At 30.5% G+C, this 72,089-nt stretch overlaps 2 protein-coding genes across 3 annotated transcripts; both read left to right on the forward strand.

Moving 5' to 3' along the window:
* Window positions 1–5,059: 5,059 nt before the first annotated feature.
* Window positions 5,060–17,139, forward strand: LOC132752889 (baculoviral IAP repeat-containing protein 3-like). Of its 2 annotated transcripts, none has more exons than XM_060743288.1 (9): window positions 5,060–5,756; window positions 6,057–6,533; window positions 6,977–7,128; window positions 8,006–8,021; window positions 8,877–9,047; window positions 9,797–9,981; window positions 10,931–11,027; window positions 11,457–11,654; window positions 12,670–17,139. In XM_060743288.1, exons 1-9 carry the CDS (start codon window positions 5,201–5,203, stop codon window positions 12,864–12,866), a joined length of 2,049 nt encoding a protein of 682 aa, XP_060599271.1. In that variant the 5' UTR covers window positions 5,060–5,200; the 3' UTR covers window positions 12,867–17,139. The 2 variants fall into 2 exon arrangements, with proteins under 2 accessions (XP_060599271.1, XP_060599272.1); XM_060743289.1 differs by having other exon boundaries at window positions 5,063–5,756; window positions 8,880–9,047; window positions 12,670–17,138.
* Window positions 17,140–23,139: 6,000 nt separating this feature from the next.
* LOC132752890 (adenosine receptor A3-like) lies at window positions 23,140–28,614 on the forward strand. Its single transcript, XM_060743290.1, has 2 exons — window positions 23,140–24,857; window positions 26,103–28,614. The coding sequence occupies exon 2, from the start codon at window positions 26,170–26,172 to the stop codon at window positions 27,142–27,144; it is 975 nt and encodes a 324-aa protein (XP_060599273.1). The 5' UTR covers window positions 23,140–24,857; window positions 26,103–26,169; the 3' UTR covers window positions 27,145–28,614.
* The last annotated feature ends 43,475 nt before the right edge of the window (window positions 28,615–72,089 follow it).

Genomic DNA, 72,089 nt, shown 5'->3' on the forward strand with positions numbered 1-72,089 from the left:
ACAGTGCGTTACTTTTGTGTATTTGTAATAAATGTGAAAATTGATTAAAAGGAATTTAATATAATTAGTTAAAAATTGATTTTTATGAAAATAATGACAATGGAAGAGTTCCTGGAGGTGTGCCTGTTGCGGAAATAGTGTGCTGGACGAAAATCAACATTTTCGAGATCACATAGTGAAATAAAAAAATCTTTCAAATCAGGAAAAGGTTGAGGTAGGGTGTTTAATACCGAGTATGGTGTCCGCGGCCTGGCCTGGCATCACCGCCGCATGCTGCTGATGAGCCTGCGGACCTTGTGCTGAGGAATCTGGGTCCATTCCTCTATGATTGAATGTCTTTGCAAGGGGGTATGAGGGATGTTGCACGTATTCATTGTCCCTCATGTACAGACTCAATTAAACCGAATCTGCAATTCTCTTGTTATTTTGTTGTGATTAATGCTTCCGAGGGATCACTTTTTTCCAGAATTTCAGCTCCTGAACTGTTGTTGGTTGGACGTGGCGTAAAGAAATGGCTTTCTGCAGCATATACCAAACATGCTTAATTGGATTTAAATCCGGGGACCTCGCTGGCCAACCGATGCGGACTATAGTTGCCTCCTCAAGATATCGGTTTGTGATGTGGGCTCTGTGTGCACGGGCGTTGTCATACATAAATATGAAATCAGGGCCGACTGCGCCAGCTTACGTGCGTACATTGGCGTCTTAGATTTCATTGAAGTACCATACTGCCGTCAGTGTACCGTTTTCTATGAGGTCCTTTTTCCCCTTGAGCGCTTATTCCCGCCAACACCATGACCTGTCAAAGGAATGCGAATTGCTGGCCTCCGTGACCTCAACCGAGCATCATGCAACATGTTTCCTACAGTTTGTGTGCTTTCATGCACACAAGTTGCATTCTGGAAGTCGTTACGTAAGGTCGAAGCGTTCGAGAACCGTTGACGCCTGGCCTGAAGGACAATAAATCGGTCCTGGGCTTGAGTCGTTGAACGTTTCCGACCTCCGGCGTGGCCCTGCAACACATCCAGTCATTTGGAATCGGTTCCACATCCTGGAGACAACGCTCTTGGATACCCAAAGGATATGGGCAACGTGCCTTTGTGAACGGCCAGCCTCCAACATTCCAATTCCATTGTTAATCTCATCTTCACTAAGACGATGTCTAACCTGTCGATTTGCCATAGTTTGTTAATTTCGAACACAGTTTTACAATTAAAGAGAGAAGTCTTGCTGCTTGAACACGTTTAAGTGAAAGCACATGGCCAAAAACAACAAATGTCCATGGGTATGCTTGTCCACATGCTTATCGTGCAAGGTGTATTATGATTATGATATCCCCGTACAGGTGTATCGTTAGCGGAAATATGATTTTAATATGATTATAATAGGACTAAAATTTGCAGTGTCAAAAAGCTTATTTTTAGCAAATTTCATGTTGTATATTTGATATATTCGGTCAAGAACGCAGCAGGACAACAAACTTGACAAATCTTATAAGTATTATATTTGTGGGTTATTGTACTACGACGCACATTCTAAAAATAAATTTTTATTACATGCTTTTCGGTGGTTTATAGAAATATATCAGTGAAATAAAAAATGATAATTCACTGTTTGAAACAGTGATATATTATCAATTTTATAATTTTCACTGTTTTGAATTTAAGCGTTACGTTATTTCAGTAAAATAGCAGCGTGCAAAGTACTGGAAACCGTTCTATTATTCTTTGGTGTGTTTTCCATTTAGTTTTAGGTTAAACTGTCTTTTTTAAACTTTTTTTTGCATATACGAGGGTTGTCCATAAAGTTCGTAGAAAAGACTGTTAAATTATTATAAACAGTCATATCAATATGAAGATTGAATATTTTGCTAAAATATTTATCTGCTTCATATTTCTAAATTAAAAAAAAATAAATAAAAAAGTAATATTCGCAAAGCGCCGATCACCATGACCACATGATCAACGAATTACGGAGCACTTTGATTTCATGACAATAGCTACTCTAGTAATAAGTTACTAAAAGTTGTATTTTTAACGCAAACTCTCGTTTTAATTTTGTGACACCATGAGCTACTATTACATGAATTTAGTGAAAGTTATGACGTAATACGCAAAAAACAGCTTGTTTACGACGATTATAGGCAATGAAGATGCATACATTTTGTGTTGCAAAAATGACGTCAAATTCACGGACAGAGCTATTTTCTTCATCGCTTATATGGCACGAATTGAGATTTTAATCTTTACTTTATAAACAAAACCAACCATAAAATATAAAATGCTATTTATGTGTTTAAATGTCAAACAAGATTAAGAAGCGGCAATGACAGTATATCGTATAGGAAACGCTCCAGACGACTAAAGGTAGCATGGGCGAAATATCGCAGAATGCATTACAACAATCTGTGAAAAAGACAGACATCTCACACACAGTATGGTAACCGGTGACATTTTTGTTTTTAAATAATAATTTTAAAATATGAAATTCATAAAGTAACAGCAACATTACATGTATTAAGTATACGCCAGACATGTACCATGGCTGTTCAAATCGGAAGAAAAATCGATAGCGGGTAAACATGAAGTTAATTTGACGCCGTTGACGTTGTCAAAGTGCTCCATGATGATGTTTATATGTAATTACTGTTAAAATACAAACGTAAGTCACAGTCCAGTAATTTATGGCATGTGTTCGCTAGATATGTATATTTTTGCTGACAAAATTTGTATAACGTATGTATTGTTATACAATAACAAGAGCGATCAGTGATCACATGTGTGGCCTCATGATGGCCAATTTCATGTTGGGACAAGTTTTGTGACAGACGGACAGAGAGACGGACAGTGCACAACTAGACTTGGTACTGATAATTCCTGTAAAGTTTGGATAAAATTGCACCAGTAGTTTATGAGGAGTAGCAATGGACTTGAGCTAGAGATCAATCCTGTAAAGTTTCATTGAAATTGCATTAGTGGTATAAGAGAAGTAGTCCGGACAAATTTTAAAAATAAAAAAAAATTAAAGGGCCATAACTCTGACAAAAATCTTTGAACCAGAAAATGCTGACAATATGCACAACAAGACTTGGTACTGATCATTCCTGTAAAGTTTGGATGAAATTGCTCCAGTAGTTTATGAGGAGTAGTCCGGACAAGCTTTTGTGTATCTGGCAACACACAGAAAAAAACACCTTTTAATCAAAGGGCCATAACTCGGCCAAAAATCATTCAACCAAAAAACTCGTGCAATATGCGCAAGGACTTGAGCTACAGATCAATCCTGTAAAGTTTCATTGAAATTGCATTAGTGGTATAAGAGAAGTAGTCCGGACAAACTATAAAAATAAAAATTATTAAAGGGCCATAACTCTGACAAAAATCATTGAACCGGAAAATGCTGACAATATGCACAACTAGACTTTGTACTGATCATTCCTGTAAAGTTTGAATAAAATTGCACCAGTAGTTTATGAGGAGTAGTCCGGACAAGTTTTGTGACGGCCGGACAGACAGACAGACAGACGGACAGACAGACGGACAGACGGACGGACGACGGAGAAGTGATCCCTATATGTCGCCACTACTCCGTAGAGGCGACACAAAAATGAAGAAGTATATGAACTTTCCGGACAGCCTTCGTAATAAAAAGTGTTTTTTTTTAGATTAGTGTAACATCGAAATATATTTCATCTCGTGCACACCAAAAGTTCATATTACACTTGTGGCTGCGCCACTCTTGAAATATACCTGTTGGTACTCACTCGATGAAATATATCCCGATCGTACACTGAACTAAACACATATCCTCTATATAATTATGTATGTTATCGGGTAATATAGATAAGTGAATTATGACTTTATATAATAATTTTATAATGAAAAACATATTTATAGAAGTTATGTCATACCCTTTGCTGATGTGTTCTTATTTTAAACCAAATGCCGTAACGTACATTAGCATTACATAAGAAAATCAATAATTGCCTGTTTTTATTTTGCTTAAACTTGGTCAAAACTTATTTGGTTATTATTTCAGTTGTTTCGTTTTTTAAACGTGCATGTCGACGTGTTATTTACAAGTTGTATTGAAAAGAAAAAACGAAAATGTGTTACGATCATAAACATAAATCTAAATGTTCGGTATCAGGGACTGAGAAATATTACACTTTTTATCCCTTTTCCCTAATAAACAGATTCAAAACTAGTCTACAATTTTCACCATTAAATTTTGTTTTTATCGCTATCGAGGATCTCTTATTTATTATATGTCACAAATAAGAATGAAGTGCATATGCTTTATTTGTAATATAATATACGCCGTCTCATAAATTATGTTGATACTTGCAAAAATCATTGCATTGAGAGTAGAGTAAAGAACATTCCTAAGTCTTGAACCCTAAAGAAACAAAAACAAACTGAGTAGTATGCTTATATAATATTTATAAATATTTTCGGTGGCTTAATTGAATGCCGCCCTTTCTTGTTGATCTTGTTTAACATAATTTTGAGTTTATGACGCACCAGTAAGATCTCTAAATAACATGAATGTGATATATATTTGAATCAATATCGAAAAAATTGAATCGTTAGGTAATAAATGCTGGGATAACTCAAATTCACGTTAACTTTGCAAATGAGTTTTACGTTTATCATTAGTATTTATTTAATTTATCTTGTGGTGACATTGAACCAAAATGATACACGTTATGCTTTATAAACTCAGCTTTATCAAACATTGAATCGCCTCGTGTCAGTTCAAACATATCTGTTTTTATAGTTAGTCAAGGCTATAATTTCGAATTTGACACTAGTATTGCCCTAGTTAAACTTCAAAATAAAAAGCAATGTGTGTTATTCTTCGCTTCGTTTTTATCTATTTTAGTATATTAGGTGAAAATGATATTATTCTATATGGCAAAAAATAAAAATTAAATAAAAAAAATAAAATAAAAAAGTGTATATGCTATCAAGCTGTTATTGTGAGTACGTAAACTTTGGAGGAAAGAAGCAACACAAATATGTTAATATATCATCTGTTCAATAAAATATTTTATCTGTTCATATAAATAACAACAACCTCTACATTTTTTGGGATCCCAGCCTTGTATCGATATCATATACAATAAACACGTAACGATTAACTGCCTTCGTGTCGGTATGTAAAGTAAATTATGATTATATAGTTGGGATAATTCAAAATGGAATTTAACTTGAATTATGCTGATCATAGCCAGCTCGATTTTACGTTTTGTAGCGATACACTGATAGAATCTGATTTGGATTTTGATATTTTTGAACTATTTTTGATCTCTTTTGTTTCTTTGGGAAGAATTTTTGGGAAGATACCATTCCTTGTTATCGAAGAAGGAAAGCTAGTGTTTGGGATAATTACAAACTTATCACACACCTTCACGAAATCTTTCTATGGTAGCGGATTAAATAAAATAAATGATGAAAATAAAAAAGTACTTAATTTGCTAAAGCAAAAAAGGCGATTTATTATACTCTCATTGTCCAACGAAACGTTTCTAATAGACAACCAATACATTTTCGGAGGGTTAACTTTCCAGATACAGCAAGAAATTAAAAAGGAGAAACTTGTCAGGCGGAAACTTGATTGTGACATACTTTTAGCGTTAATCGCCGCTCGTTTCTTCAATGAAAATGGAGGAAATCAGATATCTGCTGAGTTTGAAAAAGAAAATATTGATCAGATAACTTCGGAGGATTCGAAACATTCGCTGAAATTAACGAGTAAGTTATGTTATATCATTATTGCAGATTCTAACCTATTGTACGAATATATGAGTCAATTTTTGAATCGCATAATTATTGTCTTTTGTTTATACAGCCATTTACACAATGTAATGAAAGATGCAATAAGGACCCCTGTTTACCAAGATTTTACCTCTAAATTATTTATTCAGTCTGATTTGTTTTACTATCGAGATAGAATTATGGCATCAATGTAGGAAAAATAGTACAAAAGTCTTTACGTTAAGCTGTTAAAGTAGAATTCTTGTCAACTTTTGAATGTACAAACACTATTATCAGATAGGTCAACAGTTTCATCCGTGCGTCAACGCATTCCTCACAGTACGACGCCAACTGACGTTGAACATGTTTTTCCAAATGATAAAAAGAAATACAATCAACCAGAGGTTTCAAAATATGGAGAGACCGAAAGGGAACGTGATTTGCAAGGGGAACATTTTCCAGTTCAAGCAACTGAAGCAGATATGGGACAACACTCGTTTGAGCCCTCATTATCTAGAATTGGATCAACAAGTGCCTTTAGAAGAAGTAATTTTGACAACGAAATGACAAATGTTTCTTTCGTACAGACCTCTTATAATGAAAGAAGATATCAGAACACCCGAGAACCGAAGTTTGCGGCAACATCTAAACCACCCAGATATCCAGATTACTCCGAAAAACATAAAAGAGAAGAGTCGTTTCATTCTTTGAATTGGCCAAAAGCAAACAAACCGAAACCTTTAATGCTAGTTGAATGTGGATTCTTTTACACAGGTAGTTAGTTAAAATAACGTGTAACTGATAAATTTAGAAGTAACGGCAACTATGCGATATTGTTTCTGCCTGTTTATTAACCACTGTATCTTTCCTTCATTTGAGAAAGAACTATGCTGATGAGTAGTATCTGGTATGATTAATTTACAAGACAGATATCATAAACTCCTGTTATATTTGTACATCAGAATTCAAAAGACTTATTGCGTTAGTTGACAAAAAGCTTTTTAAATCATTTAATGTGGCGGTCTACTCGTATATATCCACAAGAGAAATAAAATGCTATACGGAATTAGAATAAGTAAATGACAATGTAAAACATCGAAATTCAAATATTTTATTGAAATGATTTTATTTTTACGTTTGCATTTGTATTATGTTCTTCAAATATACAAACATTTTTGCATATATTGCACTTATTAAGTTTTTTTTCATCTCCTTAGATAAGCAAGATCTTGTAAGATGTTACCAATGTGGCATAGGCTTGAAGGACTGGGTTGAAGATGACGATGTTCTTACTGAGCATGTTAAATATTCGTCCTTATGCGACTTCTTGGTACAAACGTATGGCAAAACAAGAATTAATCAAATGAAGGTATTTCACTTGACAACATACAACCTTTAAAGTGTATAAAGCTATATCTTTAATGTGTTATGATTGCAAAAGTTTTGCTTATATTATTCTTATCAGAATAACTAGAAAATACCTAGAAAAGAAAGAAAATTACCTACCTATTTATTTACATTGAGAGAAATATGCCCCAAATAATTAATAAATCAAGTGACAATAGAAGGGGAATATTTTGTTCCAGAACATTTTATTCTAATTTACGTACAATAATCATGTGTGATAATTAACACAGTCATTCTGTATTACAACTTTTTTGAAAAATCACCGTACGGTTATTAAATTAAACGAAGTAATTTATATGTTTTTAAATAATTACAAATGTTTTCATCAGATATAGCTTTATACACTTTAAACATCCCCTGCCAGTTTTTATGTAGGCAATATAGATTTTTTGTTGCAGTTCACTTCTACCAACAATGATGAGGGCACATGAATAATTCCCATTACAGGTTAATGTAAGAAGTATTACAACTACGATTTTGCAAAATATTGAACAAACGCATCTTTAAAAGCAATATTTTTACATGATGCAATGTGGAAAACCCGACATCAAATTACCATGTATGATCATACAGTAACGGAAGTGTTTTGTTACATATGGCATTTAATCTTTATCATGAAATCACTATGCAAATACAACACTGTTTTGTCAATGCAGCTTAAAATTCTTAACATAACGGTGAATAAATTCCGATTGATTTTTTTAAGCAGGCATTAATTGATCGTATCAGATACCAATGACTCAAAGAAATACAAAGAACAATTGTTAAATCTAAAATTGAATGACTTATTAAAGTAAACAATATGTTTTATTTTCTTTCAAACCAAAACCGATAAACAGCTCATGATTGAAGCAGGTAAGACGTAATTTTCTAAATATATATCTATATCATCAATAAACATCCTGGTAAACAAAGATAAGCAGTCTGATAATATATATACACATTTAAATAGTTTATACGAAAATGTATGTAAACTACGTAAGAATAAAGTGTAAAAATAAATCTGTTCATAATACTTGAATTTGACATAAAAGTTATAAGCATGAATTCACAAGTTTAAGGAAGTAACAAAATGAATAAAAGAAAATGCATTTTTTGCAAATTAATATGGTGGCTGATTTGTGCTATTTCGTATTTTCGCGCCGGACAAAAAACCCGATAATATTACAAAGCCACCATTATTTCTTACTTTCGCTAGGCGGGTCGCAAGACGGATTCTTTTTTCTTCTTCATGTTTTCGTCTTAACCCCACTCCAACCATCCACCCCAAAGAACCAAAATAATAAATCACAAAAATTTTCGTGAAAGTACGACATGGCACAAATCAACCACCATAGGTTTATCATATCATATTTATTAAGTGAAAAAGAGAAGTATCATATTGATGTAAATGTAAAATCATGTCTCAATCATTTTTTTCTTGTATAATTTACAAATATAATATCTAAATTCTAAGTATGATAAAGTTTACAATTTCAATATCCATTTTAATCAAATTATCGCTAGACTAGATAACCAGGAAAAATCCGTGCTCTGCTGGCTTGATAATCCTAATTTATCACCGATTTATACAGTTAAATATCCTTACAATTATTTTCACAAACGATCTATCTTTGTCCAATCATTAATGATAATATTGTTATGCAAAAGCAGGTTTTGGATTTTGAATTATGATTAACAACCTGCATTGTAAAAGAATTATATTTTGAGCAGGAAGAAACAATGGAAGCACAACGAGTCAAAATATCCCTCAAGTCCCCTACACGATCAGATCACCACGCTACCAAACAATGGAAGCAAGAATCGCATCTTTTGAGAACTTTCCAAGACACATCAACATTTCGCACCATCAACTTGCTGTAGCAGGCCTTTTCTGCACTGGTATATTGAACACACTATTTCTTAAACAACGACAATGAACAATGCAATTGTAAAATAGGACCGTCGGCGGTTCTACGCAGGTACCCGCACGTGCCTGAAATAACGCACGGAGGGGCACCTATACATTGAACCAAATCAATTGTAAAATTCATTTTCTATCAATACTCATTCAGGAATTCAAAATATTCTTGACATTTTTTAATTTTTACGTGTTGTACATTACAATTGATCATGCTAGAAAATCTCATTAAGGCTTATTAAAAAGGCAAAACTGATATGCATCAACGAAGGGTGTCAGAGCAGTGTTTCTATGCCAGCATGTGATGGAAACCTGACCAAGAGTTTGTATTTTAGCTCTTGAAATAATCCAAATTTGAAACATTTTGTTATATATTTACTAAATGTTTCACACAGAAAATGGTCTGCTTGGTTTTGAGTTAATTCGTCCTGTGCTGATGAGATGTGATATCAATCTTTATGAAATAAGACACTATAGTGTTATTGTACACAGATAAATGTTTTTGTCAAATGCATAACATTCATTTTAGACGAATTAACATTTCGTTTAAAACGAAATAAAATACGCATGCCAAAAATGTTATTTATACATAATATCACTTAAAAGGGTCTATAGAATTTGACAGTTTTGAATCTGAAAATGTCTAAAGTATGTCAGTAAATGAAACGCAACTTACATTAAAAATTGGACACTTGGACAAATTGTTTATTCTTATGCATATACCTACAAGGACGAGGCGATCTATGTCGTTGTTTCACGTGTGATGGTGGGTTAAAAGATTGGAGTTCTGGTGATGATCCTATCAAAGAGCATGCGACGTACTTTCCGAAATGCTCATACATTATTAAGTTGAAAGGGGCGGCGTACGTAGAAATGCAGCAACGAAATAGACAAGGGAATGAAAATGAACAGATGGTATTTATGTATTTTGATATACATCTTTTCGTTTGTTTGCACTGAAAGTCTTTTCACTCATTACTAAGTTATAATAACATTTTATACTGATGTTTAAATCCTGTATACTAGTATATTAAATTATCTGACTGTTTGAATATTTGTCACAAATCGTTGATATAACATAATGTTATCATAATGAAGCACGTGACTCATTTAGATAACATGTTTCGACAATAATATAATAATTGTATTGTAATTTAATTTGAACAATTAATAAATTGATAAATGAGTTATTTAAGTAGATCATCTTTCATGTAATTGTAATTGACATCTGAAATGTCGCAGGTAATAGTAGATTAAACAGCAGCTAAAGATCCAGAACCAACCGTTTGAAAGGTATACTGTATAGCCAATATTAACAAACTAATATATCTGAAATGATTGAGAGCACCCTCTTGAAACATTGAAATAGTCCTTGATCAGTCTTTGGAAGCATTGGTATTGCCCTGAATATTCCCCTGAAAACATAGATATCTGCCTAGAAGCATTGACATTGTTCTGAATCTTTTCCCGGAAACATTAAATAAATGACATTGATTTTCCACTGGAAGCATTGTTATTGTCGTAGATATCTGTCGGAATCATTGGTATTGTTCCAAATCGTGTTCCGGAAGCATTGATATTTGACATATATTTTCTACTAGAATCATTATTATTTACTTTGATTGTACTCTAAAATAATTGATATTGTCCTTGATTGATAACCGAAAGTATTGCTATTTGTAATCAAATGGTCCCAAGAAGCATTGACTATGAGCTTGAAGCACCGTCGCAACATTATGCAAATGACAAGTATATATGCATTAGACCTATACATATATATGTATAAAAGAATAAATAATTTGTTTAACTTATTTAATGACATTAAAATGTACTTATGTCATGTCATGTTGTTTTTTCAATCTAGGGAGCAACCGGTGGTAGCAATAATGTAACGCAACCAACAGAAGATGTTCCAAATATTCAATCAGAGAATTTGTCAATTGTTGATACCAGTACTGAATGTAAGATCAAATATTTTTTACTTTTTTTGACCATTGATCAACCTTTTTATCCACCATATATTGCCAATTTCAAGATAATTAATCAAGAAATATTAATAGCGAATGTACATGAACCAGGTTGTGCAATGAAGCTTTCGTAATCAACACCGAATGAAGATCTGCACTGGTCGTTGCTAGAAGCGTACATGGACTAACACCGTTCTTGAACAGGCTCAATTAAAATATGCGTGCTTAATATCAGGCCGTGGTGAGCGATCGTAAAGATTTCTACACTTTCGGACTGTTTTAAAAATAGCCGAGAATGAAATGAATCAGACAAGTGACATTTTAACTAATATATAAACTTATGCATTATGACTTCAATGCGACATTTTGACATACGGTTCTTAGAACGTAGCACTTAAAATTATTGTTTACTGTCTATTTCAGACTCGAGCTTCAATGTAACTCAAGTTGTTCAGCATATGGGCTATTCCGAGATCGATGTCATTACAGCAAAAGCTGAATTAGAACGGAATGGTAAAAGAAAACCAACTGTCGAAGAGGTAGTGAATACCATATTGGATATACAAGAAAGAAATGAGAAAAAATCAGAAGCAGTTGCAACGCCAAAGGAAACAACAAAAGGTTTGTAGCAAGAGTATATTCATTTGTATAGATTATATCCAGTGTCGAGATGATTTTTGATTTTCATACACAAAAATCATGCTCACAAAAACCTTTTTTGGGTTGAGTTTTACGTCGCAACAGCACAGAAGAAGTCATACAAAATTTCAGCTTTGCTGGTAAGAGTACCCCTCCGTGCATGACCATGAGCGGAGATTATTATTTTAATGGGTCTTTTAAGTCACTAATAATTTAAATAAAACCTTTCACAAGTTTTCTTTTCTAACTAAAATACATTGAACTGCTGAGTTAATGCGACCACAGATTTACAAAATTTATGTTACTGTTCATCAGTGTATATTTTCAAATTTGAAAGGTCACTATAAAATTTAACAATGTATTACTTACTAACTTTTATCTTACATGTTATTCTCTAACTTTTATCTTACATGTTGTTTCATTTAACATGACTTTAATGTGACCATTTATAAATGTATGCTTATTATATTTTAAAATAAGTTGATACATTCAATATAATAATAAACATATTAGTATTTGGAGAATACAACTTACAGTTTAACTGATTAAATAAATGATATTTTTTATAGTTAAAAAGTTTTAATTATGCATATTTATCAACTCGGCATACACTTTACGAGCTAAACTAAAGATAAAATTACACAATTACGGTTTACTCTGAATAAAGTATATTGAATGTTTGAAAAGACAGTTAAATGCTATACGTAGATAGAATCAATATTAAATGTTACAATATATATTTTTGCATGACTTATGTAGTCTTTAAATTGATATGTTACGGCTTGTTATTGTAGTAAATATGTTTAGAATTGAATATTTAACTTAAATGTTTAAATCCTTATTTTGCCCTATATCCCTAATCTTTAATATGAAAAAGTAGGTAGATTAAGCATATTATCACACACAGAAAACATTGCACCATTATGTTTCAGATTGCACATATTAGTTATACTATATATGTATATGTATTAATCGTATCCCATGTAATTATACAAAGATTTACAAGCAATGGTGGAGGAAAACAAGAAGATGACGAGCCTGATATACTGTAAGCTGTGCGTTACTGGAGAGGCAGACATTTTGTTCCTTCCTTGCACCCATCATAGAGTGTGTCACAATTGTTCGAAGGATATCATCTTTTGCCCTGTATGCAATGAATTCATCAAGGAAAAAGTGAAGACATTCCGAGCTTAATGTTTTTTTATTCAGTTGTATATCTCGGTATAATTTTATGTCCTTTTGTGTATATATGTACATGTATCTTTATTCTTATTTGATGCCTTGTTCCCCGTTGGGTGCCTCCCCCCTTTTTTTATCGTAATACTCATAATTTGCTTAAAACTATCTTATATATGCACTTCTTTCTTATCATCAATCTTAATGATAAAGGCAATGAGATGTGAGTTAAGGTGACAACGGAGTCAATATTCACTCAAAATACCTAAAATGAGATTTTTTGCTTAGTAGATTTATCAACCTTTTATGAACTCATTCGTGATTTAATTTTGGAAGCAGTTAGTCAGAAAACGTGTTTTTAAACGTTTTAAAACGGTACCCATACCGTTTTTATCTGCTATTCGCGTAACCTGTCAATTATCGATAACGCTACGCCCCCTATTGAGGCATCAGTGAGGGAAATCAGTAGTTCCATATATCCGTGAATTACCGGTCCATAATAGTTATACATGTATACATAATACAAGTATCGTACAAATACTGTACATCGTTTATGAATATCTCGACATTTATGGTCTACCTTTTGATTTAGCCTTTAAATAAATTAAAAAAAAAAACGTCGGACAAAATGTAACATAAATAATTTAGAATAGCGGCAAATCGCACGACCATAGGGATGGTTAAATAATGTAGCTGCCTATTATATCAATAATATGTGAAATAATAATTTGTTTGTCCCGTAATCTGATAGACATAATGGACATTCAACCTCGTTTTCTAACAGTATAAAAAGAAACAGACAACATTTTTATGTAAACTCCTATAGATATGATGATGACACATTTCTTAAATATTTTATGATAATCTGCGGATGATATATTTTATGAATCGATAGAAAAATCGGACAGATATGGAAATATATTTTTTTAGTGAATGTTTCGGATATTATGTTTGCCAGTAAATCGAACACGCACAGAACTAATAAACTTGAGACAAAGTATGACATTTATTTTGTGTCCCAGAAGAAACTGAATCAAGGTCTATGCCGTGCATAGATGAATATTCATGATAATAAAATCAAGGTCAGATCATATTGATCGAGTGATACATTTTATTTCTATTAAAATATGTCAGGACAAAAATATATAATACCCCGTTCTTATTTGTACATCGTACCACAGACTTTAGCTCGTTATTTTAATTAATTAATTAATATCTAGCGGAATTTCATACGCGAATACATAGGCAGCGTGACACTGATATAATATAATAATGATGATGATATACATAATAAAACTTCAAAAGTGAAACAAATAAATTGTCCCGCTAGCTGTACGCATTTTAATGCATTTCATTTCCTCCCACCGAGTGCCTCAAATTTTACCAATAGTCATGTGACATCTGCGACAGATACCAGACGGATAGTATATCACGTTAAGATTTAAAGAAATTTCTGCTATATAATAATATTAATCAGCAGATTTTTATTTGGTCAAATGTCACTGGGTCATAAAAAGTTGTTGCATCTTGCGACCCCCTTTGGTGCGATATTTGCGTGTTATGCAATTATTTAGCGTGAAACGAAAGGGTCTGAGGGAGAGCAGCCGATTTATGACACTTCGTTTGATGCGGGTCGAACTAACTTTGAATCGGCATAACTTTTGTAATAATCAAGCAATTTACATGCGGTTTAAAGCACATGAAAGGAAATTCATTTACGGAGGGAAGTGTGTCAGGGATTTTTGATAGCTCAATCAGTGACTTAATGAGGGACAATAATGGATTATCTTCCCTTGATAAAAACCGAGGTTAACCAAAATGTAAGTAGGTCCAAATATTTGGAATCCTTTGCTTTTGTCGTTGATTTTTATGTAAGACAGGTTGATATGTTTTAATAAATTATTTCCACATGCATCAACAAATATGTAAACAATAAGAAAAAAAATGTTTCATTTATGTGAACAGATTCTACAGCTTATCGCAATATTTAATCTGAATATTACAAATGATAATAATTAGCCCTAATTAATTCAGTTTGCTACAAAGAAATAGGCGATAAAGTCAGAGTAATCCAATTGCTTAGGACCTATCTATTTATAGGGTGTACTCAGGGGAGGTTATTCACTAATGTCCCCCATTATCTTTAATTGCGTAATATGAATGGTGAAAAAAGTCGCATAAAAAGTTTGATTTTACGTACTATTGTTTTGAGAAAAGATAGAAATAATCTGAGACACGGTTCCCTACATATTATAATTATGCTTATATTCCAAAAGTTTGACGACAAAAAAAAATTTGAATGACTTTGATAGGACGATTTTAAACAACAGGATTTTTGTTCAAAATTTATTATTTATAAAGACATTTTTTTTTAAATATGTTATTTTTTATGAAGATCAAAGACATTTAATGCACAATATTTAAATAAATAACAATTATTACTAAAATAAGTTGGTTTAAATGACATTCACGGTAGTACCACGGAAAGTGTCTGTTGTCCCCTTGAGCACACTGTATCAGATTGTTTGGCAAAGTTCTTTATCATATTTAAACATGTCACACAAAAAGTAACACGGGCCACTTATTACGTATTAACATGCGACAAAGCAGTTTGATTTGAAGATAAACAAAATATCTTTACAAAACATACATTCAAGATGAAATATTACAATATATATTTTGAATGACTTATGCACTTTAAATTAATATGACGAGGCACGTAATTGTAGTAAATATGTTTGAATGCCAAATAGTTGAACAATCGTTTTGCCCTTTATGCATGATCATTATTAAAAAAACTGTTTTTTGATTATCATAATGGTCTTAAATAAACATAGTATGTAAACATTTAAAAGAATTTTAAAGGACTCGGTACATTTACTTAACACAAAAGCATAAATAACGCTCATACGCTCACTTGAATTAATATATAGCACTGATCATATATTTATATTATGAACAAACAATAACAAAACTATAACACGACTATAACAAGGCTAAAACAAGACAAGAAGAACTTTCTGATCACGACGCAAACGAGTTATTAAGATGCGTTAATTTTAATTGAAACTAAATAATATCAAATCTATTCGGCCAACATAGGAATGGATTGTGATCATACGAATAATTCTTAAAACATGATAATTTCTGAGCGAACCAACCCGGGAGTTAAGCCATTGAAATGAATAGAAAATCATGAAAAAGGGCAGGAGGGTTGAGTAAAACTAGAATCATTTACGACCGCCTACACAGAAGCAAAAATGAAAAAATGTTGAAGGTTATGTTGGATGAACGTGTTTATTAACGTCCCTAGCTATTGTAAGACAGTATTTATTTCGTTCATTAACATCACTGGCTATTGAAAAATAATATTAGTTCGTTCCTTAACATCACTAGCTATTGTAAAATTAATTGTATTTAGTTCGTTCCTTAAAAATCACTAGCTATTGTAAGATAAAATTTATTTCGTTCCTTCACATCACTAGCTATTGTAAGATAAAATTTAATTCGTTCATTAACATCACTAGCTATTGTAAAATAGTATTTATTTTGTTCATTAACACCACTAGCAATTGTAAGATAGTATTTATTTCGTTAATTAACATCACTAGCTATTGTAAGATGGTATTTATTTAGTTCTTTAACATCACTGGATATTGAAAGTATTTATTTCTCCTACGCTAGTAACATCTTGAGAGAACGAAAATAACCTTGCAATAGCTCACGGCCTTAATGACGACAATAATCGGCAATAAGGTTACTGTACATTTCAATTACGGAACATAACTACGTGTTCTCATAGCTGATACCTTCTTTAGGAACAACAAGTTGCTCCGCAAGTTAACAATTATTTCATGCTCACTGTTGAAATGTTATATACCTTATATAGAAGTGAGAAAATATTTAGTTACGTCGGCGCTCGTGAATATATTGTAATATATTACTTCATAATTTCAAAACAAAACCAAAAAGCTCGACTTATTAAAAAAATACATGTTTTGTATGTGTATGTATTTTATGTATTTGTATGTATTTTATGGAAAAGTATTGGTTTTATCTGCAAAGTATATTACTCACAATAATTAGACATAAATATTGGGTTTAATTCCTGACAATGGCGTACTTCTTGATTCAAATATTATTGCTCTTTAAAGTAGTTAAAGTTACACTCAATGACATTACTTAAATTTGTTGCGTAACAGTTGAACGACTGACGCCATCACTTTTTCTTTGTCGTCTTTTTCCTCTTAAACAAGTGAGAATTTGCTGATTTAATGATTTCTTTCGTATATTTTTAGTTAGATATAAAATATAATGATTTTTTTTGTTGTTTTTTTCGCGAATATGCTAAACATATCTCAGCATATTGACAGAAACAATCAAATGTCCTCTATTTTTGGTCGATGTTATGGCACATAAAACATCACCTTGGCATACCGATAGGCCTACATGTAATATTGATATTTATTTTGTCGAATGAATGTACTGCGTGTTGATTGTCATTTATCAAACTCATTTTTTCCAATGCTAATCTTCCCCCATCCGCATCATTATTATACAAATAAATGAAATAAACTCTTAAGTGTGTCATTTTTTGCATATTGAAAAAGTAAATTTTGTAAGAAAAGCTTTTTATTCTAATTTGTTAATTCTTTATTGAGTTTAACTATAACGTTTTGTTATTTTAATTTGGACCACCCCCCCCCCCCCCCAAAAAAAAAAACAAAAAAAAAAAAAAAACAAAAAAAAAACAAAACACTTGCCTTTATTATCTTTAGTTAGAATTAATAGATGATATGTGATATTATACGTTTGTACTCAAACATTTTTATTTTTTTTTTGCTTGTTGATGCTTTATATATTTTAACCAATATTTATTGTGTTATTTATAATTATAAGAGGGTTTTCTAATCTAAATTTTACATTTTTATTTTAAAATTGAATATTTGAAGTTCGAAACTTTATACAAAAAGGAAGGTAACATTAAACATTTTAACAAAAATAAGTCTTTTTCGTGAAACTTTATACATTTTCATGTTGTTATTTTTATTTTTGGTAGATGTATTGCACATAAAACATCACCTTGTTATACCGAGAGGCTTACATGTAATATTTATATAATTATTTTTAAGCCGATTTAATGTACTATGTGTTGATTGATTGTCAAAAAACAAACAGATTTTTTTCCAATGCCAATCTTGTCCCCCGCTTTCGTTATTGTAATAAGCTATATGTGTGTCATTTGTTGGATATTGAAAATGTAAATTTTTGTAAGAAAAGAGAAAATGAAACAGTTTTATTTTGTTTTGTTTATGCTTAATATACTTAAACTATATCATTTTGTTACTTTAATTTGACCCCCCCCCCCAAAAAAAGACCAAAAACAACAACAAACAAACAAATAAAAAACACAATAAAAATACAAAAACAACACTAAAAACAAAATCAAAGAAAGAAAGAAAGAAAGAAAAAAAGAAAAAAAGAAAGAAAGAAAGAAAGAAAGAAAAAAAGAAAGAAGAAAACAAACACAAAAAAGAAACAATAAAAAAGACAAAAAGACAATTGGTCTATCTTTATTATCTATAGTTAGAATTAAAAGGTGATATGTGATATTATACGTTATAAACATTTTATCTTTTTTGCTTGTTAATGCTTTATACATTTTAACCAATATTTATTGTGTTATTTATAATTATTAGAGAGTTTTCTAATTTATATTTTACATTTTTATTTTAAAATCAAATATTTGAAGTTCTAAACTTTATACAAAAAGGAAGGTAACATTGACATTTTAACAAATATAATTCTTTTTCTTGAAATTTTATACATGCTATTTTTATTAGAATAATTTCCTCATTTATTAATTTACAATTATCGTTTTATTTTAAACGGATTTATTTGGAAATCCAATATTTGAAATAGAAAGTTTTGTACGACAAGAAAGATGCTCAAAATCTTTTGTTGTAGATGTTTTATACATTTTGCCATATGAAGTTTGTTGTTTATATTGCAAACGTTTCTATATATTTTTTATGCCCCCGCCATGTAATGACCGGGGCATATAGTGTTACCCTGTTCCGTCATTCCGTCCTTCCGTCCTTCCGTCCGTCCGTCATTCTGTCATTCCGTCATCATCAGTTTCCGTTCATTATCTTAAGAACGGTTGCACACATTCAACTCAAATTTGATATATGGATATGTCATGAGAAAATACAGGTCAAGTTCGAATTTGGTCATGGTTCGATGATTTTTGGCAGAGTTATGCCCCTTTTACTTTGAAAATAATATGAAATTCAGTTTCCGTTCATTATCTCCCCAACGGTACAACACATTTAACTCAAACTTGACATATGGATATGTCATGAGAAAATACAGGTCAAGTTCGAATTTGGTCATGGTTCGATGATTTTTGGCAGTGTTATGCCCCTTTTACTTTGAAAATAATATGAATTTTTTAGTTTCCGTTCATTATCTCCCCAAAGGTACAACACATTCAACTCAAACTAGACATATGGATGCGTCAAAGGAATGTGCAGGTCAAGTTCAAATTTGGTCATGGTTCAATGATTATTGTCAGAGTTATGCCCCTTTCACTTTGAAAGTAATATGAAATTTTCATTTTCCGTTTATTATCTCCCCAATGGTGCAACACATTCAACTCAAACTTGACATATGGATATGTTTTTGGAATGCCCAGGCCAAGTTTGAGTTTGGTCATGGTTCAATGATTTTTGGCAAAGTAATGCCCCTTTCAGTTTGAAAATAATATGAAATTTACAGTTTCTGTTCATTATCTACCCAACAGTGTTACATCTTCAACTTAAATTTGACATATGGATATGTCAAACGAATGGGCAGGTCAAGTTGGAATTTGGTCATGGTTTGATGATTTTTTGGCAGAGTTATGTCCCTTTCACTTTGAAAATAATATAGATACATCTTAGGAATAAGCAGTTTTAGTTTGAATTTGGTCGAGGTTCAATGATTTTAGACAAACTTATCTTTCCTGAATGTTTGAAAAATTTTGAACTTTCAGTTTCAGCTCTCATACTTTTAGCCATTATTTTGGCTACAAATATGCAATATGCTATTTTTAAAAGGTTTAGACTGAATAATTTCAGTGCCTTGAACATTGTATGAAAATGGTTGTGTTAACATTGAAAAGTTTTAAGGGCTTTGAACTTAAAATGAAAAAAATAATTAATGCACCATCTGAAATTTTGGCTGCATGCGGGGGATCCGTGGCATGATGACACATTTCTAGTTTTATATATATTTTACAAATATCGATTTTATCTTGAAATTGGTTAATATTATTTGAAATTTTAAGCTTTGGCTACTCATTGACAAGTATGTTTTGTTAATGCTTTATACATTTTTCACATATTATGTTTTGCTATTTTTGATGACAACTTTCATTATTATTTATATAGAGTGTACGTAACATACGCTACATTTTCTGGAGCTAAAACTTAAACCTTGTTTTGATTTTGTTTGTTTGTATAATTGGAGATTTTTTTTGTAATATTATCACGTTCAACCGTGCCATCAGAAAATGTCTAGAAAATGAAAATGAATAGATTCAAGGTCGATATAATGTGGGAGGTTCTAAAATGGCAATGTAAGAAATTATTCCATTAATCATTAATTCTGTCCTATATTTAGACTTTTATTGGCTGTAAAAACAAGCTCAAACATACTTGAGTACTGAAAAAAGCAAATACTTACAGCAAATTATTCATTCCATCATTAATTATTCATAATAGTGTAGGGAAGCTTTGTTTTCCAAAAGGGCAATAGTTGACTTAACATTATCCGTAAAGGGAGACAGTTTTCTTTACTCGATGATAAGAAAGTCATATTTAAAATTTCTGCGGAGTCATGAAAAACGCAAAAATGCCGTCCTTATGTTAAAATAACATGCCTTTAACGTATTGGCAGTTCAAAATATTGAACTTATCTATCTGGCCATAAAATATTTTCATATGTAAATGTTGAGTTGAGCTCATGTCGGTGATGGGGTGTGTGAACGGGAACATGCAATTCATATTCAGTGCCAATCAGACCACGCTTTAACTTCTTTAATTATGCCATGTCTAGCATGTTGCACACCCATCGTATAATACAAATACAAAAGATATAGCAAAGCGTCTAATTTATGTCGAAGTTAACATTTTCTTTAGTCTTTTCCTGTATTGTTGTGATATAACTGTATGAATTTTTCCATATTCAATACAAGCATCACATTCAAAAATACGACACGACTGATACAAGCTGTATTCCGCTCGAGTGTGATCTGGAATGTCATTGCCGGGTGTAATGTAGATTATCTCGTGGCTGTATATATAGTTTACAGTAACTGTTGATATAATATTATGTTGATATAGCTTGATATGAGTATCTTGGCCTATAACTCATGGATTGTACTAGAACGATTCACACTCCTGCTTAAAGTCCTACCAAGAAAGTAAAGGCAATATTGAATACAGGTGAAAATATTTTATCAGCCATTAATCAATTTTGAATATTTCTTGTTTCAATTGAAACTCAAAAATTCATAAGCATACCCTCATTGCATGTATAGCATTTTGTGTATACTAAGAAGTTAAATAATTATATTTATTTTCTCCCACTGCTATTGATTCATTCAACCTTGCACCTTAGTTGAAAACAAAAATATATAAAAAAATGTTCTCAAATGGTTTTGTGTGTACTACATTCAAAAGGTTGAAAAAAGAAAAGATGAAAAAAATAAAAAGAGTCATTGTACAAACTAAAATAATACACACCACTATATGTCAATATCGATCAAAACAAAAGATTTTGAGTATATGGATTATTTTGAAACAAAAAAAGAAAGATTTCAAGTAAAGTGTTTTAAACAAATCGAAATAGCCTATAAGAATTAAACAATAGGATTATACAAACTTTAAAAGATGCTAGATGCTTAGTTTACAACTTAGAGGCCAACTTAATGACAGAAATGTGAGACTTTCGTCAAATGATACCTCTCTATTCTGAACCATCTCTGATACAAGAAACTGCAATGTCATTTATTACTTTAATATTCGTTCGTTCGTTCTTTCGTTCTTTTCTTTCTTTCTTTCTTTCTTTCTTTCATTCATTCATTCATTCATTCATTCATTCATCAATGTTTAATATTATCTTGTAGACAAGTTACTTGTTAAAAGAACAGTTACTCATTAAAATTCTCTAAAGACTACATTGTTATATTCTATTAATAATCGACGCTTAACGTACTACAAAGAAAAGGGAAACAAAAAACCGAAGCACCCGAAATGTGTACGTTTATAAGGCTTAACACACTTTGATACCATATAAAGGTTACGACAAGAACCTTGAATAATCAATTTGCTTATTCAAAATTGGAATTTTTCGTAGGCGCATTAGAATCGCCTTTAAGCTTGTACGATATATCTGTGAAGATTGATTAGTCTAAAATTCCAAGCTTGTTAGGCGTTTTATAATAAACTAATGTTTTTGTAAACTATGTTCTATTACTAAAATTGCATTATTCTACTTTGCACAGAAATGTCTCGTGTTCTAGCCTTTACAATGTTATGCCTTTGTAAACGAATAACATAATAAATATGATTTTTAAAGTGTAATATTCAACTCGAACGGTTATATTTCTATTTAAGTGCAGAATTGCATAAAAGAGTGGAACATATGTGCAACCACACCGCCAATATAATGATAAATGCACATTAATCATTGTATATTTTTACAGCAAAAGATGCTTTAGCAAAATTTCTCCCTTTCTCCATTATTGTATGTTACCAATTTACACAGCCTGCATGCATTTATTTGTTTACATTCCCGATAAGTTGACTTCTTATGGAACGGATCGTTTAATGATGTTGTTATAGTTCATGACCCAGTTTGTATAAAGTTTCTCTTCCTTTTTGTTTATGTATTGTTAATGACATACAATGAAATATTATTAGACTTAAACATCCTGCAACACAATGTTTTTATGGTTTGAAATCATAAATATGATGAGCAAATTCAGATTTATCAATATTCTAGGTTCCAAAAGCATTATTTATATAGATATTACCGAATTTAACATTTCATGTAAATAAAAGGAGGTAATAAAATTTTTATTTTCTATAAAGCTAAGTCAAATTTTTCAATAAGAAATGAATGCATAAATTTTAATGATTACATATAATATGCACACATATTTGCAGTACATAATTTAAATATTCTCCGATGTTTGAACATTTTTTTATTTGCATTATTATGTACATACGATATAATTTCACTTAGTGTGGTTTACCACTTTGATCACAACATACAGGACCTTTAAGGAACATTGGAGAAATTGACTTGAATCTTTGGTATCTGTTGGCGTCGGTTAACCGCGAATAAATTTTCATCATAAAAATTAAAATGCATTTATGAAGCGCAGATAAACTTGGGTATTTTTTGCACATTTTTACCTTTTTATTCAGATATTTTATTCATAATCCACAAAATGTTTTCCCTTTCCATATGGAATACTTTTTTTAAATTTGGTCAAGTAATGAAAAACAAAATTGCTAGGCAAATTCCCAACACGACGAAATTGATACATTTGTAATAAAATCTTGCTTTATAAACAGGATATAAGCAATAATTTGGAAGATAATTTTGCCTTATCATTCCTCTTTTTTAGACTTGGAGTATTTTTCTTTTATATTTATATTACTATATATAAATTGTTTTTTCTTTTATATTTCAATTATATTTATATTCATATATTTTTTTACCCCCACCCCCTCAAAACTTGCAAAAAATCCTATTAAAATACTGATAATTTTGTAAATTACTTTGGTAGAATCAACAAAATAGAGCCTAGCCAGCCTCTTTGAAAGTGCAGGACGACCTGGCTGAATCTAGTGGAAGTGAAGGCAACAAATTCTGTAAACTGCTTGACACACTGCCCGATTCGGTGGCTGTGCTCTTGTAAATTCAATGTGGTTTACTTACGGTCGTGGTCCGGAGTGAAAATACCACCACCACCACCACCACCACCACCACCACAAAGACTGTATTCATGCAGATAACATTTCCCTGATTACATTGAAATTTTTATCATGTCTAAAGTAGACAAGATAAATTTTATTTATTTTTGTGTGCGCACTGTACTGGATTGCTTGATTAAAAATAATGATATTGATTATTATGAAAATGATAAATGTGCAAATATCCTGTTATCCCCCGCTAATGTAATTGAAAGAGGATATTGAAATGGCGTTGTCCGTCAGTCCTTTTGTCTTGATCCATATCTTAGAAACAGTTTGCAGCACAGTTAATGTGATGAGGGAAAGTCTCACATGTCATTAATATCTATTTGGTGAGTGGTTATTGCCCTTTGTTAGAAAGTGCTTTATTGCCGGAATTCAATATCTAAAGCTGTATAATTACGGAGAATTGGTTAGATTGTAAGAAACTTTGTAAGAAAGTAATATATGGAAAGGTGCTGATCGAATAATAGAAATCTGAGGTATGGTCCTTTTTCAATTCAATAAAGACCTTTTTGTTAAGGAAATTAATGTTAGTCAATACTGATAAGTGATATTTTGATATGTGTTGGTACCAATCCCATTTTCTAGCAAAACAACAAACCACCACAAAGCAACGACCAAAGAAAAAATATGTAAAAACTGGCACGTTAAACATAAAACAGGTTAAATATCAAATTTTGCCATCCATATAACGATATTGAATTATTTATAGAGATTGGAATTTTGACATCTGGCTACTGATAAAATGAAATTACTGTTAATTGTTTGGAAATGCCAAACCCGGAATAATTGCTATGACATTTACGGATTATGCAAGAACAAAGAGTCATGATCATCTTTCATGTTCGTTTTAGCAGCGCAACAAATTGCACCGCCGTTTATTTCGGCTTCTTGTTTATTAAGTGTTGTTGAATTTAATATTAATTTTACAGCAAGAAAGCGTTTTCGAAAATTTTGGTTACATTATGATAAGGAAGTAAGTAATTTTATTTTATTTTATTTATTTATTTTTAAGTATTCGTTAAACATGTTTCAAATCTTATTTTGGATGGTTTGAAGATCTTGCGTATATCATAATTGTATGTAAATGCTATTTTTTGGCAGATGAACAGTTCTGGCGGGAAAACTATATTTTACGTCTGTTGTTTTTTTGCTTTTTTTGTCTAACCGTAACAACATTTGGGTAAAATAAAGTTTTAACCTTTTCTGACCATAACGGTCCATCTACCAACCAAATATTAATCTACACTTATGATAATATACATTTTTTCCGTTAGCCTCCGCTATATATAGGAACTTTCTAGAGTTCAAAGATTTGAATCGAAAGGTTTATCTATAATTTCTACTTTGGTATTATCAACAAAAATAGCGTCAGAGTCACATGGTATAAGCACACTGATAACTGTATATCTATGATGTGTACTGATGAGAATGAAGTAGTGAGAACAACAAACCATCTTTTATACCAAAGCTTACGTTATCGTTTTAGTATGGATTGATATAAAAACAAATCTTAAACTTGCCTGCTAGATTTAAATATCAGGAAATTTATATTTGAAAATCCAGTTAAAAACTTATATGCGCAGTCAACACTGCTGTCCCGTAAATACATTTTCGAGATTAATGTTTCATTAGATGTTGGTCTAGACAAATAACTTGTTTGCAAAATTTTAGATCATTCGCTCACATCTTTTCATGCATGGAATTTAAATATGAAGACAATAATCATGTTTCAACAAAATGTTAAGATATCAAATTCATTTGTATAAAAAATGTAGTGCTTATAATCTAAATTAAGCAATATTTATGAATAGAATACTTAAAATGCAGAATGGAATTATTGTAAATTTTTTAGTAAAGAAATATTAATTTTTAAGTATATTTATAACTCAAATAGGTCTGATGTAAAGTGCAATTTTACTATACAATCACTCAAATTCGATGAATAGAATGATAATAATAATAATAATAATAATAATAATAATAAAATCACACATGATTAGTTTAGCTTCCTATTGAATTGCGCATATTTTTATTTTAATGGAGAATTTTTAGTTAAATTTTAAATAAATGTTTCATCTCTTAAAACATTTCATGCAAATGTTGAACAGACACATATCTTATAATAAGGACATACATGTAATCAATGATTTTATTAGCTTTCACGATAATTCATCTTTTTGCATTTAGTTACGAGTATATACTTACCTTGTATTTGCAGAAAAGAACACTTATAAACGAAGAACGTCGGTGCCAGCTTATGTGTCCGTTTATTTCATAAACTGGAAATGAATTCGTCCGAAGATACAACAAAGGATTGGTACGAAGACTACTCTGAAGAGGACAGTAGGAATACCACACGTCCAATTGATGTTATTTCAATTGTTATTTGTATTTTAGGCATACTTGCAAACATTCTGTCTTTATATGTTGTTAAACGAATATTTAAAAAGTTGTCAACACACTTAAAACTGATAATTAGTCTCTATTGTTCAGACTGTTTAATTCTGATTATGACTCTTCTTAGTAAAATATTAACCATGACGCAGCGATCAATATTTTGCCTAAATGCTGCTGTAAGACTGGTGACTGACCTGGCACTACTTGCAACATTGTTGAATCTTCTTGCCATAGCAGTGGATCATTATTTGTCCATACTTAAACCATTGATGTGCAAGATGGCATTAACGAAGATCTGGGATATGTGTGCAGTGTTTGTTATTTGGTTCGCGAGTCTTCTAGCAATTGCGGTTGAAATAATTATGGGCATAGTTCACCAACGAGAAAAGGAATCACTGTGTGTGGTAATTGCATATGATACCACTAATGCCGAGTATGGAATTGTGACTTCAATTTTTGTCGTCTTATTGGTGATTTTTCTGATTTACGGTAGGATCTACATTTGGATCGTCAGGAACAGGTCTATATACAGCAAGACGAGTCATTGGCAGAAAGACACAAGTAACAATAAGGCCTTAGTATCTACATCACTCTTCGTTTTGACATTCGCACTCTTCTGGATGCCGATTGGAATATTCAATCTTTACATACACAATAAAGATGTCATGTACATCTCGAACAATCTAGAAAAGCTTGAGCAGACTGGGGATATATTGTATGTTATAATGTTGCTAAATGCAATCGCAGATCCGATCATTTATACGAGGTTCTGTCTGCCACAGCTATACAGAAAATCCTTTATATTTCGTACCAGAATGAGGCGCGAGCCCACTAAAAAACTCGTATTAACATCTGAAGAATAAGAGGTTTACCTAAGTTCAGAGAGTCAGTATGATGAAAGGTTTTCCCTATCGTATCGGCATAACGTACATTTATGGATAAAGCAGCTAGGAGATGAATAGACTCCAGTAATTCAAAACCATTTAGTTTACGATCACGCAGGGATAAACAGTTGCTACAAATCTGATGTCACAACCCTAAAAGCAACAACGGAATTTTTCGATCTTTTTAATGTAATTGTCAGTCCCAGAGAATATATGGACAACTGTTGTATCTGTGATATGGAAATATTATCCCCGCTTTATATGTCAATTCTAATATGGAAATATCCAGTATTCCAGTATCCCCGCTTTATTTGTAAATTCTAATATAGAAATATCCATTATTCCTGTTTTATTTATAAATTCTACTTTGACAATATCCTATATTCCCGCTTTATTTGTAAATTCTAATATGGCAATATCCATTATCCCGCTTAATTTGTAAATGGTTATATGGAATAATCCGTTATTTACGCTTAATTTGTAATTGCAGTGAAGAAATATCTAGTATCCCACTTTTATTTCTGGTATAAATATATCCATTATTCCTGCTTAATTTTTAAGTTCTAATTTGGTATAATATCCAATATTCCTGTTTAATTTGTAAAATTCGAATAATTTATAAACGCATTATTTGAAAATGTTAATATGGAAATATACCCACTTAAATTTTTGATATTATATGGCAATATCCATTATCCCAGTTTAACATTTTAATATTGATATGGCAATATCCATTATTCCAGCTTAATTTGTGAATTCTGATACAGAATTATATAATGTGAAGCGAGGGATGGTGATAGATCTAATTATATTTACTTATTGTTGTTACATTGCCTTAAGGCCCTAGAGTATAGATATATAACAAAGATTATTTTGAATAGACTTTGCTACAAGAGTAAAGGGATCATGGTAGACAATACAAGGAAAATATAAAAAAAGTCAAGTCATATTCCAATGCAGATTACTGGAATAAAATGAAAAGAATATCTAGAAAAGATAAATTTAATATTAAGATACACATTCAAGTATGTGTCGAACTGATTTAATTTCAAATGAGGGTATTATTAAGACAGATTGTTTTAATTTAAAGACTGCTTGTGTTGAACCTATGTTCATAATTCAGGTAACTTCATAAATACAGCAGGTACCTTAATCTGACGAGTAGTATTGTAGAAGTACATGATAAATCAAGGATAAAAAGATAAGATATTTTAGTTTCAATATTTAAAAAAGTAAATGCTAAATTAATGAACAATCTATGTTCCACACAAACGGAGAGTGGAAATGCTTGTCAAGAATCATCGAGGCTTTATAAATTATCGTACTTTACTGTTATTTTTGTAAATAATCATAAGAGCGTTCCTTTTTTATCTGATTATCTTTTGAACATATTTGTTAGATGCTGCAGTTGTTATATACCTTTTTGTTTCAATAAATAAAACTGTGTTATTATTGTCTTGTTTTCATTCATTTAGTAATAAAATATGAAAGTAAAAATTTTAGCTTTGCTTTCAACTTACGACGTTTTACGTAAAACGAGGGTTGTTCAAAAAGTAATAGGACTGCAGCTCTACTGTTCACATTTTATAATTTACGTACATAATTTAACAAGAAATAAATATCGGAACTGTTCTCTATATACAGTGAAAAATCTATACAAAGTGTTTACAAATAACAATTCTGTAAACTTTTCAAATGACAATGGGTACGAAACCCGGCGCACGACGACAATACAATAAATGACGTTCATGACGTCGTTAACTAAATACAAAATATAACCAAGTGTCATCTAGCCTGAAATTATTCTTCCTTGTGCTCTGGGTGTCTGAATCATGTGACCATGATCAGGTCTCATATGTGGAGATTAAGCAGAAAGAAAGCGATCACAATTTCGTTCAACCCTCCAAGAACAATGTCCGATAGGCGGCCATTCTCCACTTTTCCTCTAGCTCTACAAGTAATTAGATAGGTTGTCAAACAAGAAATAAATCTTAACCTAAAATCGTTGTCATTATTGGAAAATATTTAAAACAACGACATTAATAATTGGGTAGCTTGAGCATGATGGGGCATGCATGTAAAAGATAAGGGTTTAGATAGATCGATAGATGAATGAATTAATGAATGAATTGACACTACTGTTGTGTCACATTGAAGATTCCATGATAAGCGCAGCGGATGTTTCTAAATTCAAAATTTTACCATTTTTTGTGTTGAAATGTTGAATTCTGCTTAAGCCGGTGCTTGGGGCGTGGACGGTACTCTCACTTTCAAGTACCGTCCATGAACAGACTCAATCAAACCGAGCCTGCATGAAAAAAAAAAACTTCGCTGCGCGCCCCCGCTAATAAGCGTGTTTTCGTCTTGCGACCCCGCCAAGCGAAAAGTCGAGAATTAACAAATTTAAATGGCGGGGCGCGGAGCGAAACACGCTAATTAGCGAGGGCGCGGGGCGAAGTTTTATTTATTAAACTTCGCCCCGCCGGACGCGGAGCGAGATTTAAGAAATAAAAAGGTAGGGTCACGGGACGAAAACACGCTAATTTGTGGGGGGGGGGGGGCGCAACGAAGTTTTATATATAATCAGAATCATATATCTAGAATGTCAGATGAGTTTTATTTCCTAAAAGGAAGAAAACGTCCTTACAGGATATGTGTGATTGATATTTTTTTGCAATTCAGGTTATTTAAATTGATCCTGTTATACAGAACACGTAATTTATCATATTTTCTGACGTTTTTATACTTTTCAATATATCAAAATACCATGCTTGTCTTTCACACAGACTATTTGAATGGTTTATGTCGTTTGTTACGTGATCAACAACCGCCTTTTTATATAAGGATTGTCATTTCTTTCTCAATTCAGATGTTTTCAAATATTAAATCGTATTTGCAAATTAAACCCTATTTTATCAGCCCCCATCTGCATTAACTGTGTTGTCAAGACTGATCCTCTCTGATAGACAAAAACTATTTACAAACAAAGTTTGAAATTGTCTGGAACTAAATGAATAAGAAATCTATAGCTTGCGGCTTCTTTTTCTTTCAATACCGCTACTTTATTGGTTTTACTTTAGAAATGTGACATAATTGCAGCCATATTTGTTAATAAGTTCACAATTTGAGTTCTGGATATAGTATTCTGTTAAGAACCTTCTCCGGAAACAGTTATAAATAATTATCTATTGCACAAAATTTATAAGTGGGGTTTAATTATTTAATATATTTCTGTAATGTATAACGCTGTGTTAAAAAGACGATTTGCGAAAAGGATATTTAGTACAAAAGAGTGCTTCTTGTTTTTTGTCTCGTATTTTGGTTTTGGCGATGTTTGAGGCTAATGTCCTCTTGTTCATGTTATTCGTTTTTTATCTGAATAATGACTGTCAAATTGGTTTCGATATGTAATTGAGAGCACTAGTTAATGTTATTGAACATTACGATAGTGAAGACGAATTCAATAAATATTCAACAAGCGATTGTTTTAACCCAAGACCGATTTATCAATCCGTAAATTTTTTATTTTGTTTGCAGACGCAAGTGTGTTACATAAAAGTCTTAAACTTAAGTCATTCGTTACTGAAATATATAAACACTCTTTGGAACATTTCCAGGATTGTACTTAAATTTGTCAAAATGTAAGTGCCTAGTTTTCAATATAATTATGATAGCAAGAAATGAGATTTAGCAATAACTATAACAGTCATGTTTATTGAAAGCGCTTATATAATATACCATTGTGTACATGGAAGTAAACACAATTGTAATATCACGGGATCATGATCAAATAAAACATTCATTATTATAAATCGGGTGAAGAAAAAATGATGAGTTTAATTACTTTTTTAAATCTACAATAAACACATGAAAATACAACATACGATATACAAATGCATAACCTGAAACGTACTGCATGTATTTTGAAACAATGACGTATAGTTTAAAGACACAAGTTTTACACGCGACTAAATGTTGTGTTGAATTCGAAGACGTTAAACATTGCAATGTCAATTTAAACAAAATGTTATATTTTCTATCCTTTGAGATCATTTAACATAACGTAAATGTCGTATTAGTATTGTCCGTAGTTCCTTGTGGTCTTATCTATTAGGTTATTTCCAGTATTTCTAGGTTCCGCCTATTGTTTCCTCGCTGAAGGCAAATACAGTCGTCCACGTGAAGAATATAAACCGCTTGAATCATTAGATAAATTCTGCTATGTGCATGTATTAGCATTTTCCAGATTTATAGACCAAGGACAATTCTATTTTAAGCGTTAAACATAAATTGTGATATATTTATGTATAACATAAACTTTTCTCGTCTCATGTCATAGGTCATTTTCAATGGTCTCGTGTCATAGGCTAATAATGCCATGATATTGTATATTAAATAAATCTGACTGCGTTATCAAATTAGGCTGATGATCAATTAAATGCCGTCTAGCATGAACAATTCTGATAACTTACTATCAGATTTAATTATTAAAATTGTCTAATGGTTTTAGAAATCATTATAGTCAATTATGTATCAATTTATGCTGATATACTGTGGTTATAAGTGATCTTGATGTCATGCATTTGACCGAAATTGCACTGTTGGGGGAATATCTTTTTAAATAGTAGAACATGAAGTACAAAAGTACAAACATTTACAGGGTGTACGCTTGCTATCTAACGGCAGATTCCATAACATTTAATTTTAAAATTAGTGTGATTAAATTACTGAAACGGAGATTATATTAAAATTCATAAAGTAAGCAATAAATGGACACTCGTTTGACAGAATTTCGATAAAACTACATTTGGTTTAAAACTGTCTATTTTCTTTCTTTCATTTCTTTGCTCTTTTTGTTTTATATTTTGTTCATTTTCTGTCGCAGTATGTATAGTATATTCACAATTTATATTATTTTCTGCAAACGTATCCCAAGTATCTTGTGTTGGAACTGTTAGTTAAGGGGAATCAAGATGAAAGTTTAGGTTGATGGTAGAGTCTAGTAAAAAACATGTTCATATTTCATTTAGAAAAAACAAATCACAATTATCAGTATGTTTTAGTTACTTTAATCTTAATTCATCAATACTAGCAATACTTTGTAAAAACCAGGGAAATCACAATCACGTCAATAGTTTTTTTTATATAAAATGCGATTCACAGGAGACCATGTCTGTTGCACGCATTTAATTTTCTTCGGATAACTTTGAATCACTTTTGAAGAAATTGATGAAAAAAATCTTTTTGAGTACATTTTTAATTAAGTCAAGATGTACAAAATCCACATATTTCAAACAACATATGTGTAGGCTTCTGTCTCAGTACTGAAAAATATAGAACACATACAGCTGCTTGTCCGAATTACATTTGTTCTTCGTCATTTGGTATAACTATATAGAAATATATTCAAATCGATCTTTTTTATAAAAACGCTACTTAAATTTGTTTGTAGCTGAATATTGATTAAAAGAGAATTTAGTGTGCAATTTTAAAGTACTAAGACTAATGTAAATTGCAGCTTGAATTTACTCAGTCTGATCATAAAACTGGAAATTATATATGCAACCATTTGTATCTATTCTTATAATGAAACCAGCCTTCAGCATGTACTATTTTCAAAATACTTGTAATAGTTTTCTACAATGTGAGAAAATATGTATAAATAAAAAATGTATTAAACGGTAAACACAAATCTATTTTATTCCACCAAATAATCAAATAATATCTATACTAATTATTCTTTTTATACAATTAGGCATATACTTTTCCTTGTAAGAGAAACTGATTGAAAGGAAATAAAAGCAACAACGTACTAGTTCTTGTAAAAACTGTAGTATTTCTTCGCCGTTTTTTATTATTATTAATTTAATTTATTTTTTTATTATTATTTTTATTTCTTTAATTTTTTAGCTGAATACATTCCTAAAATGCATAGAGTTGTAGTTTAGTAAACATTGGATATTTGGAAAAGCACATGCCAGTATTACCCCTTCATTACAACTTTTTTTGGAGTATCTCAAGTTGCTTTGTTAACCTCATTAGTAGTGGATCGTTACTTTATTATAGTGCGATATAACAGAAAACTGTCAAATTCGTTTTGACGGATTATTTTGACAATTACAACTTCGTTCCTGTTTGGTTTCGGTAGGGCTTTAGGGCCACTTGTCAGTTGGTCAAGCTATGAAGGAAATTAAAGGAATAGCATGTTCTGTCAGTTGGGAAATTAAAGACAATAATCATCTTTCATATACATTCAGTTTGCTCACATTTGGCTGGTTTATTCCACTAATTATCATTAAAGCTGTTTAAAGTGGTTTATATGAATTAATTATGACATGTTCTAACTTTTTCACGCACAATTTATCACATAAATTGTTTGATCTAAACGTACCATTATTATTTGCAAGAAGTAAAAGCACATGAAAACAAACCATCTACAGGACTAAAGCTTTTTAGAATATCAGTTTAATTTAAAAAATATTATGCTTACTTATAATGGAATATCGGAATATGTACTATATTATTATATAAAAACAGTTCGTCCAACAGTACATTTGATGAAAACTGGGTTTTTTTTATTTTGAAATTGAGGCATTTTAGTGCATATAAATGTTTATGTTTTGTTTTCAAGTAAACGGGTTGTTATTTTCAAACTTTCCTATTTTCTTTTTATATTTTAGCGCATGAACATTTAAAAGTAGGTCTCTTTAAACTTATGATAAAATTGCTTCATAACTTCCTTTATTCCTTTGCATGTTTGTTATTTTCTAAAGACGTCACAAATTGAGTAGCAATACACAGTGCATTCAAATTTTAAGATTAGCATTTTTTCGGGTCAAGCATATGAAAAATTTGATATTTAACTTTATTTTTATGTTTTCATATCATGAATTGTGCTAGTTCTTTGCAAGTTTAACAGTATATTTTTCATATATCCTCTTATGTTGTAACCAAGAACAACAAATTTCGAGTAAATATATTTCTTTATTGGGAGAGTTTGTGCGTTATACATATAAGGGTCTCGTTTTGAAAGCAATTCTATTTTAAATTCATTTTTTTGACTTATTGTTCACTTTATTTACGCTCTTTTCAGAATGATTTAACATGTTATTTTTTTCCGAAAATATCTCTTGATAAACAATGTATGTCCGCTTGAGAAATACATCCATTAAATATAATAAAATGGAAAAACAAACGCCACACTAACAATTTACATGTAATAACGTTTGCCATTCAGGGGTGTTTTCTTAACGTTCATTACAAAGATAAATGGGTGTGTCCCGACTGAAAGACTAACATACCTATGTAAGATAAGAATGTAAACTGAAGACATTTATTCGGCATTAAATAAAAGAAAATCAATGAGAACAAATGCGATGTCACTATATAAAAAGTTTGTGACGTCGTCTGAAGCTTATATCTGGACAAAAATAACACGGGTTTGTTTAACAATTTTTCAGGACCATTTATTTCGAAAAATGTATTAAGGCATTGAAAATTAGTCCTTTCAAAATCTGAGAATAGTGCAAAAACATTACCCTATCATAAGGTAAAAACAACAGACAAAAATGAATATGTTACCATGTTAATATTGATTAACCCTTTCAAAATATATTTCATTGGTCTCAAACATTCCATTTATAACAATTTTAAAAAAGGTGTTACACACAATATACTACCACCTTGTGACTGATAGATTGCCTATTGGGGTTGAAGCATCATAACTTCAGCCACCGTTCATCCCTGCATGATCCTAAAAGGCGACTAAATAGATTCGAATAACTGAAATCTATGCATCCCTTAGCTTTAGCAGGTTCAATGGTTGTGACCCCTGTTGTTGCTTTAAGTTTGCAACACCCGAGGTTAGCCAAAATAATCTTTGTTTTCGGCGCCATATGACCTTAATTGTGTTGGTGCATTGAAAACAAAACAAACAAACAAACACAATATAATATTTCACAAGATTTTTACATATTTAGTTATCTACTGTACATGTAAACACGCTGTGCCTTTTTTTATAAAGTCAGACTAAACTGTGCTTGAATTATTTAAATATAAAAGTGGTGTGATATCAAATTTTAACGAAATTCAATGTTAAGTAATGTTTCAGGAACTAATTTAATGTTCTTATTTCAAGAAATGTTTAGGTAATGAAAAGAATGAACAAATATTTATATAGATGTTGATAATAATAGTAAACTAAAATATTTGAGAAATCAAAGTTATGTGTAACAGAAATGAATAAATGATTACATTTTATAATGATAAATTTAAAAAAACACCAACAGTTATAGGAAGTAACAAACACTTACATAAATAATTGATAAAAAATCGCGTGTTATATTGTCCGCTATCTTCATTTTAGAACAACCAGTCTTCACAAGTATAACCAATCCAATTCTACTTTATTCATACGTAAATTGATTTCTACTAATGTACCTGTAACAAATCAATGCAAACTAAGATTTTCCTCTGCTTTTAGGTGGCTTACACTTTGTAGATTAAAACAATTGCAATTCTCAAACCATAATTTGTATTGATAATTGGTGAGTCGTATTTCTGGACATTGTTTACGTGAAAAAGAACACTCAGAGCGGTTAATCTCATTTATTTTTAATCATACAGATATAAGACAAAACAGTTAACAATACCGTAACAAGTTAGGTTCAATAAATGTACAAGAAAAGTTGGTCATAAGAACCGCCACTTCTGCATCATAGTTTATATAACCGATCCAATTGTACTTTATTCATACATAACTTTCTACTAATGTACCTGGAACAACTCAAGGCAAAATAAGATTTTCCTCTTGATTAAGTTGACTTACTCCTGTCGTTTATTGTAGCCTTAAAACAATAAAAGCAATTTTCAAGCCATAAATTGTATTGATATTTATAATGACTTTGATGTGTCTTATATCTGGACTTTTTGTACGTGGTTAATAGAACGCTAAGAGGGGTTAATTTCATTTATATTTCATCATACAGAAGGATAATATTTTTCTCTGCCATCATCCACATGTGTATATTTTTCATTAACAGTGATAGGATAATGTAAATAAGATTTAAAGGTCTGAAATATTTTTTATAAAATTTCATTGGTTCAATAATCTTATTGTCGATTCTCCAAAGAGTTGTTACAAGGATTGTCTCTGATATTTTACACACATGTATAATTTCCGCTAACATGTTTCGGGAAAAATATGATACTGCTATTAGAAGTAAGGTTTTATAGGCTGAGCAATGATTTTGTCCATTCGCAATATAAGTGCTAAATCAAAAGGAACAATTGCCAATGGTTAACATGAATTTATTTCATATGAAAATGTCATAAAAGTTTATAACAAAAAATAACTTATTGCATGACTTTAAGATTGAAATATATTTTACACGGAACACATCAGATGCAAAATGTCCATGAATGGCGAATGTAACTATATATGCTTGAAAATTTTATAACATTTAACCATTCAAAAAGACAGATGCTTGGCTTTAAAGACATAACGTATACATTTGCAGCTCATACAATCCCATTGAGGAAAAAACTGATTTCCAATTTTATAGCTATTACGGGATATTTGAGATAATTGTCGGAAAAGATAATGAAACTGTAAAAAATGATAAAAGTAGGATATCCTCAATATCCTTATATAGAAATTAATATAAAATCACACTTCATGATTTACAGTAAAAATATATGCCTGTTTTGAAACGATGTAAGCGAATCACGAAGTAAGGTTAATGTATAATCTTTCGTCAAGATTCCATGTGAGATTTAATGTTTATATTGTTGTTTTACTCATATACATTTGTTTGCAAATTCCCGCGTAACCAATTATGGTCAATATTTATTTAAAAAAAATTCGAATGATGTTTATTAAATCATTATTGATAGACATAGAAAATTTTAACCTGCCATAAACATTTTAACTCTAAGCATACTGACATCAAATGAACATTTGCATACGACAAGTGCATACCAAGATAAGTCCGCGTATCTGCAATCTGCACTGTTCGCTATTAAGTGAAAACTAGCTTTTATTTTTCCCCTAAAATTAATGTATATATATATGGTTAAATTGAAAAATTCAAAGTTTAGTGCAAACTACCAATTCATTCTTCGTCAGCAGCTTTCCTGTTTGTGTTATGTATATAACTTGGGTAATTTATTGAATTTGGCATACATAATTCAAATCTAAATGTTTAATTCTCCTAACGCCGGTTCGAGGGTGCGTTGGCGATAGCTTGCAGTACCTTTCCCGTCCACGAACAACTCGATCAAGCTAATTCTGCAACATTCTCAATTTTCCGTTGTGTGTGTTTTTTTAAGGTTTCCATTTATAACGGAATAATAAAGCAAATAATGATTTTACAAGTAATGCCATAATAATGACGAAATAACAGCATTCACTTTATCTTACGATCAAAAAGGTCATCACAAAATTTTAATAAAGCAACCATCATACTATTCCTAATATAGCTTGCCTTATGATCACATTGCCAACAGTGAATCACGGGTTTTCTTACGTGTAACAAGTGCATATGTCAATTCTAAATTGTCTAGATAACTTAAATCATTATAATTATACGTGTTCGTCTGCGGAAGATTTTAAAGGAATTATGTAAGGTTTCTTTGACATAAAGGGGTATTAATTTTCTGTGGACAGTTTTAAACTGTATGACGTAGGTTAATACTAATATCTTGTGTGCAAAATCACAGATCATTCGCTTAATCTTTTGGTTATTTTGGGTATATTCATTTATCATCGTCGTGTTTTAAAGTTTTAAATGCCGCGATTGATTACTGTACAATTTTCAAAGTTTATGATTTTAAATTTGTGTCATTACAGGAGTTACCTTAGACTTTAATGAACACATATTTGTTCTTTAAAATGCCTCTTTTAACAATACAAATAATTGGCTTTGGTGATGATTGTTAATTGAAATAGTGTACGGATCATACCATTAACAAGTTTGCCATTTCATATAGAAACAAAGGTAAATTTAGACAAATAATAAATAATTTGTAGATATTTAGCAACCAACAGTATAGTTTTTTTTTTTTTTCTTTTTTTTTTTAATTTTTTTCACCCCCTTGATTGATAGCCCCTAAAAAAAGTTTTTTTAAAATTTTCGGGTTTTTACAGGAAAAATTTTCCCCCAAATTTTTTTTAAAAACAAATGTTGTTTTTTTTTAACTTTTTGGGGGAATTTTTAGTTTATTTTATTTTTTCCCCCACTTTCGCAGAAGGGGAAAGGTATTTTTTGTTTTTTGCATTTTGTGGGCCCTTTCCGCCCCGTCGGAAACGTGGGGTCCGTGACCCAAAAGGGTTTTTCCGAGTGATAACTAAAGAACCGTGGGCCCTAGGAACTTCAAACTGGTATGGTAAATTGGATATGACCGCAGAGGCCCCCTATTAAATTTTGGGGTTAAGGGGTAAAAAGGCCAAGGTCCCCTTTTGCCCTTTGTATTTAAAAAAGTTTTCCGATCAATAACTAAAGAACGCTTAGGCCTAGGGACTCTAAACTTGTTATGTTGATTGGTTATGATCAGTAGATGACCCCTATTGATTTTGGGTCAAGGGTCAAAGGTCAAGGTCACATTGACCTCTTAGGTAAAAACGGTTTCCGATCAATAACTAAAGAACCCTTAGGCCTAGAAAACTTCAAACTTGGTATGGGTGATCGGTCATGACCAGCAGATGACCCCTATTGATTTTTTGGGTTAAGGGGTCAAAGGTCAAGGTCACATTGACCTTGTAGGTAAAAACGGTTTCCGATCAATAACTAAAGAACCCTTAGGCCTAGGAACTTCAAACTTGGTATGGTGATTGGTCATGACCAGCAGATGACCTATTGATTATGGGGTCAAGGGGTCAAAGGTCAAGGTCACATTGACCTTGTAGGTAAAATCGGTTTCCGATCAATTAACTAAAAACGCTTAGGCTTAGGAACTTCAAACTTTGTATGATGATTGGTCGTGACCAGCAGATGACCCCTATTGAGTTTTGGGTCAAGGTGCCAAAGGTCAAGGTCACATTGACCTTGTAGGTAAAATCGGTTTCTGATCAATAACTAAAGAACGCTTAGGCCTAGGAACTTCAAACTTGGTATGTTGATTGGTCATGACCAGCAGATGACCCCTATTGATTTTGGGATCAAGGGATCAAAGGTCAAGGTCACATTGACCTTGTAAGTAAAAACGGTTTCTGATCAATAACTAAAGAACGCTTAGGCCTAGAAACTTCAAACTTTGTATGATGATTGGTCATTGCCAGCTGATGACCCCTATTGATTTTGGGGTCAAGGGGTCCAAGGTCAAGGTCACATTGACCTTGTAGATAAAAACGGTTTCCGATCAATAACTAAAGAACGCTTAGGCCTTGGAACTTCAAACTTTGTATGATGATTGGTCATGACCAGTAGATGACCCCTATTGATTTTGGGGTCAAGGGGTCAATGTCATATTGACCTTGTACTTAATGACGGTTTCTGACCAATAACTCAACAAATCAAGTTGCCTTGGTTGATATTTTTATATTAAACTAAAAATGCTTTTGGTATACACATTTGACGGTCTTATGTAATATAACAACTTGGCTGTCATTAATGAGGCCTACATGATTCATAAAATTTATGCATATATTATTTGGTAAGATTTGTAATAACTTAAATTGCTGCACACAACCTATGGGGTCACATAATTATTACCTTGTGACTAGTCATGACCAGTAGATACTAGATAACCCTTATTAATTGTTTGTTCACTGGGTCAGAAGTCATGCATAATAACCTGATCATATGACTAATTGGCTGCCGATAGGGGGCATTGCCACATGTTTTACAAACATATCTTGTTCAAATTTATTTTAGCTCGACGGTGTTTGAAACTGAAAGCTTATTAAAACACATTTGAATCCGTTTCAGAAACCAGTACAAAGCAATGTCAAAACTTTTGCTAAAAAAACAACGACTTCCCACTAACAGGGTTGGAACCCTCGCGCACTTCTATGCTTTATAAATGCAATTACAAATTTGTAGTTGAGAACGTGGTAGAAATATATTGAAAGTATAAAATGAAGTACAAAACAGGTTCTTTTTTCAACAACAATTTCTGTTGAATTTTATTTTTAGACACAATATATATATTTTTTATAATTCATTCTTTATATTAGAGAAAGCAATATTTAGTATCTAAGTCATATATGATGACATACCAATGCACTTTTATTAATATATATGTTTATGAAACAAATTGCAATATTGAGAAAATTTGCTCAAGAAAGGTTGCAAGGGGGCAAAATTAAGGGGTGTTCCAATTTTTTCCCCAAATTCCCTTTCATGTGCCGTTTTTTAAATAAAAAAACCAAAGTCGGGGCCAGTTTTCATGTAATTTTTCCCGGGCTATTAAAATTTTCCGGGGGAAATCAATTTTTTTCCATTTTTTTAAAATGTAGTAAAGGGGCAAGGAAAATTTTTGAACTTTTCCCAAAATTTAAATTTTTAGAGAAAAGAGCTTAGATTTTAAAAGTTCCCCCCGGTTTTTAACACAAAAAAGTTTTTTAACCAAAATTTTTTTCCAAATTTAATTACAAAATATTACAAACGGGGTGGCGTACACAGAACCCCACAGGTGATTTTGTAAATTTATCTAAAATTTCTGAAAAAAAAATGTGTACAAAAAATTTACAGTTAAAAAAAACATTTTACGTATGGTAAGACGGAGTTAGCTAATTTCATTTCAAGAAAAAAGACCGATTTTCTGATTTATATAATACTGTTGAACATTTAAATGAATTTAAGCACTTCAGATATATTGTATCGTTGTTTTGTTTTGTTTTTGAGAATTATTATTATTATTATTATTATTATACTTTTTCTACTAATATAATTATTACTTTTATTATTATTATTATTATTATTATTATTATATTTCTATCCAAAATGAACTAAAGTAAAAATATATACCTTTGCCTTCGGAATTTTTTTTAAAAAATCACCTCAAGAATTTAAAAAAAAATCAAGAAACAATACACTCTCCTGAGAAGTCTGAGAATAAAGTTTGTATTTTTGAAATAAAAGCCATTGACGTCATTGACCTTTACCTAGATTTTTTCAAAGTGACTTTGAATGAAACAGGTGGTAAAGAAAAATGATAGTAATAAAGAACATATTGGTTTTTGGCACGCTCGATTTATGATCTTTTAAGAAGACCTCGTAAGTATGTAAAGGTAAAAATATTTATTTTACGAGTATCGACATATAACAAAATGATGCATTTTTGGAGGATCTTGTTGGATGAACGAATCTTTACTTATGGAACAGTTGATTTTGTGTCAAGTAAAGCATAACAAGGATAGAAATGCAATTATTACATTGGCAGTATACTGAACGTAATTACGTATGCCATTTTTGGGGTTGATAATATATTTTTTATGATAACATTTTATATTACATTTTTTTACGTATAACCCAGGCATTTCATTAGCATATATCTTGTAAATAAGTATATATCTGACACAAGTGAAGAAAACTACTGACAAGAACCCTATTTATTGTAGTTTTACTGTAAAACTACATTACTGTAAATAAAAAATCAACAGTCAGTCGCCAATCAATCATATTGTCGAATAGAATAACAGCAATTTGAGAAGTTCTTTATTTCTATTTATCATGTAGTATCATTACAAAGACGGGATTTGTTATTGATAGCATCGGAAAGAACTATATGAAATGTTGATAGCGACCTTTTTCGTGCTAACAAGCTTTATTCAAAGCTCCAGTTTTATTTCTTACTCTAATAATTAAAAAACAGATATCCATTCTTAAATCTTTAGATTATTAATTAATAAGAATATTTCTCAAGTGATAGGAAGCGCTACTTTTATTTCTATGCCACGGTTCTCTTTATAGTTTGCTTTTGCGTACGTAATATGTACATATTCTCTATACTCTAGAATATTGTATACGTGTCTGATTTAACCATTGCTGAGGAAAACTTCCAATACTTACCATTAACATTTGATTGTAGAAAAAGGCTTCCTTGAGCGCATTCAAAATATACAGGAGTCACTATGAAATACAAATTTATGCCTCTTCCCTTTTTCTACAAGAATAAAAATTATTAAAAAAAATTTAAAAACCAAAATTTAAAAGGGTTTAATCAAAAATTCCTTATCCTTTTAGTGGGTAAAACCCCCCAACTTGTTGTTTAAAACCAAACATTAAATATTTGGGGGGGGTAAAAGGGGGAAGGGAAAATTTTTTTTCCTTTAAAAAATGCAAAAAAAAAGTTTTTTCTTAATTCGCCAAAATTTTTAAAAAAAAGGGGGTTACGTTCTTTTTTTAAATTGAAAAAGAGACAATTAAACGCTATCTGCTTGTGTATACTAAAGCTAAAAATGTTGGTTAAAAGGGGCTTTCCCTTTCCCTTTACCAAACAAAGGGGCTAAAATTTAAAGGGAAACCGGGTTTTTATTCTTTTCATACAGGTAGCAACACCACTGTCAGAAAAAGGTAAATATAGATAAATAAAAAATGATACATTTGTCTGATGACCTAACCTTAAATCTAGTGCTTTATAACTGGAATGAAGTATTCATTAAAATAAGCTGGGGCATCTCCTCATCAATGAATGAACTTTGAACATTTTAAAATGTTTGAACATACGACACAGAGTTTAAAATCAAACATACGACACAGAGTTTAAAAGTATTCTATATTTCCAACAGTTATTATTCTCACAAATAAAGAAATAAAATAAATAAATTAAAATATACTTCACCAATATGATCCCTATCATCAAAATACATCATAAATCGTAAAGTTTGCTGCTCGAATGCCTCAACACTAAATTTACAACTCCCTTGCCACAAGGGGGGAATTTGAAAAGATTTTACATAATGAAATAAATCAAAAAATTTTAATCAATGGCTTTGGGATTCCAAAAAATTCTTTGATTAGATTTTTTTTTTACCAGTAATTTCACATTTAAAAAGACAAAGATTTGAATCTTTTGGGAAACAGTTTCTTTTTAAAAATTTCATAGAAAAATTTTTTTTACAGACAATCAATAATAACAAAATTTTTAAAAAAGAGGGAAATATTTGAATTTTTCAGCTTTTTTTATTGGTTTGGGATTACTTAAATCGAACCAAATGGTCCGCATGTTATTTTTCTATGACACAAATTTAATTTTAAAGTTTTTCCCCTACATTTTAAGGGTATAAACATAAACATAAAAATTTTAAGGAAAAAGAATAGGACCTTAAATTGATCCCTGAGATAAATCACAAAAGATACATAAAACTTTAGATGAAATATCAACTTACTGATTCCTATCAAACAAGTAAGAAGAAAGTAATCTGACGAAGATTCGGATACAACCATTGCCTTTAATCTTATTGAAAGAATATTATGGTCATCAGTTTCAAGCACGATTAGGAGGTCAAGAAAAAAAAAATCCAACAAAATAGCTCTTGTCCAAAGCGAATTAGTTAATTGAGTGACACAGGTTTCTATATTTATTCTACGACTGACACCAGATTAATGATCATAAAAGAGAATGTCCTCTGAAAAATAATTATTCACTAGATCATATATAACTCTACACGTTAGAAACAATGCTCAAATTACAGACTTGCCTATAGTTTCCTCCACCATTTAATGATTTTTCTTTTACTACAATGGCAAATTTGAAGTTATCTCGCACCTTTCGTGAATAAAGGACAATCTATAAAGGATGATATGCTATATTAAAAAATGCCACATATGTATGAGCTACACTTATTAGAAAACTTGAATATTTATTAACACAGTACAAAAGGTATTTTAACTGCACAACTTCACTTCTTATCAATAAATTGTAACCCGAAATGAAAGATTAATGCTCCAATAAAATTGTGAAAACGAAAGCCAGAGATACACGATTTGGTTCTCCCTACGTTAATATTTTGTTCTTATTAAACCCTATATTTACCTTTAAGACGTAGATAATAATGACAATTATAATAATGACGATGATAATAATTACTACCATAATAATGAGGATGATTATGATGACGATGATGATCGGCGCAGACTTCTTGTAAACTAACTAATGTATTAATTATGTATTGAATACTGTCCACGTATTAAAACATATTTTTTCTCGACAAAGGATTTTGTCTGAAAATTGGTAAGAGAGAATTCATTTGTTATCTACAATGACATTTGAACGGGAAGAGGTTTAAGATGCTTCGCTAACTTAATGTCGTTGGAATGAAAAACCATATCCGGATTCCATGGACATTTTACGCCTAATGAGATCTAATAAGCCAAATGACTTCCTTTTACATGACAATAAGAACACGAACTTCTTTTAGAAGGTGAACTTAATACCATATATTTATGACCACGTATCAGGAAACTGTTGCTCAAACAAAAATAAATGACACAAAACAACAACAAAAAATAAAACAACAACAAGAATAACAACAACAAAGACAAATAAAAACAACAACAACATTATACACCTTTTTTGGCCGACCAGAGTACACGTCCGGAAAAGTAATGATGTTTCACAAGCCAGGTGAAATTATAAGAATTCTATTTTATCTATAACATAGATACCGAATAAGCACGACAAGGTTTATCTACATTGAGATAATATTTTTCTATAATGTTTACAAATATTTCCAGGCATTTAAATGTTTAAAATAAAAAAAAATTAAAGTCAATCATCCCTCTTCAGTATTTTGTCCTTAACATAAATTAATAATTTATAATGCTTTCGTTTGTTTAAAATATTATTGATATTCAACATTCACATCATCATTTTCTGTATATTAATCAATAATTGCTCAAAGATATACTTTGTTTATCTTGGGGTAAAATGCTATTTTTTTATTTATGAAATGTTTAAGGAGTAAGTGTAAAAGCTGCATTTTCTATTACTGGTCAAGTTAAGTTGACCTTTTCTTAAAACCAACAGCCAGTTTACTGATAGTTTGTATTCATATGTGTAGAGTTTAAAACATATCTTCTCTGTGTGTTCTGAAAAGATGTTTATTTTACATATAAAAGAGACTGTGTAGAAAGTATCAGTATATTAAAAATCGACTATAATAATCTATTTTTAATCTTCCCTATTTTTATTAACTCGTTCCGATTATTCATTTTCCTCATAGTACTTTCTTTAGAAAATTTGAAAATCAATTTTGTGACCTTTAAAATAGTATACACTCAAGATATACAGTTTTATTAACATTTGCAATGATGCTCTCTTAGGTTTCTTTTATCATGGTTAAAATTGGAAACGACTTTCTTGAGAGATAAATTATTAATAAGTAGTTATACCAAAAAGCATTTGTATTATCTTGTCTGATTTAATTCTATGAAATGTAAAATAGCGCTTGAACATTCTTTTCTACTAAAAGGTCGAATAATTAACTCATTCGTATCTTATTATATTGTAAGGAATATTTTGCTTTTCAAAGGTCAGTCGTATGTAAATACCCATTTAGAAACAACATAGTTATAGCTTGGAGAATAAAAAATCGCACGGATGATTTCTATGAGCACTATAAAAATAATACACCTACAGCGTTTCTTCGTTTGATTAATATCGTAATTGCACAGTGTTGTAAGCATTTCAAGTTTGGAAAAAGATCCTTCACAAAGAAAGACGAATAAAGATAATTTTAACCAATTATTTACTAATTACATTTAATATACTATTGTTAGATGCTAGATGCATTAAGGAAAAATGACTGGGGCTATCTGTGATCCAGCAGGACTCGATTTGTAGTTTCCAAGTTGACTAAATAGAGTATGAAAGCATTTGTACAGTGAAAACACATTATACTGGGAGAATTTTAGATAATTACCTTAATAAAATGTCATGTTTACGCTACCATATCTATTTAAAGGACAGAACAGCATATATGACAGCATATCTGACGTAAATATCAATCTGCTGATATATTTGTATGACTATTTCTAGTAAGTTACTTACATTTTATTACAATATCTATTTCTCTACGATACATTCTTTGAGATAATATGTTTGTAGAACTAGGCGCTCACCAATCATTACAAAAACAGCCATAGGCACTTTTCTGTCTCTAGTTGACCTTCGAACCGACAGTTCCCGTAATGTTGATGGGCAGATTCATCTTAATATGTCTGTAATGTTCAATAATAATTTATTTATTGCCATATTAAATTGACTGTATTAGACAGGTTAATAGAATAAGAAGACAATATTGTTCCTTTCCTGTATTGCTTTTAAGGATAATGAAAAAATAAGTTTTTCTCATATGAAGTTATTCTTGTCATGCTCGATTGGAATCCTTTTTAACTATATAGGGAAGAAATGAATATAAATATAACTTTAAATTGTGATAAAATAATTATTTACCCATAAGCAATTCATTGGTGCCGAGACCTCTTTTATTTACTTACCCCTTCCACACTGATTTTTGCACTAGAGTTTATTGAAATGTGTGACAAAATCTCAGAATTAAACCAACAATAGTTCTTTTTTAACATTTGTAACCTCTCAATCTTTCACGCGGCAGATGGTCATGTCACTATTCTAAGTTCATTTTTGTCAGTCTGTGAAAGTATTTACGGTCTAAAAATAAGAAACAGAGAAAAGACCCTCAAGAATTTGAGTATTTAAGTTAGTTCAATCGTTGGCATATAATTTCCCGTTACAACATGAACAAGCGATAAAAGTGTAAAAAAACGGGGAACAAACTCACAAGCGCATGAATGGAGAAAACACTTTCATTAAAACTCTTCAATATGTTCATATAAAATCAAAGGCAAATCTAAGGCAATTTCCTCGCCAGTATACAAATGATCCCCCTAAATATACAGGTACATAACGTTATGAAAATGTATCAAGCTATATATTTGCTACAACAATTTAATTTGAATTAAAAAAAAAATGCCTCAAAAATGCTTTTATGAAATAAATATTGTAAAGCGAATTGCACATGCATGAACTCATTGCTTAACGTATAAAACCTTACTTCCAAGAACAGTATAAATATTTTATTCCAGAGCATTGTATTCTTTTAAGTAAAACATTTCATGTGTGTTAAAAAACTGATATATTTTTTACAACTTTGTTGGAGAATAGTCTATAAGATCACCAAACCTATTAAATTTAACTATTCGTTAATTTTATAAAAAATGTTTCATCAGGTACTATAATTCTATACCCTTAATATCTTATTTTCCCTTGATTCCGTCACATTTGGAAAATGATCCAGGTTGCTACTTCTAAAAAATCAACAAATTTACCGAATAAGATAAATTACATCACTGAACATATAAAGAAACATATGACCAAAATAGTTTATATACGTTTGACAGTACAAGAATATGAAAAAACGCAAAACAGACAGAAAATGATACAATATATTTAAACAAGGTTTACTGTGGCTAAAACTATTTTGTATTGATAAAGTACATGCCATATATAATACAACATAGAAATTGTCGATGTTAAATGTATATTGAGTTTCTTTTATACTTTATTAAAAACACATACAAGTTAACTGTTACACGTTTGATGTAGAAATTGTTAAAATTAAATTTAGCGTTTTTCAAAGAAGAAAAACAATAGAACAAAAACAACAACAAAATCATTTCAGTATTCTTGAATCTTGAAATCTTTTCTTTCATACATCTTTATATCCAATCATATCGTAAATGGGTCCGAACACCAGTGAATGTATTGAATGCTTAGAAGGAAATATATTCAAATTGGAATGAAATGATGAGTTAAGTAAAGCGTAATGCAAACAAAAATGAAAATAGATTTGTTATTGTAGTCGACAATGAATTTATATTGGTTACTTTCATCTCCAGAAACATATTTGCTACTTTAAGATGCTTCGAAATGTAGATTTGTTTCAGCTTTCATTATCTCTCGTGAACAGATTCGTTTAAAACATTTTTCTAGAATTTAAATATTTTATTCCTTTTGAGAATCTACCATATTTCTGAGTGTTTTTAAATGATTTGTAAGATGTGAATGTACTATCTTCATCAATTTTGCCTTTTTTCTCAGCTCAAGCAGTTAACTGTTTTATAATAATTATTTTATTATTCAACTTTTTCAACTATGTAAATTTGAATCATAGTATGGTCATGTTATAAAAAATTATGAAAATGCATATGCTACACTTTACATTCAAATACAAGTGTTTCCTCTTTGTGTTTATTGTGTGTGTTGTTTTTTTGTGAATTTTAATGAACATGAGATAATGTTAAAAATGGAAAAGCTATGGTTTATAATTATATAATTATATTTCAGAATTTTAATAGCTTGTCATTTATTACATAATAAATAATATTACACATATTTTTAGTTTTATACTCTATATCAATTTGATTATATTTGATAACAAAAACGATTAAATTTTTTTTTTTCTAAAATACCTTACCACCCATGCAATACTTGCTCAATCAAAACCAATAATGAAAAGTGGAATTTACCAGCCAAATTTGTGGAAACTCAATTAGTATGAAAGACAAATATGGTTTTTTTTATTTCCCATTTAAAAAGACGAGCTATTCCTTTAATTTCCCCTTCATAATTGTACCAAACATCAGTTGGTCATAAGGACACACACAACTATATGGAAACGAAGACTTAATTGTTAAAACGTCAACTATATGAATTCGACAGAGTTCTATACTAATAATGATAATAAATGAAGTAACGATAAATTGCTTACGCAGTTAACACGGCGACTTGTGATATTTCTGGAACAAATGTAATACAATGCGTATTATTGGCTTGAAATGTATTTAAATATCCAATGTTTAATGGAACAAGACACAGCAACAAGTGGAACTTCCTTAAGTGCTTGTCCAATGTCATTTGTAACAATATTAGCAACAAACAAATAATGAAATGATTGCCACCTTAATAATGATAATGAACACTAAATATTTTGATAAATTGAAAATATATTTGTTGAGTTGAAAAAAGCACGAGTTATTCCGTTTCTAATATTTGGAAAGAGAGACGCTACAGTTAATTATCTACCAAGTTATTTTTTGCCTATACTATTTAAGATATTTGAACGGCATGTAGGTTATCAGTTACCGCTTATACAACGTTTTACATTAAATGCAAACCGGGATTTCGAGAGCACAATTCACGCAATACTGCCTTTTTAGCTCACCTGAGCTAGCTCAGGGTGAGCTTTTAGGATCGTTGTATGTCCGCCGTCCTTCCACACTTGTTCGTTAACACTCTAGGGGATCACATTTTTGCCTCAATCATCATCAAACTTTGTTAGGATGCTTATCTAGGTAAGAGCTCGGATGTGTTCGAACATGGGTCATCTCGGATAAAAATCTAGGTCACAGATGCTAAAAATAGAAAAACCTTGTTAACACTCTAGCAGGATAATTTTTGCTTCAATCATCATCAAACTTGTTCAGGATGCTTATCTATATATGTTTCGGATATGTTTGAACATGGGTCGACGCGGATAAAAAAACTAGGTCACAGGAGCTAAAAATAGAAAAAACTTTGTTAACACTCTAGCGGTCACATTTTTGACTCAATCATCATCAAACTTTGTCAGGATGCTTACCTAGGTAAAGGCTCAAATGCGTTTGAACATGGATTATTTTGGATGAGAAAGTAGGTCACAGGAGCTCAAAATAGAAAAACCTTGTTAACACTCTTGCGGTCACAGTTTTGCTCAATAATCATCAAAATTGGTCAGAATGTTTAACTAGGTATTACCTCAAATGAGTTTAAACATGGGTCATCCCGGATGAAAAACTAGGTCAAAGGAGCTAAATATAGAAAAACCTTGTTAACACTCTAGTGGTCACATTTTTGGACTCGAGCATCATCAATCTTGGTCAGGATGCTTGTCTATGTAATTGCTCAGATGATGTAGAACATGGGTCATCTCGAATGAAAAACTAGGTCACAAGTGTTGAAAATAGAAAAACCTTGTTAACACCCTAGCGGTCACATTTTGAACTCATTTATCTTCAAACTTGGTCAGGATGCTTGCCTAGGTAAATGCTCGGATGAGTTCAAACATGGGTCATCTTTGATGAAAAACAAGGTCACAGGAGCTCAAAATAGAAAATTCTTGTTAATACTAGTGGCTACTGTTTTTATCAAAATATCCTGAAATTGGTCTGAAGGTTTATTTTGATGATGTCTAGGTCAAGTTTGAATATGGATCACCTGTGTTCAAAAACAAGGTCACACCGCCCAAATATGGCAAAACCTTGTTAACACTCTAGTGGTCACATTTTTGACTCAATTATCATCAACCTTGGTCAGGATAATTGTCTAGATAATTCTTTGGATGAGTTTGAACATGGGTCATCTTGGATGAAAAACTAGGTCACAGAAACAAAAAATACTAAGCTCTTGTTAACACTCTTGTGGCTAGTGATTTAATCCAAATATCCTGGTCATTGGTCTGAAAGTTTGTAATGATGATTTCTAGGTCAAGTTCGAATGTGGGTCTTATGGGGTCAAAATCTAGGTCACACTGCTCAAATAAGGATAATCCTTGTTAACACTAGTGGTCACATTTTTGACTCACCTGTCATGAAACTTGGTCTGAGAATGCTTGTCTAGGTATTTGTTTGGATGAGTTCGATGGGCCAGGTGAGCGATCTTGTTCATCTTGTAGGCTCCCGGTTAAATGATGTTGATAGTGGCAAATATCTAAGTACAGTATTTATAGATCTTCGAAAGGCTTTTGATTTAGTTGACCATAAAATACTTCTCTATAAATCTAACTTTATGACTTTTCCGAAACATTTTTACTTTTTTATTTCTGTCCGTCCAATCGTATACTAAAATTTTAATTTGTAAACGTAAAATAAGATGTACAGAATATTACCTCTCGCGTTCTGCAAGACTTAATTTTAGCCCTTATGCTGTTTCTTCTCTGTGTAAATGACATCCAAAATGTTATAAGGATGTTAATGTAGACTTATATACTGATGATTCCACATTGCATAAATCTGATATACAAGATATTGAAGGAAATATATTTAAACGTACATTTTTAAATAAGAAATAGCGAAGACTATTTTATAAATTGCACGTACTTCCTTTTTAGATTAATGTCGTGATTTATGTCGGACGGACAACACAAGTTACATAAACAGACTATATGAATAGTAAACTCAAATTTGTAACATTATTCTAGACCTTTCATTGAGAGAACAATTAGAAAAGTTATACTTTAGATTTAAAATTTTGTCTTTCAAAAAGGATTTAATTTTCGAAGCATTGAATGATATCCCCCCTCAATATAGCCAACACTAATATCAAATATCAGAAAGGTTAAATCTAAGAGCAAAATAAAAAAAGGACTGTCTTACAAACCACCTACATTAAGTTTTTAAGTTTTATTATAATTATTTATAAAAATGATAAAATAAAATGTATGTCAAGTATATATGTTACAATGAGATTACTGTGTTATTATTTCTTTTACATGTTATATTTTCTTTGATTGATATGGCTTATTTAAAAGGCTGAAAATCTGTTTATATCTCTATGTGTTACCTTCTAGTACATTTAACGCGACTCTAGACATATAAGCAAATTACTTGAGATGAAAATGTAAAGTAATGAACAAAGTGGGTAAGAATTATATAAAATTTTCAAACCCAAAGAGATCGTTGCTTTCTGTAAGTGTTGCGAATGTAGAAATACACGTGTCTTTGCTACGTAGAGTGAGAATTAAAAAAGAAATCCTTGCTCCCGAGGGATTCTCTGTTGTTTGAGAACGCGAGTTTGGATAATAAATCTGTTATACTTGTTTCCTGAATATATGTCAAACACAAATCAACTGGGATAAAAAGAGAAAAGAAAAAATAAACCATCTGCCTCCGAGATGATTAAAAATAAATGAGAGTATCCCGTGTAATGTGTGTCACACTAGACATTACATTTCTGGTCTAAAGTAAAACAATTATAGCACAACTACTCAAAGTAGAATATCGAAAAAAGATTTACGTAATTGGCTAAATATTTGATTATATATACGAGTATATTTATTCATTACTGCTATTTCCAAAATTTTACAAAAATGTTTCGTATTACCTTTGTTCTTTCAGGATACATTTAACCTTTACTTGACACAATTATAGCACAACTACTCAAAGTAGAATATCGAAAAAAGATTTACGTAATTGGCTAAATATTTGATTATATATACGAGTATATTTATTCATTACTGCTATCTATTTTCCTAATTTTTACAAAAATGTTTCGTATTACCTTAAAGTTTGTTCTTTCAGGATACATTAATCCTTTACTTGACACGCATTATGTTGCCATCATGATAACGCATCAGAAAACAATGTATTGTGAAGTTTAATCTATTGGTTCCAAAACCTTATTATTCATCAACTTTACAACAATCACCTACAAATGTTTTTCACATAACAATTATTAACTCCCATTGTCGCCATTTTGGGGGTCATTTCCATTCAATTATATATTTATATAAACTGATAAAATATTTGACATATTGGGGCCATATAAGTATTTTGCTTCAGATGTATAAAATCATTTTACAACTCATGTAAATCAGCTCTTTTTATTTTTTCATATTTTTAATTATATAATATGGGATGTTGACTCCCAAAATGGCTGCCACTTTTCGCGAGGGGCGATATATGGTAAAACTCTGGAACTATCTTTTGAATTCTTGAAATAAAGCGTGATAAATCGTACATTTCATCATTTGCAGAAAATAAACATGTTAAATATAACGTATATTTAACATTATTTTATATTCATGAACTCGGCCAGGCAATGCACCTCTTCACTCTACTGATCAGTCAATTTAACTTGTTTGTAGTATAAAGTATGGGTATCGCACACGAAAAATTCCAAACTCCTCACACTGATTACCTCCCTTGGCAGAATTGTAATCACTGCCTTCACAGACGTCACATGATGATGAAAGTCACATGACGTAACGTCGAAATTCAAATGTAAATATCGACCGTTACATAGAAAATCTAACGTCATTTTTCTCTTTCTGTTTTATTTTTTGTACCTACGTCCGTTATATTTTATCAAAAAAATATCAAAAGTATACAAAATAATGAAAAATAAATTAAAAAGCTAAAAAATATAAATATCCAAATATTGATATTTTAATGTTTGTGATGGCAGAGATCTCTGTACTGATAAGGGGAAATCACTGCGTAGGAGATTGGAAAAAAACATCAGTTCGACAGATGTTTATATATAGAAATATTAATAAGTCCCTAAAACATAACTTAAAAATAAACTTCTAAATTTGGTGTCACTTGGCATTATTCTAATGCCTTATGCTTATTGTTGACCGGCTTTTGACTCAACATTTCTTTGTAAATACTTGCTGAGTATGCATGTGAAATTTGTGGGATATTGTATAGTGTGTGTACATGTATATAAATAAATAAAATCAAACATAATATAGTAGTACCACGTTCAGTCTTTCAAATGCTTCTCTTTACTTTGCAATACGTGGAATTTGATACGGAATGCTTCCGTATATGTCAGTTTCTGCGACTTTAACACATGTTAAATATGTCATGTTCCAAAAACAAATGGAAAAAACGACGTAAGCTTTCTGAATAATGGTAATTATGCGTGTTAGTCTTGAATTTACATTTTATGTTGAGAAGAATTGTTAGATGTAGTGTATACTAATGTTAACATACATTTATGTATATCGATGTGTCATGTATATTCCATTTTAACCCTTATCATGCTTATGATCTTAAATGTCAAGTTTTAAATCGGGGTAAAACCATTCAACATTTGTATGGAAAATTTAGACCAATTATCTTACTTAAGAGCGAACAGTTACAGAGTGCAATCCAAGTAATAAAACAAGAAAAGCTTTGATGCAAAGCAGCAAAAGGCGTCCAAGCAAGAAATGCAGCAAGTGAATATGAACTAGTAAACATCTGATGACCAAATATTCTTCTTTACTTTTCAATGATAAATTGGGGTTTACCAGAATTTTATATAATTTGAGAATGGGCGGACGAAAGACATTGTTCATCATTTGGTAGACATGCTAGAGATTAGAATATTAAATGTTTTTTTTCCACAGGAACTTGAAATTCTATCAATATTAACGATATTGTCCAAAATATACAGGTCTATAATATCCAAATATACCCTCTATATATTATAAGTTTATTGACACTATATAGTTTTTTTATATTATCATTAAATCAATATTGGTTATTCGATAGAATTTTAAGTTCATGTGTGTTTTTTTCTTTGGAACAGACAGAATAGTCAAAATGAACAAAGTCTGTTAATTGATTTATTGGGAGGTCAATCTTCTATTTTAATTAATAACTTCAAAAACCTCGTCTGACCCACTAGAGTGTTTACATTCCTGTCAATAAACCCATAACAACCCATGTTACAATTGCAGACGAATGAAATGTTACAATATTCGGCAAATCAACATTCCACTCAAACTACCATAAAACAAAATATAAAACAGCAAAAGCCGGGAAATCATGGTCGATTTTAGATAAAAACAGGCTTGAACAGCGAACAGGTTTATTAGTATAATACTACTGCAAGACTGTTAACTGTCGCACAAACGTCAACATAAAAGTGACATATAAAGTTTATGAACTAGGTCGATTTAAAATATACAAGGTCAAAATGTAATCAAGTGCAATCAGGGCCGTAAAAAAGATAACCGGAAAAGAACCTACGAACCTTACCATTTCAAAATGATAATACTATGATATAACAATTCGTAAAAATTGGCCTACTTAAAGTTTTTCTATAGATTTATATAGAGTGGCAATTAATTGTTTATATATGTTTGCATTTTACTTAATGAAAAATTCTCGAGTTTGTTATTTATAACCATAGCGCGACACGAATGACCGTTTCCTTAAACTCAAAACTACTTCTATAAATAAAAATTTCGGACTTTCACAATGTAAAGAAGTTCATCATTCTTTTTATGGGCTTTCGGTTTCCCAGGGTAAGAATACATAGAAAACCCAAACTCTGAAACTAAAAAAAACAAAGCGTGTTTAAATTTTAGGGAAATTTGGGAAAATTTTTCCAATTTGAATATTTTTTGCTTTGCAAAATTCTCCAGTTCGCTTTTCCCATTGTACTTATCAACATTTCTTTTTTAAAAATTTCAGAAAACCCTAAAACCAAAATCGCAATTTTTGGGCTTTTACCCCCAAAGAAAAAGTTGAGAATTTGCAATTGCCCTTTTACTTTTAAATCTAAATTAAAATTCAAATTAAATAAATTTTGGCAGCAAAAAACTTTTTCTATTTTAAATTTGTTTTTAAAACCTTATTCATGAACTGGCCGAAAATCCCTTTTCCCCTGTTTAGTCAATTTATCTCGTTTGTAGAAGATAGTTGCGATATTGTATAGTGTGTGTACATTTATATAAATAAATAAAATATAAACAAACTTGATATAGTAGTATCACGTTCAGTCTTTACTTTGTAACACGAGTAATTTGATGTGAAATGCTTCCGGATATATCGGTTTCTGTGACGTTAACACATGTTCAATATGTCATGTTCAAGAAACGAATGGAACAGACACCGTAAAAAATCTGAATAATGGTAAATTATGCGTGTAAGTTTGATTTACATTTTTATTGGATGGGAAAAAGTATTTCGGAACTAATTTTTACTTTACTTTAAAAGCTAATGTTTTAAAAGCATATATCTTTTGTGTTCGTGTGCCCCTTGTAATATTTTTTTAAAATTAAAACGCGTTTCTAATGCTTTTATCTTAAATGTCAAGGTTGCAATCAGGACAAAACCATTCAGCATTTGTAAGGGAAAGGATTGCAGTCCAAGTAAATATTTTAAATTTAGTGAGATAGTTATTTTCACTATATAACTTTATTGACTAAAACTCTAATGCGGACAATTATTTTCTAGCTAGAGAAATCTTTATAGGAGAACGGGATTAACACGTTCAACTCATTCAAGTTTAGAGAAAATAATGAATAATGAAAATATATGTTTTCTTGAGGCGAGATAATTTCCAATGAAAAAAACATGATTTAAGTAGATTTGTTTTTCTTGGTTGTATAAGAGAAATTGCAAAAAAACGTGGTGTGAAAAAGTAATTTGATTTTACATAGCATTTCTTTGCGTCGCATCAAAAGAAAACATATCTCAAATGTTAAATCAGTCTAAAAGATATGGAAGCTCCTACGAAAACTGTTAGACTTACAAAAGAGCTAGCACATTTCATGATATGTATATAACTACAATAAAATGGCTACATAAAATGTACATACGCTTTGGGATATATAATGCTTATTTCAGCATGAATGTACAGTGTTGCACTTTTTATTTATATCGTGTTTATGGCCGGACCTAAGCAAATTACAAACGAATGTAAACTTCGTATTTTAATACAATAAGCAGTGTTCAAAATTTCCATAGAGAAATTTCTAAAAAGGCGTGTGTTTAATATTTGTGAGTTCAGGCGTCGGAATCGGGTGCTTTGTAAAAAGTTATTATGTATTTCTTAAAGTAAACCGGTTTATTGTTCTAAATAAAAATCCACAAAATGCTTAATATCTTAAATGTCAAGTATTCAATCAAACAAAAACCGTTCATCATTTTTATACAAAAAACCCCACACCAAAACTGGCTGAAGAGTGCAGTTTAAGTGAAAACATTGAAGTGACATAATTATTTCCATTTATATCTTTAATTGACTAAAACTCTAATGCGGACAATTATTGTTTATCTAGAGAAATGGTCGTACGGGTATGGGACTAGTAGCACGCTTAATTCAATGACGTTCAGAGTAAATGTATAACATGATAATAAATGTTTCCCAAAGGCGAGAGACTCTCAATGAACAAACATGATTTTGCGAAATTTGTTATTTTTGGTTTTATATGAGGAATGGCGATATAAAAATCTTGTTGTGAAAATTAATTGAATTTGTTATATATATTTTGTTTTCGTCGTTACAAAGAAAATATTAATATCTCACTAGTTAAAATAATGTTAAAGATTGAAAATAACACTGTTTAACTTGCACAGATCTAGCACTTTTTCAATGTAGTAATGCAAGTAAAATGTCGACATAAAATTTTAACGTAATGCCCTTGACAATATAAACCGGTATTATAAAATTATTCCGAAAATGAATTTCACCGTGCTTATACTTTGTAATTTGGTCACGTGGTCAATGGCAAATTCACAAACAAAACTACAAAAATTTCGTTTTGATTACAATGAAATGGTGAATCCCAAAAATTCATTAAAAATTTTTTTTAAACTGAACTATGTTTGATGTTCATCGGCGTTCAAGGGTAGTAGTTTTAAAAAAAATAACGGTTTACGAAAATTTATTCCTTTTTTAAAAATCAATATTTTTGTTTCCTCTTTTAACAATCCGCAACATTTAAAACAATTTAATCATAGAACTGGGCCTAAATTAGTTTTGTTTTGCCGAGGTTTTCCCAAGAAGAGACACTGTATTCACCACATGTGGAAATTGAATTTACTATTTGCAATAAATAATTGTTGACAACCAAGACTTATTCAATTGCCAGTAAGTTATTTCGACTCAAAAAAACTGAATCAGTTTGTTTTGACAATGTAATTCCATTTTACATGCGATGTTGTCAACATTTCTACGAAATCGTTTGTAGTGATATAAGATTTATAATGTAAATAATTTGACAATGGATTATTACGTTTTAATTCATTACATGTTACAGTACAACAAACTATGGTTTTAAGTTTAAATTAAAAAACGACCAGTCACATTTTTGTTAAGACGTTAGTTTGTCATTTGTTTACTGAATTCCAAGTATCTTTCCATGGATATCAGTTTTTTTTTAAATCAGACATAAATCCGTCATTAATCAGATGCGTCGGTGCATTATTTTTTCAATTAATGCGTCACGTGATTAATTGTTTTCGATTAAATTCGAATTCATGTTAATTCACTCTTTACTTTTGTTTATCATGCCTAAAAATAATTGTTATTTTTTTTGTCTTCCGTCTTTTCTTTTGCATATATTTTCTACTTATGTAATACACACAAGTTCTTTTTAATGGCTTTACGAAAGCATCTGTGTTTGTCACATATATAAAATGGTTCCAAATAATTGAGCATCTAGCGAACACATATGAACACATACTTGGGGCCATGCGGGAATTTATTTGTAGTTTCTTTAAGACGAGCGCATTGACAAAACACGGTATGACAGCAATGTTCAAATAAAATTCACATAAAAAAAATTGAACACTAAGGTTAATTAAATGTCATGATTACACTAGCATATATACTTAAACAGAATAACATCATATGGGACGTAGGTATAAATCTGCTGATTTTTAAAAATATTACTAGTATGTTTCTTTTACGATATTTATATTTCTACAATTTTATTTTCAATTTAATATGTTTGTAGAACACGTAGTTTACCAATCACTCAAAATACAGCCACAGACTGACTCTAGTTGACATTCGAACAAATGTTGATGAACATATTTTTCTGTATATGTCTTTAAAGTTCAACAGACAATTATCTATTGCCATAATAAATTGACTGTTTGGCCAGAAGACAATTTTGTATCTTTCCGGTATTGCTTTCCTTAGGCTACGAGTAATCAAAAAATATGACTTATTTCATACAAAGGTCATTTTGCGTCGTGAACGATTGGAATCCTGTTGAATTTTACTCTGAAGAAGAGCATAATTTATATATTTAATTTTTGTTTATGTTCTTAATATTCTCCTACAAGCAATCCATTTGTACCGAAGCATCCTTAATTTATTTACTCCTCACAAACCCTAATTTTGCACTTGCCTTATTTGTAAAGTAACAGATGATAAAATGTAAGAAATCAGCCAATACAACATGTAATTGTTATTTTCTTTTATATTTTTTCCTCTTACCATTCACGCGGCAGATGGTTATATGTTACAGTTCTAAGTTTTATATTTTTATCTTCGTGACAGTATTTACTCTTTCAGCAATAAGATACAGTGGGATGACATTCTATAAATGATAACTGAAAACACTTATTAAATAACAAGTTCAACTGCCCGTTACAAGCGATACACATGCTAAAAGATGATGAGCCGCAATGCAAAAATAAAGTAGAAAACGTTTTCGTTCATGCTTATTCTGTACGTTTATGCGTTGTAAAAGGCCATTTCCTCGTCAGTATACAAATTACCTTCCAAAATCAAAAGAACATCGCGTTAAATTAAATTGTATAAAACTATATATCTGTTACAAAAAATTAAATTGAATTTTAAAACATAATGCTTCAACATGCTTGTATAGAATAAACATGGAGGTAAATGGCATAAAAAGCGAATTGTGCATGCACGAAATCATTGCTAAGCCTGTAAAACTCTACTTCCAATAGTAGTATAATATTTCAATCCAAAACATTTGATTATGTTAATGAAAACATTGATGAGTGTTAAATAACAGAGACATTATTTGCTATATCGACTTTAAGATTTTTGAACCTATAAAATATTATTGTTGATAAATTCTATAATAATATTTCATAAGATGTTGTATTATACCCTTTTAAATCTTTTTTACATTTTACCCTATAACTGTTATTGAAAAATATACTCATTTTGGTAATGATCCAGATTATTTAGCCCGAGTTAATTGTGTTTACATTTATTAACAAATTAACATAATAGGACAAATTATACCATTAAACAAATAGAGAATTATATGAACAAAATCTTTCATAGAATAGCATTTTGACAGATCAAGAGAATGAAATAGATTGAGAAAAAATATAAAAGAAAACATATACACACACGCACACGCACACACACACACACACACACACACATTATTTCAATGATCTTTTCTGTCATACATATTTATATCAAATCATATCGTAAACGAGATTGAACGTTTAATTTAGTGAAAGTATCAAATGCTTAGAAGGAAATATATTCAAATTTGAATGGGAATGATGAGTTTAGATAAAAGCGTCATGCAAACAAAAAGAAAAAAAAAGTTTTTGTTTTTAAAAGAGGACAATGAATCTATAATTGTTAATTAAACTCGAGAAACATATTTGCTAGTTATTAAAAGTGCCAAAAAATGTTGATCTGTTTCAACTTTCATTGTGGTCTCGTGAACAGATTCGTTCAGAGTCTCTACAATATTTAACTGTTTTATTGTTTTTGGAAATCTACCATATTTCTGATGTTTATTAAATGATTTGTAAAATTTTAACGTAATGTATACTGCCATCAAATGCGCCACTTTTCTTAGCTCAGCCAGTTGAATATTTTATTATAATTAAGAAAATTATTCAAATTTTCCAATTATGTCAATTTGAATCAAAGTGCTGTCGACTATGAAATGAAACTTTATGGAAATATGTACGGTATTTGAAGTGGGCTGAATATTTCTTATAATTGAAATATATAGCTCGATGAAATGTTATACGCTGAGTATTTTTTACACTTTTACATCCATATACATCTGTTCCTTCTTTGTGTTTATTGTGCTTTCTTGTGAATTTTAATGAACATTTTACGTAATTAATGCTAGAGAGAAACGGAACACGTAAAGAGCGCCCGAAACTGCAACATTAAACTATTGCAGACTCAGTTTGTTTGAGCCTTTTCATGAGCGGTTTCTGGAAAAGTGAGAGGGTTTCCTCTAAAACCACCTTTGAACGACTTAATCAAAAAATTCAAACATTCAAAATTTATAAAAAAAATTTATTAATATTATTAATTTATTTTTAATATTAAATTTTGTTAATTTAAAAATTTTTTTTCACAAAAACATGTCTCCCACTTTTCACCCCTTTTGGGCCCCCGTCAAAGGTTTTTTGTTTTGGGGCCTTCTGGGTTTCCCTAAATTGGGCTGCCCTCCCGTGAACTTTGTTTTGGGCCCGTTGAACTTTATTTTTGTTTTTTTTTTGTCATAGATGAAATATATTGCACACTTTTCAAGTTTTATATCTTATATCAGTTTGATAATTATTTATAAAAAAACGGTATTTAACAGTCTTTAAACGTTAAAATATTCTAAATTAGCTTACCGCCCATGCAAAATTTGTGTAACCAAAACCAATAATGAAAAGTGGAATAAACCAGCAATATGAGAAAAACTAAATGAGTATGAAATACAATTATTGCCTTTTATTTCCTCTATTAAGAGTAAAAGAGCTTTTTCATTAATTTCTTCTTCTTCAAAACTCAGCCAACCTTTGGTTCTAAAGATTAAAAAAACCAACAAGAACAACAACACAGAAACAAAGTTATAATCGTGAAAACGAAAACTATATAAATTCGTCAATTTTCTATAACTTAGCACTTTTTAATGAAGTAGAAATCCAAAATTAACAAGGCAACTTGTATATTAATGGTAAAGTCGTAAATGCGTCAAATTGGCTCGAAATATATCCAATGTTTACTGAAACTAGACACGACAAATGTTGCTCCTAAAATAGACTGTTCAATCTTGATAACGATACCGACAATAAACAAATTATGAAATGATTGTCAGTATTATATATAATAGTATTGAACAAGAAATGAGTCCCTATGAATTGAAAAATGCACGAGTTATTCCGATTTTCAAATCGAAATCAAAAGGCAACCATCGACCAATTTCTATTTTGCTTACAATATCTTATGTTTATCAGTTACAGCTTTTACAACATTTGATACAATAAGCAATCAGGATCTCGAAATAAATATTTATGCTATACGGCCTTCAATCATATTAAAAGCTCTTGGATAAAAGAGGTTGATAGTGGCAAACATATAGGTTCAGGACTGTTAGACCTTCTTATAAACTTCAAAACTAAAACCTATTCACTTTTCTGAAACAGCACTAAAACCTGTCCAATCGTATGCAAATAATACAATTTGGAAACGTAAGATAAGACGTACATAATGTTACCTCTAGTGTTGTGCAATCCATTGCTATTTCTGTTTTTTATAAATCATACATATTATTAGAATTAAAAACAAAACAATACAGCTTTTATATGATTATTAAGTGGTGTAGAATCTATAACATGCTGTTGCAGGAAAGCATTTTTATATTAACATTATGTTGTCATTTATGGAGGATGGAAAAACACAACTTATATAAATATATAAATTACTAGCCCGAATTTGCAAAAAAAAAATATTCTGAACAAACCAATAAGAAAATAATCTGAAAATTTATACTCAATATCAAAAATATTGTCTTTCAAGTTAATATTTATTGCTCAAGTTATTGAATACTATTTCCCTTTCAATCAACCATATAAAGGATAATAAAAAATAGTCTAACAAACCACGTACTTATTATTTCAATGACTTGAATGGAAATTTATATCACTGATTATGAGAAGAAAAACGTTATTGTCACTATTACAAAATCTTCAAGAAATATTTATTAAACCAACTATAGAGTTAATACGAATAAGACTGTTTTTAAGTTAAATAATTACATTTTTTCCGACTTGTCTTAATTTTTTTTTCTAATAACGATTGGTTGTCTTAGAATGGCTGCTGTTATTGGCGGATTTCAAATAATGCACTGAAGTAAATCTTGATATTTAAAAATATTTAATGCTTAAATGAAAGTAAAGTATAAATGTTAACACTTTGATAACCATTTAATCATTTCTATTAAATCCGATTGATTTGACTTTATATAGAAAGTCGCATTGTACTTCAGATATAGCAAATCTTTTTATCTTTATGTGATACCGTCTGTAAATAAGTTACTATTATTATCATTTTGTAATATTATTATTATTATTTGTATGACCCTATTTTTACATAATTATGTAAAAAAATCCGGAATTTACAAAATTATTATTATACCAAAACGCTACTTAATCTTAATAGATAGAAAAAAAGAAAAGGAGGGAAATAACTTAAATCAGTTTTATTGTATGTGGCTCATAAAAGTGATATTGTTATTTACTTTTAACGTTTAGACTATATATATGTAGGCACATAAGTTAAGATGAAAATGTATAAATAATATGCAAAGTGGCTATGAATTGTATACAATTCATAAAATAAATGTTTAAAACATGTATCTTTTTTAAATATTTTAGGTAATTTATGATTTAATTAAGTCACCATATTTATCAATTTTGTTAAGCTGCTATAAGTAACTGCTTATTTGTATAGTGTGACACATCATATATGTATGTTTAGAATGATATTCAGTTCTTACGTGGTTCAAGTATACTGCAGCTTTTACATGAAATATTACAATACTATGTTCAATTAGTTTTATTATATCATTATGCTGTTGTCTTAAAACCTGTTTTCGATTGAGGATGGCATATGTCTCTACTTATTTCGTTAATTTCATTGCTTCTGTAAAGTAACACAGATAAATTATGACATTATGGTCTGGAACATTTTTTATTAATCTTATTCTTTTCGACATCACAATCTCCCAACTATGATGAGATTTATATTTTCTGTACGTGCATCTGCTGTGGTCATAGTATAATTTTTGCAATAGGTTTAGCTCTTACATTTGGTTTGCTACTTCTAATCATGGTCATGCAACTACATAGTTAGGTAAAGAAGCAGACGCTAGTTTTGGTTGATTCTATGATGTTTTGTTTAGGGGGCGAGTTGTCATACACAAATTTACTATTTATATGCATTTATTTTTTTCCAATGATTGTTATTATCTTAAATGCTTCTAGGATTGTTGTTTTATCAATCCATTTGTAAATAAGATTGTTATATGTCTATTAAAGGAATAATTTTAATGAGCACGAAATTAGTTCACACCTTTATTTGTATTGATAACGTGATGGTTTAAGCCAATGAAAACACATCTATATTATTACAATCAGGCAGAGAAAAAAATTGCAAAGAGTAAATCGGTAATCTTTATGTAGCAAACAAACTTTTAATTGCAAGTATTTTTTCATATCTTTTTCGGCAGGATAAACTGTCCGAGGAGGGCCAGGCATTTTCGTATCGTAAAATGGCTGCCATTTACAGTATCAAGTGATTATCCCAAGCACCAACGCGACTTAGCGCGGGAATTATAGATATAGCTCACCTCGGCGCGTCGCATAGGATGGAAAATACCTTTTTCATCTTTTATTGTTATAAATATTTACAAACTGTGTCTTTCGGTTTTTTTATCAATATATAACCAATAATGATGTTAATATGAATAAATAATCATATCTCAAATCTGTGACTATGACTTACAATGAAATGCTTCCTTTAGTGTATTAAAAAGGTTTTTAATTTCTGTAATTTTATTCAGTGATAATGCTTGAAAACTGTCACTTGACCTCATATTTTGATTTCCTTGAAATCATTTTTCTCATCTGAAGGCGTGCAACTTTAATATGATGATACAATTATTACATTCCATGAAAATGTTTAAAGATATAAAATATCTCATGACATGCTTGTTCATTTTACATTACACCTTTAATGCAGCAAACATAAAAAGTCTTCACAAAAAGTAGTATGCAATCGTACCTATATTACATACGAATGTATGTTATATTTTTCTTGTTATTATGATAGTTCGTTGCTAAAGGACGGATGTGAAACTTTTCATTTGGACTCTATCGTAGTATTGGATATTTGAGAAAGACACGCTTTCAAATATTCATTGACTTATCAAAGATAATAAGTTTAAAGAAGATACAAAATGCAAATGATTCAAAAACATAACCTTATTACAGAGTCAAATTAAACAAAAATTGTTACTTTATTTAATGTTGTTTCATAAATTGTATATGAGTGTATATGATAAACTTTTTTATCATCAAAATGTTTCGACTGAGATATTTCTTATTCTCACAACATTACATACATATGCTTTAAAAGAAATATTTGTAACACAATGAAACTAAGATTTTCGAGCTGAGAGAAAAATGCCTGTTTTATATCCTTTGATAAAGAATGAAAAAAGAAAGAGAATAACAACAATGAAAATATACACCTGCTGCCACCATTCTTCGCAAAGGACTAGATAAATGTCGTATGTCGGATGAAGGTGAATGGTTTTTATTCCATGTGAAAACCTCAATTTGAAAATAGAATGACAAGGTACATTATTTGTTTTAATTTTGCCTGTATGTCTATATAAAAACTCCGGAAAACGTCTTTAAAACATATGTTCGTATGATTTTTTTACGACATTTAAATGTTTAATAAAAATGTCACCGAATAACAATCTTTTTACTATCTTATCTTTTTATATCAATTTATATACACTTGTTTTTTTTTGTCTTTTTCTATATTAATATCCAATTGCACTTGAGAGAAATAAAAAAATGACACTTTAGCTATACACATAAGCTATTCACCTTTGTTTGATTAAAATATACCATTTAAATTATTTTACTTTGCACACAAAGACAGAAGAAGATTTCAGTAGGGGATGTGCTCAACTTTTAGATTTCTTTTTGTAGTTAAAAATACGACCCGACTGAAATTGCTTGAGTGAAAAACTTAGCAGTGATACTAAATGAATGTAAAACTTTACACAGTTTGTTGCACATAAACAAATAATCATTAACTAATTTGGTATTCATTTTGTTGTAAGACAGATTTGGTTTTGCAAATAATTAAACAATATAAAAATAAAACTTAACAGCGATTGTGTCACGTTAAATATGTTTCGCTAAAAGTTCAGCATGAATACATGTCTACAATAATAACTTAAATTAGCCTAAACTTGTTGAAATGAACATTTATCAAAAGTAATGAATTCATTCTTGCATAGAGATATCGTAGAAAGTGTTCCGTGCAACATATTTAGACAGAAACATTGATTATGAATTAAACAAGGTTACAAACTGAATTAAATGTTTAATGATTCACCAACACGGATTTAACGTGTAAAGAACGATTGGAACCCGAAAGCAATGAGCATAAACGTAAATATATGTTTATAACTTATTTATATACATGTTCATATGTTAAAAATGAATTTCACAGCTCTGACAAATCTCGGTTTTGAATTAGTCCTATAAATGGAGTATATTGTTAGCCTTTTTCAAACAATAATATTATGTTTACTTAATGTTTGGATTAAATGATCTTATATTTGTTCAAGTCAGTTGAGATAGTTGAATCAATTACTTTAAGTGCTGATAACTGAACACAGCTTGAGCTGGTGCTAGGAAGCATGAAACAATACACTTGTGAAGACTGTCTGCTCTAAAATGAAGATGACACAATGATAGCGGACAATATAAGAAGCGAATTTTTATTAATTATTTATGTTAGTGTTTGTTACTTCTTAAAACTGTTGGTGCTTTTTATTATAAAAAAAATTAATCATTTATTTATTTATTTTAGTAAATACTCTGTAACTTTGGTTTTCTCAAACATTTTGATATTATAATTTTGACTTAAAAAGAAGTTGCCGAATTAAAATGAAACAAAATATTGAGTATATAAAAAATCCTGTACACTTTTATATTATTTGAGTTTATCTATCGTTATAATCAATATACTCAATATATGGTTCTCTACACATCTATATAAAATGGTTCATGTTATTCATTTCCTAAACATTTGTTACATTAATAACAGTTAATTAGTTTCTGAAACATTACGTAACATTAAACTTCGTTTGAATTGTATACCACACCATGTTTTTATTTAAATAATACAAGCAAACTTTTATCTGACTTCATAAAAGGGTAAACGATTCTAAGTACATAAAATCTTTGGCCCGGACCTTTTTCATGCACAGTAGTAAATAGTAAATAATATTAAATATTTGTATGTGAAAGTATTCTGAAATAGTATATTGCGACTGTTTATTTGTTTGGTTTTTCTTCGCAAAAACATAATTAAAATCATATGGCACCGAAACAGGAAAGATGATTTAGCTAACCTTGGGTGTTGCAAACCTTTGAGAATCATGCAGGCTAAACGGTGGCTGCACTTATGATACCTAAACTCCATTACGCAACCCCTCATCCACAAAGTGGCAGTAAACCTTTTTTAAGTGATACAAATGGAAACTGTGAGGGCAATGAAATATTTCGAAAGGGATACTCAAAAATGACCAGGTAAGATATTTTTTTTTCAGGTATTTTTTTTTATAATAGGGTAATGTTTTTGCACCGTTTTCAGTTTTAGAGAGGACTGACTCTAATTTGCAATGCCTATATACATTTTCCTAAAGGAAATGGTTCTGATAATATATCTTTTAACAAATATTCAATACGCCCATATAATTATCGAGATGCAAGGTTCATGCGACGTCACAAACTTGTCACAAATGACATTACATTGGATCATATTGATTTTCTTTTATTTCATGTCGAATAAATGTCTTTAGTTTAAATTGTTATCTTACACAGGACTGTTAGTCTTTCAGTCCGGACACACCCATTAATCATTTATAATAAAAATTTGGAAAAAGCTGAATGGCGAACGTTATTGCATGTAAGTTGTTGCAAGGGCGTGTGTATTTCTATTTCAGTATATTATATGAATCTAAATTCTCAAGCGGACATGAATTGTTAAAAACGTTACCAAATGACACATTTTCGGATAGAAATAAAGCGTATAATTCTGAAAAAAGTAAATAAAATGAATTATGAGTCATCAATATGAAAATGAAATTGTTTCTAAGAAGAGACCTTTATACGTATAAAGTACAAACTCTCCCAATGAAGGAACATAGTAACTCGTAATGTGATATTCTTGGTTGTATAAGAGGAAAAATTGCGATATTTATACAAAGACTTCTTGTGCAATGAGATTTACTTGACTTATCAGTTCCACCTTGTAACGAAAGAAAACAGTAACGCATATATTATGTTAAATAATTGCAAAAGAAATCATATTTGAAAATTTCCAAGAGTACATCGTTAAACTTGCAAAGAACTAGCACATTCATGCTTACTGTGTAAAATCATAAAGAAAGTGAAATATCAATATAAATTTTTCTGATGCTTGACCTGAGAAATGCTTATCTTAATTTGAATGCGCCGCGTAATGCTTTTTAATTTGTGACGTCATTAGAAAATAACATACATGGAATCAAATAAGTTATGAAGTTTTTCATCAAAAGGTTAAAGAGGCATGCTTTTTAATGCTAATGCGCTAAAAATTAAAGAGAAAATATAAAAGTTTGAAAGTAACAACCCGCAATGACAGATAACAATAACAAAACACAAAATTGATATACACTAAAATGCCTTAGTTACAAAAAGAACCACCGACTTCATCTAATGTATTAGATGTACTTTTTTATATATAACAAAATGTCACATATTTCATTGACAACTGATATTTTAAAAAGCTATATTCCTGTCGATGGCTTGTTTTCCTGCTATTATTTCTTGCAAATTATTTTTTTATGTTCAGATCAAACAATTTCTGTGAATTGTTTTGTGTGAAAAAGATAGAACATTTCATATATTATTAACCAATTTAAACAGAATTAAAATTATTTTCCTGTCAGTGAGATGTTCAATTAGAAATGTATTTAATGAACGATCCACAAGATTCTCTTCTAATATATCTTGCACATAATTTCGATATCTTTAATAAAGTAAATTCTTTTGTTTTGTTGCTTTTTGTTGATTTAATTCCCATTGGTATCTTTGATTAAACCATATCAGATATATCCAACTTATCATTTACAGATGCGTCAATGTACAGCGTTTCAGCCAAATCGTCACATGATTGGTTGTTGTGAAAATTTGAATCCAATAACACGTTTTCACCATGTGTTCTTTCTTTCCTGCTTTTATTTATCATACTCAGATATAGTAAGCTTATTGTTCTGTCTTTTTTCCGTCTTATAGTTAATATGTTCATGTGTGAAAAACATACAATTTTCTCTTTTATCGCTTTCCGAAAGCAACTGTGTCTTGCCACATATATAATAGGGTTCCAAATAATTGAGCATTTAGCAAACACAGCTGGGGCTACTTGTGACCAAGCAGGAATCGTTTTGTAGTTTCCTAAAGCCGACCACATGGACACAACAGAGTATGGCAACCACGATAAAATAAAAGCACCTAAAAAGATACCACAAGATCAATTTAATGAAATGTCTCTTAAATCTCTATTTAACATTATGATTTAAAAAAAAACAAACATATCTGAACGTAGATATTCTATTGATATATTTAAAATGCTTCATTTCAACAACAATTTTCTATGTTATATATTAGTGGCTTACCAATCATTAAAAATAAAGTTACAGCTACTTTCCTGTCTCTAGTTGACCTCCGAACCGATTTTCTCCGTAAGTGTTGATGGACAGACTTTTCTTTATATATCTGTAAATAACATAACAATGATTTGATTACTTTTTATTGCCGTACGAAATTACCTATGCTAGCCATAAATAAGATAAGATTCAATTTCGCAATGGCAGCTCGGGAATCATTTGAACCAATTTAGTGAAAGAATAAGACAGAAGTATATAAATGATACAAAATGCAGTTAAAAAAGGTGGAAGGTTTATTTCTTTAATATATTTCTTTGAAAAGTTGATAAGTACATACGGTCCTTTTTGAACGTATGCACCTTTTAATGTGTTGATTAACTGGTCATTAATCTAAGTTTCGTTGGTCGTTTTTTTACCATTTTCTATTTCTTCCCACCAGCGTTCCATTGTTGCCGAGACTCCATTTTTCTCTGACCCTATCAATTGCGTACATTGCAAATTAAGCTTTTGGAGATAAAATCTAAGACATCAGGAAGCGTTGTTTTAACAGTTTATTTTTCTTTCCAAAAGTCATGCGTCAGAAAGTCAGATGTCACTATTCGAGATTCGTTGATCTCTGTGAATGTATTTACATCCTCTAAGATATTAAATACTGGGGGATTGTAACCGTCAAGAAAAAATAACTGAAAACAATTAAGTTCAATCGATCACATATAATAGCCCATTACAAGTCATACACATGTCCAAAGATAATTGGTCAAAACAGAAGCGTTTGAACTAAACAAAACGTTTTCCTTCATGATACTTCTGTATGTTCATTCGCAATTAACGCTATTTCCTTCACCAATTTACAAATTGTGCAGGTACTATTGTGTTACATGTATATGGAATTTTATGTTTTACCTGGTCCAGTCACTTTTAATGTAAAACACACAATTCTGGATGAATATCAAGATCAGTTGTTATTTGAAAGTAATGTTTTATGTTCCAAGTACATATATTTTCTCCAATATTGTAAATTGATCTGAACGAGGATGTAAATGTGATTCCATTAAGGAAATATATTCAAATTGTAAACATGAATGTGTGTAAATAAGGTTAAGGGTAATGCATACAGAAAAATATGTATGAAATTGTCGTATACATAAAATATAAATGCGGTACTGGCGTTCCTATGATGATTACTTGTTTAAATGTTTTTGAGAATCTACTCTGTTTCAGATTTACTATTTTTTGGAAAGATATAATACCATATATAGCATTAGTTTCCTAATTTAAACAGATAGATGCTCTGCAATACTTACGGCATTGCCGGATTGTGGCAATATTTTTGCTATCATATTTGAATCATAGAATGGTCATATATTGAAGGTTTATGGATATTTGTGGTGTATTTGAAGTGGGTTGAATATTTTTATGGTGCAAATATTTCTAAAAGAATGTAATTCACTGATACAAAATTTTACATGGGCATCTTCTTAATTCATTTGTATGCTTTACGTTTAATTTTACTTTAAATTTGTGGAACATTCTACAGAAGTCATTTCAAAATAATAAGGATATCTATTTTCAATATTAAGATGAAGCGGCTTTCAAAAGCTAATTGCCTACAATAACTTACCGTCCAGGCAATACTTGTATAACCAAAACCAATTATGATTAGTGGAATAAACCAGCCAAATGTGAGCAAACTGAATGTATATGAAAGATGATTATTGTCTTTAATTTCCCAACTGACAGAACATGCTATTCCTTTAATTTCTTCTTCATAGCTTGACCAACCAACAAGCGGTCCTAAAGCCCACCCGAAACCAAATAAGAACGAAGTTATAATTGTCAAAATACTCCGACAAAACGAATTTGACAGTTTTCTGTTACATCGCACTATAATAAAGTAACGATCCACTGCTAATGAGGTTAACAAAGCAACTTGTGAAATTCCTAGAAACGTTGTGATGAAGGCGTAATACTGGCATGAACTATATCCGAATATCCAATGTTTACTAAAACTAGATGCAACAACAAGTGGTACTCCTAAAATAGCTTGTCCCATGTCACTGATAGCAATTCCGACAATAAACAAATTATCAACTGTACGTATTTTTCTATTCGTTACATATGTATAGATTACAGTAAAATTTTCCAAATTTCCCAGAATCATTATGATAACCATAACACTACCAATAACGTTATACATTGTATAATTTGTGAATTAACTAGTAAATACATTTTTGGTTAAATTCTTGATCATCAATGACATATGTAGATTAACCAAAAAGTACATGATTCAGTTCACTAGTAAATAACATAAGTCCAATACTGAGCAAAACTGACGCAGTAGAAGACTTCTTCAGCTTTTATAGGAAAACCTGCTGCCACATCAACCAGAGAGTAAAAAGCGATATCCAATACTTTTTCAATCTGTTTTATTGTAGAATTGTTTCTCTTCAAATCGTTTTCGAATGAAAAAAAAAAAACATTGTTCTACTGTATAGTAATATCCTTATCATTAGAATAATCTGTCCAATATTATAGTAAATACGTCTTGTCCGTCCGTGCAACTCAAAATGAAAAGCTCATCGATCGAATCCGGATTTAGGAGACCGTTTGTTCGATTATCGGCCGTGGCTAAATTCCTCCTTGATAAATGATCTCAGTCATTGGACCCAATTGGCATTTGTCTGTCACCGCTGATTCGGAAATCATGTCGGTCACTTGATACCAAAAA

This window comes from Ruditapes philippinarum, unplaced genomic scaffold (genome assembly GCF_026571515.1).
Source record: "Ruditapes philippinarum isolate M1 unplaced genomic scaffold, ASM2657151v2 ctg421_1_1_1_1, whole genome shotgun sequence".
NCBI classification, from domain to species: Eukaryota; Metazoa; Mollusca; class Bivalvia; order Venerida; family Veneridae; genus Ruditapes; species Ruditapes philippinarum.

Bases quoted from the DNA above. Each gene is read 5' to 3' on its own strand.
- LOC132752889 (XM_060743288.1), top strand. From the start codon at position 5,201: ATGGAATTTAACTTGAATTATGCTGATCATAGCCAGCTCGATTTTACG. The intron at 5,757-6,056 runs GTAAGTTATGTT...CACTATTATCAG, and splicing joins ACATTCGCTGAAATTAACGA to ATAGGTCAACAGTTTCATCC. The intron at 9,048-9,796 runs GTATATTGAACA...TATACCTACAAG, and splicing joins AGCAGGCCTTTTCTGCACTG to GACGAGGCGATCTATGTCGT.
- LOC132752890 (XM_060743290.1), top strand. From the start codon at position 26,170: ATGAATTCGTCCGAAGATACAACAAAGGATTGGTACGAAGACTACTCT.